At 39.1% G+C, this 57,470-nt stretch overlaps 3 protein-coding genes and 1 non-coding gene across 5 annotated transcripts; 2 read left to right on the forward strand and 2 right to left on the reverse strand.

Annotated features, from left to right (window-relative positions):
- The first annotated feature begins 5,307 nt into the window (after positions 1–5,307).
- Trnat-cgu (transfer RNA threonine (anticodon CGU)) lies at positions 5,308–5,379 on the forward strand. Its single transcript has one exon. It is a non-coding gene; the product is annotated as a tRNA-Thr (tRNA).
- Positions 5,380–12,112: 6,733 nt separating this feature from the next.
- On the reverse strand, positions 12,113–32,145 carry LOC134741944 (SH3 domain-binding protein 5 homolog). Of its 2 annotated transcripts, XM_063674832.1 has the most exons (5): positions 31,814–32,145; positions 26,691–26,753; positions 20,243–20,420; positions 13,748–13,866; positions 12,113–13,325 (listed from the first exon to the last, which is right to left on the reverse strand). In XM_063674832.1, the coding sequence occupies exons 1-5, from the start codon at positions 31,880–31,882 to the stop codon at positions 12,318–12,320; spliced, it is 1,437 nt and encodes a 478-aa protein (XP_063530902.1). In that variant the 5' UTR covers positions 31,883–32,145; the 3' UTR covers positions 12,113–12,317. The 2 variants fall into 2 exon arrangements, with proteins under 2 accessions (XP_063530902.1, XP_063530900.1); XM_063674830.1 differs by lacking the exon at positions 31,814–32,145 and having other exon boundaries at positions 26,691–26,876.
- Positions 27,458–31,815, reverse strand: LOC134741940 (F-BAR domain only protein 2). Its single transcript, XM_063674824.1, has one exon. The coding sequence runs from the start codon at positions 31,751–31,753 to the stop codon at positions 29,072–29,074; it is 2,682 nt and encodes an 893-aa protein (XP_063530894.1). The 5' UTR covers positions 31,754–31,815; the 3' UTR covers positions 27,458–29,071.
- Positions 32,146–32,605: 460 nt separating the features above from the next.
- LOC134741965 (sin3 histone deacetylase corepressor complex component SDS3) lies at positions 32,606–50,140 on the forward strand. The gene is made up of 7 exons (XM_063674864.1): positions 32,606–32,956; positions 33,290–33,353; positions 35,117–35,254; positions 36,930–37,107; positions 37,509–37,713; positions 45,461–45,624; positions 47,748–50,140. Exons 1-7 carry the CDS (start codon positions 32,794–32,796, stop codon positions 47,841–47,843), a joined length of 1,008 nt encoding a protein of 335 aa, XP_063530934.1. The 5' UTR covers positions 32,606–32,793; the 3' UTR covers positions 47,844–50,140.
- Positions 50,141–57,470: the final 7,330 nt, after the last annotated feature.

Below are 57,470 nucleotides of genomic sequence, written 5' to 3' on the forward strand. Positions count from 1 at the left end.
AAATAACTTTGCTCTCGTGTTGCACACATAATTTTTCACCTCAGTAGTGTAAAACATATTAAAGGTTAAAATGTATTTCGAATTACACAGAATAATACAGAGAAAAAAAAATTGTAATAAAAGTATGAAGTAGCAGTTCATGACCTTCACTAAATTAGAAAGCTACTTTGTTTCACTCCCTGGAGTGAGGAAAGTCGCACTTTCCTCACTCCAGGGAGTGACGAAAGTAGGCTTGTTCGAGCTGCTGAGGTGAAAAATTATTTTCGCGTACATAAGCGACAAATATGCATTAGTAAAATCAAATGTTTACTTGTGTATCATATGAATATTAAATTTGCATACATAAAACACAAAGTTGACCTGTTAAATACTTGATTATTAATATCAACTTTAAAGCTAAATAATTGTCAAATGCATTTTTTCACGCCAAAAAACAATGTTTACGAGAATTCGTATAAGTCAATTTTATTGTATTTTTATTGTGTTTATTATTGCATATTTTTTTATCGCATTGTTTTGAATACATAAATGTATTGATTGCATGCAATTTATTTGACATTTTATTATAATAGTTTAATCTTAATAAGGGATAATGTGACATATGTGTAGGGCTAGCATAAGTGATATGAAAGAGGATATATAGGATAGAGGAGTACTGTAATAGTAAATTTTATAGCCACAGTAAATTCACTGCCATCTATCGACACACGATTAAAACTAACACTAGATGGTTAAAAATACCATAAAATATATTTATATATGGATAAATGATTGCATTTATTATTTTTATACGATTTTGACCAATGTTCTTTTACTGATATGCGTTAAAATTGTTAAATAACAAACGAAACCGTCAACGCTATCTAGTCGAGAATAGGCCAAAGGTGGTAAAACGTGGTGGCGCTATTCGAGAATCAAATTTTCTTGATTTTCGAAGCACGTTTTTTCCTTAAACTGTATCCATCTTATACGGAGTTATATAAATCTTTGGTGATAATGATATTTTGTCGTCAAACTTTTTTATTATTTTATAAAGCAAAAGAAGTATATGCCTCGGGAACTTATGCTAGTCCCAAACTAAATGTTTTTTTTTTTTAATTAGGTAATAATACTGTTTCTGTTTTGTAATTCCATATGCAAATTAAAATAACGGTGTCCAGATAACATTAAAATGAAATAGCGGTGTTCAGATAACATTAAAATGAAATAACGGTGTCCATATAACATTAAAATTAAATAACGGTGTCCATATAACATTAAAATGAAATAACGGTGTCCATATAACATTAAAATGAAATAACGGTGTCCAGATAACATTAAAATGAAATAACGGTGTCCAGAGAACATTAAAATGAAATAAAAATTAATTAAGTATTATTTACAAATGGTATATGGCTAATCAAGTATTTTCCAAATATGGTACAGTCGCCATCGGAGCGGCCGAGGTGCTCAAAAATATCTGAACACTCCTCTATTGTATTGTGAATGCGTTACTATGTGTTCAGATATTTGTAAACACCTCGGCCGCTCCGATATATCTGCTGGCAACTGTACCACGGGACATTTGAGTTCATATGTGTCCGCGGCCGGCGAAACGTCCCACTTTGTCGCTTGCCATAAGGACTCTTTGACAGGTTATTCGTATTAAGATACAAGCAAATCTCGTCCTTATTTGACGTTTGACGACCGGTTTCGCCTAGTGGGTAGTGAAGCCTATGAAGCCGAAGGTCCTGGGTTCAAATCCCGGTAGGGGCATTTATTTGTGTGATGCACACAGATATTTGTTTCATAGTCATGTCTGTTTTCTATGTATATAAGTATATATAAGTATGTATATATGTGTGTATATGTACGTTTTTTTTTTATATCGTCGCCTAGTACCTATAGTATAAGCTTTGCTTAATTTGGGGCTAATTAGATCTGTGTAAAATGTCCCCTAATATTTATTTATTCATCGGCATAGAATAAGTATTTTGGGTAGCTTCTTTTTACGGATCCGTACCCAAAGGGTAAAAAGGGGACCCTATTACTAAAACTCCGCTGTCCGTCTGTCTGTCACCAGGCTGTATCTCACGAACCGTGATAGTTAGACAGTTGAAATTTTCACAGATGATGTATTTCTGTTGCCGCTATAACAACAAATACTAAAAGTACGGACGGAACCCTCGGTGCGCGAGTCCGACTCGCGCTTAGCCGGTTTTTTTTGTCCAATCTGCTTTTTATTGATTCCCTATACCAACTTCCTTATATCCTTATTTAATAGACAATTTCTAACTTCTTAAATGTAAAGGCAATGATTCAATTTGACCTTCATATTACATCATTGTCAGGCGATGCATCAATTATCTGACTTTCGGAGTGGAAGTGTGATAATTCTCACCCTCTTGATGACCCTCATGATTTCTGGGATAAAAACTATCCTATGTCCAGACAGACAGACTTTCGCATTTATAATATTAGTATGGATGGCAAGCGACAAAGTGGACCTTTGACTAGACTTTGTCACATATTTTAGAATGTTCGAATGTTCTATCGGTTATTTTGCCAATGTGGTACAAGGAAAATAGAGTATTTTGCATAACGGGTATAGTGTATAATCGGGTATTCTGCGATATAAGGGCAAGTACACACGGACTGCAACCTGACTGCAAATTGTATACAAATTGCAGTCGGGTTGCAGTCCGTCTGTACCGGCCCTAAGTGTTGGCTATGCGGTGATCGCACTCGGCGTGGCAAAAAAGAAAACTAACTTGGGCTCAAATTTACATAACAGTGGAATTCGTTTACTATGACTCCGCTTATACTGACCAACCGCTTACTATGACGCTATGACGTAATTACTGTGCGAAGTTTGGTTTTTAATACAAAACTCTTTGTGACAAAGTCGGATAAGATGACTTCGCTTATAGTGACAAATCGCTTACTATGACCTATAAATCCTATTTTCATGAAATTATGTCCGGTTATACTGACACATTGGCTGGTTTTCGTGGCCGTTCCCAAGTCTTTACCTGTGGGGACGTTTAGTGCGCGCGAGGTGTGTAAATTGTTTTATTTTTGATTCTCAGTGGCAAGTTGATAATTGGTACAAGGTTAATAAAACTCAAAGGAATTTGATATTAATTTGGAAAAAATAACAAAAATAAGAAGTTAATCCACTATGCTTTTGACATCCGCTTAGTATGACGCTTCGATGTCATTATATGCGGATTCGACTGTATATACTATAGGGGGCGTGCATGAACTGTGAGGCACACCACGAACCCCGTGTTAATTGGCGCGAAATGTAAATGTCAAGCTTAAGTTTCTAATTTACGCCACAAGATGGCGACGCTCATAGTGTTGTGTTCCCCGCCGGTGAGTAAGGTTACCAGAGCTCATCGAGGGTGCGGAGTGTTAGGCTCGGCAACGCGCGCGTAACACCTCTGGAGTTTCAGGCGTCCATAGGCTACGGAGACTGCTTAGCTTCAGGCTGGCCTTATGCTTGTTTGCCACCGACGTGGTATTAAAAAAAGATGACAGAACTTACAACACGCACGGTCTCTATTTTACAAGTGTCAAATTAACCAACGTCACTTAGCCGCCAAGCGAGCGCCACTGTCGCGCATATAGCCAATATTCTTAATCTGTTTTTAGTTTACATATTGTTTTTATCTAATTTGTCATTGGCAATTAATTCGGTCACAAAATATGATTAATGTTACAAATCAATCGGTATGAAATTAATTTGAAATTATATGTTAATTATATTGTTTTGATATAGGTATGTTTGTACAAATGTGTACTTTTACATAGGATAGCATTAAAATGTTACTTACCTGAATGAGTATTAATTAAGTGTTTCTGTTTTTTTTATCGGTTAAGGTGTGGCAAAAGATTAACCTAAAACAAAATTTAGGGGTAGGGTAGGGTGGGAAACAGTGGCTCGGAAAAAAATAGCCGGGTCAATAGTCAGTCAATCTAATTCCAACATACGATATTGGGGCTATTGGGATATTGGGGAGGCGATATTGGGGCGACTGAGCCACTGTTTCCTACCCTACCCTACGTATAGAAGTCGTCTGTTGTATCAACTGCCTAAAAATCATTTGCATTCATATGCCTACACCTTAAACTGCCGTATTACTTTAAGATCCACTAGAAAATCAATTTATTTATTTTGTACACTTATTTATTATTTTAATGTTACAGTTTAACTTTTTCAATGTTATTTAATATAACCAGCAGGATAATTAGGGATCGTTTTATCCACGTGATAAAATAACTGTCACTTTTTTACGCCTAAGACCCTAATTTGTTAAACAAAAGCCATTGTTTCTTTTGTGCGACCGGTCAGCTCCCGTTTTGAGCGCGTGGCAAAGCAACAATGTCGTTTAAAATGCGGCTGTATCGTGGTGGTTTTAAGGTTCACTTAGCTCTGTAAAATAATAGGGATAATATTGTCTAGAATTATATTAGAAACTTGTGCTATATTGTTGTCTATAAACAGTAATAATTGTGATAGATTTTCCAACATAAAATCATTCTAGATAATCAAATACATTTTCGGAAATAGGGTGGTTTGATGACGGGTTAACTTACCATATATTATCATTAAATCTAATATTAATTTACTGGAGTTATTTTAATATAGTTACAGTAATCAAAGAGCCACTACAAATAAAATTAAAGTGTTGGTATAAAATATTACAAATGCATTGCGATTAGATTGTATTTTTTATATATTTTTTCAATGGGGAATACTACCTAAGGTAAAAAGTATTTCATTATGTATCTGACGTATATCTTGAAATTATTAGAAAGTAATATATATATCCAAATAGGGAAGAAATCAAATTATTTTATGAAATATTTTAATTTGAGTTTTTTAAGAAGTCGCACTACTATATATAAATTATAAACTGAAATAGATATCATACACTAAAGAAAAAGTGCACCGGTGGCCGAGACGGGAACCCACGTCTTCAGGTTACGCGGCTAACGTCCTGACCACTAGACTACCCGGTCACGGCGGTACCCGTCCCAAATTCTCTGGTGTATGCTAATTTTGGAAGGCTAGGTCACTTTGGTCACTTTTTCTTTAGCGTGTAATTTATATATACTAGTGTGACTACTTAAAACACAAATCAAAATAATTTGATTTGTTCCCTAGTTGGATAGATGGCAGCACCATCTCACTCGCTATACCGTAATCCAGTAAAGGATTCTTATAGGAGGTGTAAGCACGTACTGTTCGCCCTTAGAATTGTTCAAAGGCGCCTTTTAAAATATAGCATACACCAGAGAATTTGGGACGGGTACCGCCGTGGCCGGGTGGTCTAGTGGTCATGACGTTAGCCGCGTAAGCTGAAGACGCGGGTTCGATTCCCGCCTCGGCCACCGGTGGGCATGGTCACTTTTTCTTTAGTGTATGATATCTATGTCAATTTATAATGTATATATTATGCTTCTGAGGTATTCTAGAATAAATATTTAATGAAACGATGTTTCGAGCTTATAAATGAAAACGTAAATTAGTCCATAATATGTAGTATTTTTAGTGTCAAACGACCTACCTGGGATTATTATAGTAGGACGGGGGCCTTGTCATTGATAGAAAACGCCGATCGAAACTTAAATAATGTATGGAAATAATCACGTGACCTTTCGTAGCATCTGTCATCCAGACACATTTTTTTTTCTTTTGGCAATTGGTCGATGTCAACTTGTCTAGGCCCCTCGGATATGCTTATAATGAAATTTTATTCCAGTTTGGTCGAATCTGACTTTAGAAATATACCTTTTATGCCTTCTTATTCTTACTTTAAGGTATGAAAACTCGTGGTAAATATAAGGGCGGCGCCAAATGTTTCGATAAGTGTCCCTATTCTAAATTAATTTAAGTAAACGTTAACAGGGTAGTCAGAAACACCCTGTATGTATTGATATTATTAATAGTTAAATTGTTCAATGGAATGTTATTACGATTATGGATGTTGTCGACTTTTAAACGTTTTTACCTACTTTAGTATAAAAAATCATTGATCTTATAAGGGCCACTTGCACCAATTGCACCATTCACTAACCCGGCGTTAACCGGTTAAACCTGGAGTTACCATGGTTACCAGTACAATTTGACACTGGGTTAACGGTTTAACCGCCCATCTGGTATTTCAATTATAATGTGGTGATTTGGAAACAGGCAAAATAACATACCGAAACAAGAATAAGAATGGACTGGCCATAAAAAAAAAACTTGTGACATGTCAATGGTTCATGGTATAAATGTTTCGTTCCTCTAGTTTAATTTTGCTTAAGGTTTTCCCTGAGATCCTAACTTTTTTTGTAAAGGGCTTGAGACTTCTATACTCCGTTTTTTTCCAGTTTAGAAATTGTATAACCGACTTGCTTAGCGTCTAAGGGTATCCGCCGTAGGGTGCCATCATAATTATCACGTGATCTTGTGGCAGGGGGGAGGGGGTTGCGTTAAAATCACCAAATATCACCAAAGGGGAGGGGGGGGGGGAGGTCAAAAATAGGCCAAATATGATCATATGATTTCTGGACGACCCCAAAGTAGTGGTAACTTTTTTCCTCTAAAATTAAAGTTAGTAACTGTACCGTAAAATTAGAAAGGTATCATAGGTTGTTAGAAATTCTAATCTTTAAAAAAAACGGGGTATAAGAGTTTTTATGATTTTTTTACTGGTATTTCTTTTTAGATGTAAAAAATGAGAACCCTAGCGCCACGGGAGGCTGCGTTTTGTGGCCGAGGTGTTATACTATAATATCGCCGCTATACTTACTCAATCTCCTATCTGTAACACTCATTTGATGACAAAAACACCCGTATTCCGAATGAAAGAAGAGCGACATTTCCATCAAATGATTGTTGCAGTATGAGGTTGAGTAAGTATAGCGATGATATATATTTGTATTTCTTTATTTTTTTTGTGATTTCGTCACGTAAGTCATTCCTTCTCTGTCGATAATTTAACTATGTCTCCTCAGAAGTGCCTTCCTCGAATGTATTGTATTATCATTTATAAATAAATGTCTTCTATGAACACGATGTTTATTTTAAGGCGTTTGCTAACGCAGGCTAGGTAGCGTATGCGGGTGCCATTGTAGGTAAAATCCGCCGCACCGGGCGCACGCGTCCGCGTTGCTCATACTATTTTTGGTTAACCCACTCACCCGCTCCGTGCAACCTCGCCAGCTAGCGGACGCCCTCAGTTATACCCCTAAGAACTCCTTAACCCATTCATGGCCAAGAACCGCCGAGCGTACTCAATACGCCGGGCCACCATACAAACAGTTTTTAGCTATAACGTATGACACAGCTTATGGGTCTCGAGCCTATCAAAAATATACATTTTTACTTTCTACAAGCTTTTAATGTCAGAGTAAGCTAAGTTGGCAGCGATTCTGATAGCCCAGCCTGTGCAAGTGTTAAGTTAAACGTCATAATTTCATAGAAATTTGACGTTTAAAACTTGCCGTGTTTGTGGTTGTTGTTTTTTGGGTCAAATCATGAAAGTTAAATTAGACCAATTTCCCTATTCCGATTGTGATGAAATTTTGCATACATATGTAAATCGGATAACTCTGTGATAAAACAACGAAAACTTATTGTGTTTGGGGTTGTTACAATTGTCTCAATAAGTATTAGTTGTATGTGGAAAACAAAGTACAGACAGCGATAAAAGCTTGTACCAAAAATGAAATTCCGGTAATCAATAGCCATTAGCCAAGGTCACAAAATACGAAATCACTAAACAGCACAGGAGGAGTAAGTATAAAGTCGCAAACGAATAAATCATGACTAAATTATATTTCCCATGTTGCATGTCCCCCCTATTGGGGGATGGGGTGAATCACTTCTTAAACTCTTGTAGAAAAATACCATATGAAAGATAATACCGCCGCTCGGATGCATTCATTGTTTAGTTGTTTACTGTCCAAGTGTGTCCGATAAGCTTACACCAGCGGGTTTAGCACGGTAGCATTTTTATCGCCTGTCACGTTCTAACAAGTAAGTAAGTGCGAAAGTGACAGGCATAGTGACAGGTGATAAAAATACAACCATGCTGACACCGCTGGTCGGTCATTTTCTTTGTTTTGTTGTCATAGCGCCGATAACGAGTATATTTTGACATAATTTTGACGTTGTTTAACGAAAAGGATACGTCCTCAAAAATTGTTCATTCAAATAACTTTTTTCGAGAAGTTCCAATTTTATTGTGAGACTAGGTCGGATTCTTTTCCATATTATTCATTTGTCATAATCATCATGAGGGTAGTTTTCGTGCTTTCAAGTAAGGCTTATAAGCTTTATTGTAATTGTAGCTAAGTTGTTGGCGTGTGAGTGAAATTTCATTGTGACTGTCTGTTCTTTACCGAAATAAGAAGGAAATGAAAAACGAAGTGATTTAAAAAGTTTATTTTTAAAGTACAATGGCATTTAGTAGATTGCAATTTGTTAGTGATTAATGATGTAGGCCCAACCAGTAGGCCCGCTCTAAAAATATATCAAAAATCATTGGGGTGCACACACAGGTAGTTAAGAGTCCGTCTTAGGGTGGTATTCCGACTGTCCAATGTGCATTGCGTCTCACTCTCATTAAGCAAAATGTGAAATGCAATGAGGGCTATCGTTTTTTTGCTCACCAGTTGGCGCCTCTGTTGATGGTGGTCCAAAAACCTAAAGAACAGCTGTCAGTCATTGAAGTGACAAGTGACATTTCGAACTATGGAAAAGACCACCATCTACACTAGCGCCCCTCGCGGCGAATTCATACGCGTTAGCCCTCATTATGGCTGGGCCGCGCTGTGGAGAGCGAGGAGCGCCGCCGCCAGAAAGGCGATAAAGGCGTCCTCCAATACGCTGCTGTCCTCAGAGAGGGAGTGGGACGACAGCCCGCTCCGTGAGCGCTTGAGGAGCTACCACAAACCTGACACCGTGAGGTCGGGGTGAACGGCCCCTAGGTCTAGTCTAGTTTATGTTAAGTTCTAATTTGTTTGTTCAACGGGGTAACGCGGCTAGTGTGATGGGCACCTTTGCGCCAGGGACAACTCGGGGAGGACTTTTTGACTAGGCTTAAGTTTAGTCTTAAGTTATTACCGTGGAATACCACCGTAAGGCTAAGCTAACTTTGTACCTACTTGAATAGAAAAAAAGAGTGTTATTATAAAAATCATATTTTTATAGAAATTTGTCATTAATGATGACATTGCCACACTTTGTCATTGCAAATGGCATGCATAATTCGCTTGGTCCGACTACAATTATTGTTTTTTTTATGAACAAAAAGGACACTAAACTTTTAGGGGACTAAGTGGTTATTTCGTACAATCTATAACTTTTATTATCTTGCAAGTGAAACTAGACATTTCAGTGCTCTTAAATATAACCTAGAAGATTGTTACTGTGAAAATTCATATGAGCATATTCATTACGACCACATTTAGTTACTTAATACGTTGTTTGCATTTTACTGCGTGAGTGAATTTAATACTATTGACAATTATTTAACATTGAGTTATATTTACTTACATTTAAAAGTGCAATATTCCATATTTTAATACGACTTCATAATTTATTTAAACTGATTAACTTTATGGCAAAATCGCGTAGAAAAATTATTAATAGAATTAGATAACTTCGTCCAATTACCTTCGATAAAAAATTATTTATCTAAAACTTCGTTTTCTTACCTTGATTGAATATTCTCATGCTTGTTACATATTTTTATTTTTTAACATTCATTAAATGCACAAAATCAATCTTATAAAATATCGTATTAGTATAGTTAGTAAACCTTCAATTACTGTTTATTTATTACATAAAACATACAGGTTGGGATAGATAAATTACATTAATACAAAATTGCATTTGACCTTCACTTTTTTAAATTAAACTACAAAAACTTGTTTGTAGACAAATATCCGCTTTTGAAACGGAACATTCGATTTAGATGTACATGAAAATGTATAATCAAGTAATTCTCAAGTTTATATATTTGTTATCAATAGAAAAATGATTATGTAATAAATATACATCCCTTATAGTACTATTAATTCTACAACCTCGGGTAAGTACCAACCATTATCGTGCAGTCTTTTCAACATCACTCGTACATACAACAGTTCCGATCGATTTTATCATTACCTATCAATATTTAAAAAAAACACAACCTGACGTAGGAATAAAACAAAATTATAGAAGTTGAACTACAGTCTGTATCTTTAGGTATTTAAAAGAATGTAAACAAACCAAAATTAGGTATTTTATTGGGCACGAAAATTCTTCAAGTCAATTAATTTAACTCGAAATTGCAAAACTTGGGTACTGAAGTTTTACTACGATAAACAGAGAGCGAAACTTTGGTGCCGATGACAGACGTATGACGTCAAGCTAAATACAGTGTGTTGTTGTTGTTATCTAGATACTTAATCAAATAACAACTTATTACTTAGCCTCTTTAGTTTACTGATATTAAACCTTGAGTTGAGAGTTATTATAAGTACTGGCCACGTATAAAAACATAACTAACTGTCTTCGTCATGTTAAAAACAAGATTGTTGGAAAAGACAACCAATTTCTGTTTACTTATTTTTGTGTAAATTATCAATCATTTTTATAAATAAACATCCTATATGCGACTTAACGTCATACATCTGTCATCGGCACCAAAGTTTCGCTCTCTGACGATAAATTACTTACTCAACGTAACAACGAAGCTGCTATAATCGTGCCATTTTGCTATTAGGAATATATCGGAATGATTTGATTAATCATTTATTAATTAATTAATAGTTTTGTAATATACGCTATTACTTCGCCCTAGTAAAAAACCTAAAACTAGATCGAATATTTGCCATCTGAGGGTAGATGAAAACATTACACTATTAAATGAAATAGGTTAAAGCCAGAACGATGAGGAATAGATCCAGGCAGTTTTCTATTTGGTTGGTTAACTGATAAATGTTTCAAGTACCCGAAAATGTAAAAACACATTGTTTACATTTATTAAACTACCTAAAGATAAAGACATAAGAGAAATAATAATTGTCCTTAAGTATCACTTCTATAACCTAGGTCCTTATGTAATTAGCTATTTAGTTTTAACTATAAAACTCCTATGAGACATATTAGATTATTTTAAACCGGGTCACTCACGTATTATTGGACCGAAACATGTCGAGCTATTCGACTTAATAATACGTGAGTGACCCGGTTTAAAATAATTTAGCTATTTAGTTATTACGTGTAAATACGTGAAAAACCACAACTAAAAATATTTGTGAGCTAATCGGTGGAATGATATGGCTCTATCAATAAATATCTCATTAGCTAACAATACTTTTAAACTAAAAAAAAAACTAGTTAAATTAAAAAAAAAATACAAAAAAAAACTACCTCAGAACAGAGAAGTAATTACAACACACAACTTAATTAGATCGGCTGAAAAAACTACGCTCGTACGCTACTCTTTTAAATCGTCAGATGACAGCCAAAACTCGGTAATTACTACCAAAATTCAAAACCATAGTGATCTGTACTGGTAACAAAACAAGGTTGATTTTTGTTTAATTTTATGCAATTAGTGAGGTTTAGTTGTCACTTGAAGTAATACACGATAAATACACATTTTTAGCTAAAATTAACTTAGTGAGCGAAATATTATTTACGAGTAAATTAAATAAATGTAATATCAATGTAATCAATCTTACGTAAAATATTATTAGATATGTTAATAAAACATAAGACAAGCTTGGCATTAAATATATATCTAAACACATATTTATATGTATCCGGGACGCAGAACAATTTTTGTCCAATTTACAGACACATTTTATTTTTATTTACTGGCCACCAATTTTTTTGCCTATCCAATATTGACACTCAAGTTTGTCTCTCTGGTACCAATAGAGCCTATATACCTATTATCATCATCATCATTATACCTTATACCTCTTTTTTTCTGTATTAGAAAGGACTACACGAGACGACAGAGACACGGTATGCTCGTGTAGTTTCTAATGCTAAAAAAAGTATAGTAAGTTACCTTTCAAAAATTCAAAATAATTTTGTAAAAAGATAAATTACATATAAATTGAAACTTACTAGCATTGTTCCGATTTTTATTTCATTTTATAATATCGCAGGTATCAAAATTAAACACAAAACTCTAAAAATGTACACATGAACATGACCTGCAAATATAATACAAAATCTATGAAAAAACTTATTACATTTCACGCATAGAAAAGAGATATGCAACATTTATATTTTTTTATTTCAGACATTCAATTGACTTAAAATTTCCATTGTTTTAACTATTATCGCTGTCAGTGACAGTAGAGCTGGTCATCCTTATGACTGGGTTCTGCGTAGAGTCGCTAGAATCACATTCGACCATTAGAATCTCATCTGGACTATCGTTCCTATCCGAATTACTTTCAGTATAAGTTCCAGTTGGACTCTTGTCTTCAATAACCGCTTTTAAGTAAGACTCCCTATCCATAATATTTGTGTCGCGAGCTAAAGCTAAAACATCTAAAGACATCATGCTTTTAGATTTTTCAGTCTTGCTTATAGGTATAGGGTTGTGATCATACATGACTTCGCGACTTCTAGATTTGACGCGCGTCAAATTAGTCTCGTTTTTCCATGAATCGCTAGGTGGTTGACTATATTTGAAAGCTGAATTTGAGCTTGTGGAAGGAGCGCTAGCATTCCTCGGGGATCTGGCTGTGAACTTAGATCTTTTCTGTTGGTTATTCTCTTTCATCATTAGCAGCTGATCGAGTTTATTGATAGTTTCATTAAGCTCTAACGCCCAAGCTTCATCTGTTTCCACATCAGTTCTATCGATAGGTTTAAGTGCCAGCTCTCTCACACGCATTCTCAGCTCCTGGAGACTAGATTCATCGTCCTTTTCTACTCCATCAGTTTCCTCTTCAAGTTTAACTTCATCATGTATCGGATCTCTTTCCGCGCCTACTCCTGGCTCCCGTGGACCTACAGGGATTTCTTTTCCAGTATACTCGCCTCTTCTTCTATGAATTTCTTCGGATATTTCCTCTAATGCTTTAAGAGATTTTGAGTACCTGAATTTAGCATCCGCTATGAGCCGTTGGAGTTTCTCAATCTTCTTGTTCTGTGTTTGGAGCTGCTCGTCGCATAGTTTCTTCTCTTCGAAGTAGAGGCGAGATTTGATGATGTTGCGTTTCAAGTTTTCTTCCAGCTGAGCCACCTTTTTCTCGGCTGTGATGAAGGCAGCGGCTTTCTTTTGGTGCTCGCGGCCGCTTTCCGCTTTTCTTTTCTCTGCGTCCATGACCTGAAAGACATAAATATAATCTATCAGGCACCAACATTAACAAACATATTTGCAGTTTAGTTGATTATAAAATTAATTTGTCGGTATCGAAGTTTTCGAAGGGCAACTATTAAAAACGTTGTGACTTATAGTGAAATATTATTAGTGATGTATTATAATGATTATGTGTAACTTAAAAAGTTGTTAGCGCTATTTCGTAGATAGTCTAACTAAAAGATGAAAAGTGTAGATGAACACAGAAACCAGTGCATCCAGGCAGGGCTCATAGCGGGTGCAAGAAACCAGTGGACGGACTATCTCAGAGACATTATAGGAAGGATATGGGCAACGAGATGACGGTAAAGCAAAGGTTTGAATTTTTTGAATGCGTCTCCAAGTAAATAAAAATAATAAGAGGGTTGTTAAATACTGGGAAAACTTACCTTGATGATGGCGTGGTTGAGCACCTCCTGCCAGTTGCTGTCGAACTGCCACTCATCCTGCTTGCTCACAAAACGCTGCTCGGCTAGTGTTACTGTTTCTTTAGCTGCTGCGTGGAGCTCTGAAAAAATAAGAATAAGCTGTGTATAGTATTAATTCTGTAGATTATAACATAGCTGAGCGTTATTACATATTCTCTTTCACTTGGCTGAGATAAGTGATTCTAGGCTTTCCACTGCCTCTCGTCTTTTCAATTTTGCCTTCCAGAATGTTATCTCAGCCAAGTGAAAAAGAATGCATCGTACGAGCAAATCAAAAGACTGGCTCTGGAAAGAACGGATTGGCAATTACTCCACCGATAAGAGCAAAGCTCTTAAGTTATGATGATGATGATAATTACATATTTAAGTTAGTCTACCTATTTGTTAACATATTACATATTAGCATCAATGACTAGTTATAGTTTAATATCTTTTGGTAGCACATTTTGTGTAATTTTTGTTTCTTTTATTATACGTCAGTGGTTTACATATTACATAGAATCACTGGTTCCCAATGTTGTCTGGGCTCTGACCCACCTAACAAAAACTGCTAAATTCGGGACCCTGCACCTAATCATTCTGAATCGTACATCAATCATACTGAAGGAAAGTACTTTTATAGCTTCATCGAACAGGCAAAGATAGTTGCCAGCAACTGAGAGCCAGAATTTCGTTAACTGCATTTTTTTGTTGGCACGTCTTCAGGGCACACTCAATTTTCGCTCGCCACCCACCAATGGGCCGCGGCCCATAGTTTGGAAAACGCTGACATAGATAGGCACGGCCGTTTCCCAGCGGGGCACGTTATTATACCCTAGTTTGTTAATTCGTGTATATTCGTGGGTTTGATGATGTCACGTGTAAAATTATTATTTTATAAATAAATAAATTGACATATATACCATGCCAAAGAAAGTTCCATTAGCAAAATTAATATAAAATAAACATTGTCATGTCCAAGCGAAACAAACATTAATGTTTATATGCATTTAAGTTATGTACAATAACGACTCGAAACAAATAATGAAGTCACTGAGTAAATGTTTTACTACAATCACTATTATTATACGTACCTACTTATAACTCGCACAGTAAATATGAATAAAAGTGAGACCTTTAGTTGCATATAAATGTTACGAAAATCGCTGTCAAGTTACACTGGTCTAATAGATTCGTAGTCAAGGCAATATGTTTTGCAAATAAGGTTCCTGATAAGAACATGTGGTCATAGAGGCGTATATAAAATTATCTTTGACACTGACCTTGTCTGCATGATAAGGTAACATTGAATTTATTATGAGGGTAATGTTTCATAAAAAAGGAGGTTAAGTTTAACCCGCATCAAAGATACATTGATTAAGGTCACAGAATATAATAGTACTAAGTACAGAAGATTCACTCCCTAACAAAACGCGACTACTACGCGCAAGGCGGCGCAAGCGCGTGCAGGCGTCCGTTTCATAGCGGCAATTACTATGGCAAAACCTCAAAACTGAGGCGGCCGCAGGTACTTGTAGCGACGCGACGAAATCGCGGAGTGAAACACGCCTGTCAAGGTGCGTAAATATTTAAGACAATTTGTTGCTTCGAATGGCCGGCCATTGTGTGTGAGCACCGCACGCGCCGTGGCACGCGCCAACGCCGCCAACACACAATAGCACACAAAGGCCGAGAGCTCGCACAAAAGAGACAATGGCTTTTGTTTAACAGATTACTGTCTTAAACGAAAGTCATTTGAGATGATGCAGAATCCGACTACTTTGCTGATCTAGGCCGGCAATGTGGTAGCAACGTAATCTCATTGCTAGCGCAAATACCATGTTTACTATTATTACGGACTTAATATCAATATTTACACGCATGTTTGAAAATAGATACATAAATAAAATATGAATAGATCGACACAATACCGATAGAAAGATAGAATCTCTTTATAATATAGACGTGACACGGGCGCTATGGAATGCGCCCCCGCGGCGGAAGGCGGTTATCAGGCGGCTTGCAAGCAATTGACGACTTGCGTGTACGCATACTTGTTTGACGTGCTGCCGATGTAATATACACTTAGTTATTTCTATAGGTCCTTAAACTTGGTGTCGTTCGTCACCTTAACTGTTGGCTATTTCCGAGGCTCATGTGTGGAGCAAAGAGTATTATGATTACTAGCTTTTGCCCGCGACTTCGTCTGCGTGGAGTTAGTAATTTGGGTAGCTTAATTTTTATCCAATCTGCTTTTTATCGATGGAATATTGATACCAATGGAACGGAATAGTTATGGAAGGTTTAGGAGGCTAGGAATAGCTGCCGAAACGCCTGACAAAGAAAAGGCGTTTTTTCTTACTGCAAGCATGTTTTAAGTTTCCAAAGGCAACACCTGATATTGTTTTTATTCCTTACTTGTTGTTTTTCTTATTTTTTCGCAACTCTATTAAAAACCGTCGTTCGATACACGTGCGGAAATATCATTACTTCACGAGTACCGAGATATCTTGCCACGAGCCGTAGGCTACTTTCCGCACTAGCATCGAAATTTACTATTTCTTTTCGTTTGGAGTTTGTTGATGTACTATGTTTTTTATCATCATGGCTAGATAAAACCATTTCGCACAATGCGCCTTACGTATCTATCAGTTATCACAATACGTGAATGATAGTATATAGTATAGTAAAAGCTGTCGCTTATTTAATCGCCTCATAATTATAACGTACATGACTGTGCCTAATAAAAGTGATATCATCGCGATCGCGTGCTGTGAGAGTATCGATTTGGTTACAAGGGCGTATTTTAGAAAAGAACATTTTCTGCGGACACACATACTAATGTATGAAAAGTACATTTAGTATGTGTGTAGTTTGTACCGCCTATCCTGTGCCATATTTGTATTTGTGTTTTGTACAATAAAGAGTTTATACATACATACAAAAGTCAAATACTCCCGGGACGGACGGATTAAGTACGCTAGGAAATCGATTTTTGGTAGGATGATTTCAATGCTTGACTTATTTTTTCAAGAGAAACCAAAAGAAGCGTATGCAAACATACAATACATAACAAACATACAATAATACAATACAATGTAATGCGTTTCTGAACACAAACCATGTTGAAATCCATAGACATAATATACAAGTAGTTATAGACATGAAACCGAGCGACCAGGGGTAAAATAAAGACATATTGTATGATTGACAGTTTCATGTATGGCACCGTAATTCTATTGCGGGATTTTTTCTCTTTCACACTTATAAATTTCGGTATTTCGCCATCGCCTCCTTGCTATGATGCCATAATCCGACCATGAAAAAATGCCCGGTCGGTGATAAAGACAAAGCATGGCAATATTTTCTCTTTCGTCTTATAGGAATCGCAATAAGACTATCTTTCTCTATCAAAGAGTAACAGGCCCTTGTTGAAATCAGTACGGAAGCTAACGGTCTCCTGATTCTTGACCGTGACCTCGCACATTGCTGACTTCCGAGCAATGTGGAGCGTGAAGTTTAAATAAGATCAAAATTATCCATTGGAAATTTAGCTCTAAATGTTTAAACATAAGGTGTGCAGATGTACGTTAAAGACTTTTTACAGCTCATTCCAGATCCTAGATATGCTACGGAGGAACGAGAGAGAATTCCCCTTTTTTTTGGTTACACATACTTATATCTAAGAACTGGGGATAAGCAGTGGTAGTAAAAATAAGAAGACCAATTCAAAACTTCTTTAGAGCATTGCCCGTATCTTTTACATCGTCTCGTATGTATAAATATGTAGACAGTGTCTTAGTAAGCGTTAATAAGACTTGTGTTGTGAAAGATTTATAAAATAGATCTGTACATAAATAGGTACCTAATACCTGCTTCAAAAGCATTTAAGTAAAATTCCAAATTTTTGTGGAATAGAGAAAACATTTAAGTAATAGTAAAGTAAAATTTTATTTTCAAAATCAGTTACATTTACATCGATTTAGTGGATCACACTAGGCTAGGCCTGTCCCGTGACTCCACGGTAGCGCATTATATTAATAGCGATTTTTATACATATTTTACCTAAAGGACAAATTTATATTTTAGTATTACATTATAAACTTAATATAGAGTACAATTAGTTAACTTATAAATATGAAAATAAGATGTCAGACTTTCGTAAGTCTGATAAAGTCATTTTCAGAACATCCGTACTCATACTCACAACATAAAAAGTACGTATGTACTGGGATTTTAATCCAGGAACACTAGGTTTGCAATTCGCAGACAGGGTCACTAGGTACGCTAAACTAAGCTAAAGTGACCGTGGCCGTTATAGGGCGTATATAATGATCGATAAGGACAAAAACAGCTGCTGGCTGTTCAAAATTTCATGATTCTAATCAGTAATTACTTATCGATCTGAAATTTCGTTCAAATGTGACACAAGTCGATTAATTCAAGGTGGCATCATAAATTACTTTATTGTGGTATTTATTGTACATATATCGATTAAGTCTGACCTTAACTTAAGTATAACATACATCTGAATCTGCCTAAACCGCCTAAGCCTAAATCGGATGGGCAATTTTTTTTGCAAGTCAGCATTTTGCAAAACACGCTCGTCTGTAAGGGCCCTTAAGATTCTTTTTTTTTCATTCCGCCACCACTTTGACTTTGTATGACGGTAACGGAATTGACGATACGAGAAATCTATGGATGGGACATTTTTTTCTCCTGTCAGAATCGAAAGACCTCGTGATCCAGAAGTAACATAATTTCTAATAAAAAGGTGACGGGACAAGTTTCAATAAAATGGCCACACTGGCTCTCTTTGAAGGCTCGCGCAGCCTTGGCGGTCCGTTTAATAGCACCGATAAGGGTGATAAGGGAGGAACATCCGCTGTCCGATAAGGTTCTGCAGTCAATGTGACATTGATTCCGCAGCTTTAAAACCAGACCACTAATAAGATTACACTGGTTAATATGGTTCTGGTTGTAGATGTTATACATCACAACAATAAATTACTCTTACTCTAAACTAATATACTACCCTAGAAACTAATACTAATAATAATATATCACAATTAAAATAAATCCACACATTTCACCAACACACATTAAGTCACATCTTAAATAATCAGCCGTATAAATCGTCCCGCGACCCCCCCCGATGCAAAGCTGCTCATCACGCTCGCCGCGTTGCCACGTTGAACCGCGATGGACAATCTTTGCATCAGGAAGGACCCAGAGCGAGGATCCAAACCTCTCTCCCGCATGCGTCTCCCCACTTCCCCGAAAAAGGCCCATGCGAATTGCACAGAACGGTATTATAACTCTTTACTATTTTAATCTCAAGATTAATAGAAACGGGTCGCTTTCAACGGAAATTTCGAATTTAAAATTTGTTCAGACGTGGGACAGTCTAGTGAGAGAAGGAAATCGCGTAAACAGCGCGTAAGGGACTAGAGACTGACAATGTGATTCGTGGAGTTTCGCTGTCAAATATCTTTCGAGACAGTGGGGATTCTGTACCATTGTCAAATTTGTCCCCCAGAAACATCTGACAAACAGATCTGTCTCTAGCATATTTCAGGAGCGTTACAAGTCTTATAGTTGTTGCAAGTATTTTCATCGTCATTTTGTACAGATTCCACTACACAGACACGTACAACATACCATTCCTGCCGTGTCAATGATGATGATGTAAGGCCATGCGGAAACAGGCGGGCAGTTTGATCCATTTGTGTTATATAGCCCATACAAGTGTTACAAGAAAAATGTAGACACAGACGTAAGTCAGATTAGCAATCTAGACCAACGGCAGTCGGCACTGTGTCCGGCCAAGATCGAAGAAATAGCCCGTGCGATACTGCAGTGGTATTACGAAAGCCTTTTGTTTTCATTTTAGTAACTTCTTTCGTAGCTAAATCTTACAGGCACCCAATACTACATTCCTGTTTCTCTTCTTCTTTGTCGTTGTCCTCTTTGCAGAGTGTCGTAACTGCTCTCCTAGTAGTACGAATATTTGGTTGCCGTTTTTTTGTAAATCTGACAGATGGAACGACTATTCCGCTGTGCCTTTTAAGATGATTCAATAGAAATGTACGTCGTAAAGTAGGGCCTAGGCTCAAGACCACACAGTAACAGATAAAGTAATGTAATGTTGTAAGATTTTTTTTGTTAATTTTTTTAGACTACTGCTGATCCTTATAGACTTGGACCGTGATTACCTTTTGTATTGTCCATATCCCGGTAGATATAAGTCAAGTGAAACTAACCGTGAATCATTCAAAACTGTGATTGATATCTCTATATTTAACATGAGTTATGGCCCTTTAAACTCTCGCATTTTGAACACATCACATGGGACGTCAGTCTTTCCGTGACCACAGCTGATGCAATTCAGCTGAAACGTCGGAATTTAAGGTAAAAACAATGAAATTAAATCGCGGTAGACCCGTTCGTATAATAGCGGTTATGGGTACAACTTACCACTAGCTCTTTGAAACTGCACAGCAGCCTTCTGGCACTCTGTTCTCGCTGTAGCGGCGGCAGCCACAGCCTCGTGATAGGGCCTGGACTTGTCCACGCAAGTCCCAAGCCGTTTGGTCAACCCTTGGAGTCGTCGGGACGTCTCGTTTAAGAGCAGGTGGAAGGTTTTCGTAGACTCCTGCAAAGAAAATATAAGCTATAATATCAACTTTACCTACTTACACCGCGTCGGTGGCAAACAAGCATACAGCCCGCTGATGTTAAGCAGTCACCGTAGCGTATGGACGCCTGCAACTCCAGAGGTATTACATGCGCGTTACCGACCCTTTAAAAACCTGTATACTCCTTTTTTGAAGAACCCCATAATGTAGACCCTCGGGAAAACCTTGACAGAGAGGTCATTTCACAGCCGGAGCGTCCGCGGGAGGAAATTCCTCTTAAACCGCACAGTGCGCGACCATTTAGGTTGTAGGGTGTGAGGATTGCATTGTGTGTGCCCTTGCTTTTGACTGCACGCGAAATAGAAGAGCGAAAGCCGATGGTTTGGCCGTGACTGCCGGGTCAAATAAGCTACTTACAAAAAAACATATTTTTGTAAGTAGCTTATTTTTGTAATAGCTTAATCCTTGAATGTGGTTGATCAAAATAAAGATTGTGACTTCGAAGTGACCAAATATATGAAATTAAATCGTTTTCCCTAAGATAACATCTTGTGTTCCACTTTGGTCACTATATAATCGATTCTGATTAAACAACCACCTAAATCTGAGAAAAAACTAAATCTATAATTATATTGATTATTAATAACAGGTTGCCGAGGTGAGTCTGCCCTTTTCTCTGTAATAACATCTAAAAATTCAGTTAAATTGTCTATTTCCTTTTTAGAAGTTTGACTTTCATAACCTCCGCGTCTATAATATCAGAAACGTGTCATTCGATTCTGCGGACGCTTGGTTTAAACGAAATGTCATGGCTGGCCGCCAAGTTATCTTCCATTTATTGCGATAATGCTGAAATGTTATGTAAGATTAAGTTTTATCGAGGCATGTGTACAGGGGTCGTAGCCAAGATAACAATCTTTTATCGATAAACGACAGAAAAAATGTGAATGACAGCTGCGAACGAAAATTCACGCGATTATGTCGTCAGAAGACTCAGAAGACAATTAAAACTCACTCCAGACTCAAGGGGGAAAGGAGAAGTGGGCAATGTGGAAAACTCTTAACAGACTTAAGACAGACGTGAGTTGGTCGGTCAAAAGATAACCTCCTGAGATAGGGAATTGGGCCACAAGGTGATACACTCCCACAGAGAAGCTCCACTCCTCCTTGTGCTTAACGATGTGTATTGAGGAAGATCTCCTGAGGGCTAGAAGTGGCAAAACATTGGCAAAAAAAATAGGGTAAGAAGTTTGATCCGTTTACACGAAGAAGAGAGAACCAAAACTCAATAATAATAATAAAAATATCAACCTTGTTATGGTAAGTACAACCGTAATTGATAATTGATTTGTCAATATGGGTTACAAAGAGGTCTTAAAACTATTTACAATATGTAAGTACATAGGATCTCCACATTGTGCCTACAAACTGGCATACAAATTTAATTAAACTTTTTTTTTATACTACGTCGGTGGCAATCAAGCATACGGCCCGCCTGATGGTAAGCAGTTAACTAGCCTAAGTCCATGCATATTACCTATATATTAACTTAACTATTAAGGAACTCGCCCACACTGTAAAAACATTTCCCACACAGCCAAGATATCATCATTTTCTTAAATGTTGTATTCTGTTGTACCGTACGGTTCCATATGATTCTGAACTTGTGGTAACTAGTGAGTTTTCGGTTGCCACCTGACAATTTCTTTACGTAGTTACATTATTTTAGTTTCGATAGGCGTTTTCCGTAGGGCTGGCTTCGGATCGTCTAAGGTGGAACTTCATCACGCTGCACCGACAAGACCCCAGCTCTTAAATTGAATGATGATGAGGCGTTTTCTATAAACGATCGCAGGCCTAGCCTGCAGGTGGATTTAGATGTATAAAAACGTCCATGTTTCAATACACGTCATATTTTCATAGGAATATGACGCGTGCCAGATTGAGCTTAGAGCGAAAAATCTCAGCCACTCATTCCATCTAGACGCATTTCCCCACGTATAGGTTACACAACGGTTATATAAAAGGGAGCTAACAGGCGCAATTGACCTGCCGCCGGCCTCGCCTTAATTTGCCTAATTGACTAGTCACATGCCGCGTAATGCGATGTGCAGTTTCTGAATATCTTAACACATTCACTAGAACTCGCTAGGTGGGTCCATTTTGTATTGAAAATAGGGCGCTTGATGGCACTGAAAGTGTTATTAGATCGTACACAAATTTAGCCGCGAGTAGCAATATTTTTTTATTTGTTGCACAAATACAAAAAAAAATAATGAATAAACGGACTTAATGGCATTCTTTATCAGTCAACCACCGAGAAAAGTAAGATATATGTTAGATTAGAACTATCGCAAACAACTAAAAGACCAGATAAAATACACAAATAAAATACTGGAATTAATATACTACCACATATTTCATAGATACTGAATTACTCAATAATATTTGATAATATTTATATAATGATGGACGCTATCCGAGCTCTTGTTTTAGCAATTGGGTACATCATCTGTAAAATAAATGTTGGGAAGATGAGATGATGACTACAGAAGAGTGGCCGGCAAAGGATGGATTAGTCTTGTATTGCAAGAGATAGAGATATGGAAGTCTAGAGTATGCCTTTGTCGAAAGACAAGCTCCTATTACAAAATCCAATCGTCAAAAAAGAAATAATATTGTTAATATTGGAAGGGTTTTCGGTCCACATGCGTTTTTGTCATGTTGCGTTTTGAGCAGCGGTGTGGTAGTCCTATAAATTTGTTAAAATCGATTAGTGTTATGAATGTTATGATAATCAGAACTACCAAAAGGGACTTAAATGAGTTCGCAGTAGGTATAGTTACTTAATACTAGTTACTTTAGTTAGTAGGTATAGATAAAGTTATAAGTGAGCAGCTTAAGCTTGGAATCAAGGTGATCAACAAACGATTTGAGATTCTATTTTTATGCCAGATTCCAACTGACGTCTACAGATTTTGCGAGAAAATCAAGAATTGCATATACTTCATATTTATTGTAAAAGATTTGATTATATTGTCCTGTCTAGCGCTATAAAATGTTTATAGCCCTACATAATACTATTACTTATTCTGTGGCCCTACTAAAGCATTTATTTCAAGTACCTCTAGGTATTACGTATGGACACAATCTACACAAAGCATTTCTATATAATATCCCATTACCCCAGCATTGTTCTGCGCTTTTGTCTTAGACTTGTATGGCGAGTGCATGTGCATGTGGTATGCACTATGCAGTTTCTTTATCTTGTCATTGCGCAGATAATATGCTCATGACATGATGCATACATATTTACCTACTCTTTTTTGGTAGAATGGAAGTGGAATGACAGTTAGGTATTGTTGCGAGTTATAAGGCTAGTGACCTCTAAAATTTGTTTTTTATTTTATTGCTGTAAGTATATGATATTTTAGATTATTCTCAGAATCACGAGCACTATCGATTCTACTACGAGAAACAGTGTTTTCGATTTCCTATTACGTTGCTTTCATACAAGTTCCCATGCATAGTAAAGTAGTGTTAGTGGATACTGAAAAGTTGGGGCACTTAAAATATCAGGGAATCCTACGAGTATGAACACATAAACTTAAAACACAAAAAAAAATGCCAAAATAGTTTTACTTTGGAATAGTTACTAAATAAATATCGCTTTTTTTCTGACAACAAAGATGCTAAGCGAAAAAATGCAAGTGTAGTAAACATTTTTGACGCTTTCAACCAAAAGGTACCACATTGTCGCTTGTCGTAAAGGTTGATTTCCAATTGAAGCTATATGGATATAGCGCCTTATTGACAGCCGACAATAAGTACCCTTTTAATAACAAAACTTCCGTGAGACACAGACATATTAAACCGCCGCCGCGCCGGTCCGTCACCGTCGACGCAAGCTCCTGACGCACGCTCCTCGGTACGGAGTGGAACATGTCGAGCGTTTTCGACTTAAAACACGTGAGTGACCCGTTATTAATATATTTAATAAGTACCCTTTTAGGTTGAAACTGGCACATTTATGCACATTGGATAGATGAGTGTTAATCGATCCGCTAAATGTAGGTACCACACCACTACCCAGCATTAACTGCCTATGAACACGCGATATGTTTACTTTCTTGAGAAATTAATGAAATTGTTTACAAATAACAAGCATCGCATAAAGTATAAGGTTCTTCGTACAAGGGTGTATGACTTAATAGTATGCTAGTATTTACTAACATATATCGCCGCTATATACTTACTCAACCTCGTATCTGCAACACTCATTTGATGACAAAAACACCCGTATTCCGAATGAAAGAAAAGCGACATTTCCATCAAATGATTGTTGCTATGAGGTTGAATAAGTATAGCGACGATATTAAGTCATGTTTCCAAGTGTAGCTATGAAATAGCTCGCTTTATGGGCAACGCGCTCGTAAGACGGCGTTTATAAGGATTCATGCAAAATCAATATAGAGGCACAGTTATTACACAATACATGTGATATAATAGCATCGGTAACATTATTGCGGTGGGTAGACCAAACGCAAGGATTTCGGATTACATATAAAATTATTTTACTAGTAAGTTAACATAACATTTATTATTTAAAAAAGAGTAGATGTAACACGGCGGTCTTATCGGTAAACAGCGATCTCTTCCAGACCTTTCCTGGAAAACCTTGGCATCGAGCAATTTTCACTTTTGCCAAGGTTAGGTTATCTCGAATGGGCATAAAAGAAAGTTGGCAAAGCGAAAGGCGCGTGATTGATGAGCCTGGAGAAGTGCCGAATAACATAGCGAAATAATTGAGATAGCTGCCGTAATCAATTCTCATTTGTTCAGGAATATCCGCCAAGTCAGTTTTCGTTATTACCTAAGTAGGTAGGTACTCGAAATTATTTGTGTTAACAAAAATTCGATGATGTGTAAGACAAATTCGTAATTTGACAACTAACTGAACTAACGTATTCGGCGCTACAGCTCTGTACAGTCGCCATCAGATATATCGGAGTGGCCGAGGTGCTCAAAAATATCTGAACACGCACTTAATGCCTTGACAATAGAGGCGTGTTCAGATATTTGTGAGCGCCTTGGCCGCTTCGATATATCTGATGGCGACTGTACATTATGCGGTATTATTAACTCTGGGCTATAAACCGCGAATATCGAGGTTTGTAATTTTCGAGCAACTAGATAGTCACTCTAATTATGCCCTAAAAGAGAGATGCCCAAAATTTGCGAAATTCGGTGTTCGCGGTAGGCCCTCAGGTTGTCAAAACAGTACATTATTTCGACTGCAGCGATGACGCGGTTGATGTCACTATCAATTTTCTTGATAAATTGCGATGCTCTCCTTGCCGCACTGTCAGTATTAGTACGTTCAATCGGTGAAAGTGAAGTCGCCTAACGCAGCGTACTACGTAGGCGAACAGCGGGGTGAATCAATCCTTTGATACCTATAGAAGTATCAGGTACTTATCAAGTATTACGCAAAATAGGCACATTTGGATGTCCATTTGCGGAAAATGCCCAGCAAAACTAACTAACTACCTATAGAAGTGTCTTTCGTGGGCGATCGCGTTGCGAACGCGAACGCCTTGGGCCCGCCGCCCCGCTTCGCTTCGCATTCGCGAGTGTTCGCCTACTTAAGACGCAGCGTAAAACAACGCAGCAACGCTGCTGCAGTCGCCATTCGAACGTAACCTCTTATGTATTATACATACGAAACGTATAGCTTTAAACCTACGATTTATCAATATTATCATCTTATCATGAACTGACTTTCAAAATTATTACATTAAATGCTTTTCGTTAAAATTTCAGAAATTGGTTTCTAAATGCAATGTCAAGGTAACTGAATCGAGGCTGACATTAATACAGCCTCAAGAAAGGATATTAGCAGCTAAGCTCTACATCTGAGACCAGGTATGAGCTCATTTCCTTTTTGAAATGATTCCGTTGTTATTTTTCCGCGGCTTGCAGACTGTAGTCAGCATCGGAAATAACGAATATATATGTAGAACAATTACATTGTGGCAGATACTTCTGAACGCGAACTGGCACACCCACTTTGTCAGTAGAAAAACGCGGCAACTATGCGCGGCAAATTAAAAAAAACGTAGGCGCGAAGTTAACTTCCTATAGAAAATTTGAATTTCGCGCCTTTTCGACTGATAAAGTGGGTGTACCAGAGTATATATCACTATTTCGAAAAGTATTCTAGGGTGACAGATGATGTTTCATCTGCTACTTTTGATGTATTTAACTTTCTATTAAGAGTTACTCACATCCAGCTCCAATTCCAGCTTATTGATCTCGTCTGTGGCAGCATTCAGCTTTTCCAGCTCCACCTGCGAAGTTTTAAAGAATTTGAGACAGTCACAAGGCACCCACACATGGTACTCCCAATTATGAGGCAACAGCAAGCAACAACTAGCGACGGGAAACATCTGAGACATCACTGAGACAATACCTTTATCACACATCTACTTATAAGATAAGATAATATTTTACATGTTGGGAGTATGGGACAGCTCTAACAAACAGTCTTAAATATTTCTATTTTTCTTAAATTACGTCTGTCATGTTGGCAGTATGTACAGTGTCAAAATTTTCTTTACATTTTGGCGCCCAATTTTTTTTTCTTAAGGCTCTACAGATAGACGTTGCAACAAATGGCATGCGATTTTAGATAATTGCCTGCTAAGTAGGAGCAACGAATTGAATCGATCGATCAAATGCCGTAATGTATCGCAAATCGTATGCGATATTCAGTGAGTGAGTCTGTTATGTTAACAGTATGTACAATGCGTCAAAAAAATTCTTTACAATTTGGCACCAGATTTTTTTCTTACATTACTTTTATTGGCTAAATAAAGTATCTATTTATATAAATGATAAATAAATGAATGTACAATTTGGTTTGTATGAGAACTGCCCAGTAACACCTCAAGGAATGTTTCCTGTCACTAATAGCTAAGCAAAACAATACTTATAAATATACTTACTTAGTCTTTTTCTTTCTTTTCACTTATCCGTAAATAAAAGTTCAATGAAAAGGCTAAAATTACATTTAATTTCAAAATTATAATCATTGTAAATAGTTACAGTATATAGAAATTACACATGCGATAAATTTTACAATATAAAAATACGCATTCAATTACAGTTCTTAACTTTTTTTGAGTAGCTACCCAGAGAATAAAAAAAAAAACAAATGTAACGCCTATTTCTGAACGCACCAAAGGGGCGAATAAGTTTGTTATACAAAATTAACCCTTAAGAATTAAATATTAAAGTTTAGAATAATTGGAATGGTTTTCTTGTACTGAGGTACAGTTATCTAAAGTTATATATGGTAGTCTGTTATTTATTATGAACACTTCCCGTTTTGGTAAAGTAACACTTAGCTAAACATTATTTAAATGTATTGGAATAATACAAAGCATTAGGCCATGAATAGGTATTTCAATAAATATGATCTTCATATACATTTTGCGATCTTTATATAAAACATAAATAGATGAGATTACTCTTGAGTAAATATAAAAACGAAATTAACATTTATGTGAGTAATGGTTAGATATGTTAATGCGGTGGTTGGCAACTAAATGCGGACTTATTATAATTCTTAAAATGTAATGCTTCAAATATAAAATATTAATTGCGAGATTCAATCAAATTCATAATTGATTAATTGAAAGCCAAGTTATTGAAGATTTAGAAATTCTATTAGTTGCAATATTTTAGTTATTTAATATTATTTAATTTTTTCAGAATATTTGAATAATGAAAAAAATATTATAAGTTCAAATTTATTAACTGTGACCTAACACATTGTTAGTCGAATCTAATAACTACAATATTTATTGCATCTCATTTAGGCCCCTACAAAATTATAACTACCATTCAAAATTACGATCTAACAATAAAATCAATAATGTTGTCCACTGAAACCCCATAAAATTCGGCACTATTGTTTTCGAAATATATTTTAACCTCGTAAGGCCCAATGTGCATTACAATGTACACTCTGTTTCAATCTAATTTGAACCTTACACTAACTGAATTAAGTAGCATTTCTTTTGTTTCATTTTTTCTAAAACAAACGAAAGTCACCCTAATCTTCTATACAACAAGGTTCAAATTAAAAATAGGGAAACTTTGTATGGTGGGCCTTTGGAGGTTAAGTTAAACTTCAGAAATCAATGTTAATAATTACTTTCAATATTTTTCCATGTATGTTTTTATAAAGTATCTTAATTTGTTGGGGTTTAAATAGGTAATACAAAAAAAACTTATTATTAACATAAAACTTTGTGATGCATACTAAATATAAACAAAAAGAGGTACACTCACATCTTAAAGCCTGCAGTAGAACTATTGTCTCACAATTCAGCAAGTAATGTAAAAATGGCACATCTCTAATCATACTGAATATAATTTAGTTATCTCAGAATTTAATCAATCATAAATATACAGTACAAATGTTAATACAACATGTAGTTGGATACAACTAATTAAAATGAAATTACATGAAATCATTCCAAGTGGACAGGAAACAATCCTATAAGGTACCGAACATGTAGTACATGTACGAGCTTAGTTAAATTTACGCACTACACATACAATACAAGTATGTACAAACATTCATAAGGGATTGGACCGATCAGTGAATATCACTATCACAAATGTATTTTCCAGAGACAAAGCGGCGTTTGACCAGGGAAAGGCGGTAGCCGCTGCCTATCAGCTCAAACTCTATGCCTGAAAGTGTTGCGCCTTCACAATTAAACTGAGCAGAAATCGTAGCCTTTGTAGAAGGCCCATGCTCCAGCTCAAATCGCGCCCTTAAAGAACCTACTCCCCTATCCTCAGAATGTTGGGACAATTCAGTAAAACGCCATAGAGCTTGCTCGTTCTTCGCATTCCAAGTATTATTCGGCATAGCTATAACATTCGTCACACCTCCATCCATTGGCACGCACACAGATACGTTTAGCAATGGAGAAGGCGGGCTCATGGCATGGAGATTATACTTGTAATCCACCTTCAAGTCAGTGTGCTCTCTCTCACATTTCCAGTATGATACCAGTTGGTATGGACATGATGCCGCGCCGGCCTTTGGACGTATTTGATATTTCAATATGTCTACATTGAAGTATTGAGCTGTGGGGTTCTTTTCAGACTGCCGTTTAAGCAGAGAAGTTAATGCTGGCATGTTAAATTCCACAACTGTTGTGTCACGAGTTGACATCATAGCATTGATGCTAATAAGTTGTTTGTTAGGCAGGACATTGTCTAGTCTGTGTATGTTTTTCAGTCTGAAGCAGAGCTTCGCCGGATTGGGGTTGTTAGCTAACACACCAACTATGCCAGTCGGGAAGGACAACATCATGTCTCCCGACATTTTCACTTGGCATTTAGTCTCTTCTGAACCTCTGAAGTATGAGTGGATGATCTCATGGAAGGCTACAGCTAAGGGTATTGTATCAGCCATGCCTATTGTCAGAGGAGATGGCCCTCGGGACCCTGATGAGCCGGCAGTTCGGAAATCTCCCTCTGATCGCCTTGAAGGAGGGCGCGGGAGCGAGATAGACGACATTGTAGGCGTGGACGTTCTAATGTTAGTTTGGCTCATTTCTCCAACCTCTGAAAACAAGTCTCCTACATCTGCTGTGGATACTGGAGTAGGGCTCTCTAAGAGCTGCGATTGGTTAGCTTGTAAAGGCGCATAAGGGTTTGAGACACCATGGGGAGAGGTGGGATTACTGGCTGTGGGACTCTGGAAAAAGTTCAAGTCTAATAAGTCACTGCTGGCTTTGCTTGCGTTCGCGTTTGAGCCGCGCCTCGTATTCGTTCCAATCTTGTACAGGGAGATGTTTTCAACTGTTGCTCTTAGCTCATCTACACTTGCCGACATAGGAGCACTACCATTACTAATAGGTTTAATCTCTACATGTATCTTTTGCTCTCTCTCTTCCTCCGAGTCAGTGTCAGATGAAGAATAAACACTACCTTTCTCATCTTTAGGTCTGATGCAGTACCCTTCATCGTCTACCTCTGGAGAGTTCATCAGATCATCTTTTGTTGGAACCTCTTCTTCTTTTTCCTCTAAGTCAGACTTGTCACCCATGTTAGAATTTTCAGAAATCTCATCCTTTTTCTTTTTGGATTTTTTCAGCTTTGTTTTGGTTCTTCTGCTGCGTAGGAACCATTTGGACTCTCTGAGTGTTGTGCGACCCATGTCTGCATCTTTATCAGGGACTACAGGTGTGGCTGGGGTACCACTGGGGCTAGACGGAGCAGAGCATGGGGCGGCCCCTTCAATGCTCCCAGTTGGCTCATCTTTACTTTGGAAATTGGGTGTGAACAGGTTTAACAGAGATGTGGTCCTTCTAGAGGTCTTGCTGGCAAAAGATTGGCTCTCTTTCTTAGCTGCCTTAGGGGGTTGTGCAGGTTTGTGAGACCCATTTGAAACTGTAGATATCTGATCAGCTTCTGATATTGAATTGTTAGCTGAACCTGGTTTAGGTAAAGAAACTGGCAGCTCTACTAAGTTTGGCTTCTCTATTGCCATATATTTATCAGTAATGAACTGTTCTAGTAGTTTTTCAACTGTTAACTCAAGACATTGATGTTTAAAATCTCTATGCACCTGACCCATGAGGTCATGGTTGTTCTGTATAATGTCAGCATACACATTCACAAACTGTTTCATTTGTTTTAAATGTGCTTCTTCCACATCTTGAAAATGTTTGCATGTTTGTGTCATTTTCTTTTCAAAATCTTGTTTAACCATGTTATATTTTTCAACTAGTTGCCTATATTCATCATGTAGCTTTTTAAATTTGACCTCAGCCTTTTCAATGTCTTTTGCTGAAGCATTATCTTTGCGAAGTTTCTCTAGATCCGCCCCCTTGCTTGTGTACAAGTCTTTCGCTTTCTGTAGAGCCTGTTTAGTGTTTTGTATAAGTAGAACCACCTCTAGAGTGCTAGACTCAGAATCTTTCACGGCTTTATGCTTCTTGTTCAGCTCTTCGGCATACCTTGCCACATCCTTGACCAGCTCACTCACTTTCTGAAACATGTGCTGGTGCAAATTGGACAGTTTCTCCGCAGAGCATTTTAACACGCCCCAGAAGGGGGCGAAAGTGCCTTGAGCGCAGTTGCTGTTCGCCTGTTTCGCTAGCTTCGACAGCAATTTCGAATTCGATTCCTCAATATTCGATCTTTCTCTGAGGTAGTCTGAGAACTCTTTGCTAGCTATCAGCCCGTATTTCATGTTTTGATATAAAATATCGTATCCATTGTGCTCGCTGGCGAAATAATCTACGAAGTTGACACTCATGATTGCTGGCTGTTATAGAAGTACACGATTACAGTTGACACATTATAGTCACTCACTGACCTGTATTCTAGGATCGAGCTCAGTATCACCATTGTCGTCCGCGGGGATAGTAAATGAAGATTCTTCCATTGTAGCGCCTGCCACTAGAAGCCACCTAAATTACATCACCGACACAAAAGCGTAGAGCGTCACCGTTACACTGCCATCCAATTAACGGAACTTGTCCTAATTAAACACGCATCACTGTACACCTGGTTTAATTTAGTCGACAAATGAACGAAAACAACACACACAAGTCGTCTAACGTGTTTAATTTAGCTATATAAATAATAAAGTGAGAATTTTTCATTCAAGATGACGTCCAACTTCATGAAATCATGACGTCAAATAATAACAATAGACAACTATAAAGTTTTTAAAAAACATGCCATAGTGACCAGTGTCCGCCCACTTTTCTATAAAGTCGGTATCGAGTCGAAAGAGGCAGCGATTAGTTAAATTAGTGATTTAATATAAAGTAACGGTTTCATCATATAAAAAAAAATGAAAGTAAAAAACAAAGGTATTTCTGAGTTTAAAACTTTATACTTCGTTTAAATCCTTTCTATTCTGAAGATGTCGAATCGCTGGCAGGAATCGATTAGACTTTCGATTAATCGTTCCTTAAAAAAAAAAAACTGTGTAATTGTCTTTGACATAACCCTACAAAATTAAGTAGATCATTCGTTGTCAAGGTTATATAGCGATCCCTTTCGTGTATATGTATATAGGTTATTACTATACACTAGCGCATTTTACTGAGCAGATCTATACGTCAATGTAAATTAGTCGACTTATTTCGAAAGATGCTTTTGTCGATGTCGAGTTTGACGTAAAACCAGTTAAATTTGCTCCGATTTCGTTGTTTCGTCGTAGTGGTTTTTAGTGTAATTTCTTTATATGAGTGACATAAGTGGCACCTGTAACTTGTTGCAAGGGTTGTTATCTTACGTTCGCGTGTCCAGAGTTTGCTTCTGAGAGGGTGCTCGCAGTCAATCTGTATGCAACTTCTACGCGTCGCCTCGACTATGTCTTACCAAGGATCACCTTATTCGGGCCCGGGCGATGAGTACGACTTCGAAGACGACGGGTACGACGACCTGGATGAATACAGGGAGCAGGAGGATGCAATACCACCGCCACCAGTGGACGATAGTGACGAAGGTACAGTTTGTTTACGATCAATGTCATCAGGTGATTTTGGCGTCATTTTACGTCTATTTTATCTGGATTAGCGACTCGCGGCCGTGACAAGAGTGTGCACGTTGTTTATAAACAGAAGTTACGTAAATGTAATTAGGTTAGGTTCATTACGATAGTATATTAGGTTAGTGTTCCCGCGTATTTGAGGTAGGAGCGTTTCGTGACGTAACGTAGTTGTAAAGATGTCACTTTCACCTTGGTGTGGTGGCGCTAATGTGGTCAACAAGCTGGTGCCTCAATATGACTGGCATTATGTTGTTTTTGTTGTTAATTTTGATTATTATTGTATTGCAGATACTGAGGAAGCTAGTGAGACAGACATACCCAACAATGACGAGCCTCTGGAGCATAAAGAACAGTAAGTTATTTTTCACAATATTACAAAAAAAAAAACTAATTGGAAATCTCATTGCATCACATAGGAATATAGCCAATATAGGTGACTATGCTAGTAGTTTATTTTTATCAACAACTTGCAATGTTTTATCTACACGTCTGCCTTATCACTATATCATTGTAAATTTGTAAATACATGCTTGAACAGCAAGGTTATGTATATGTTTGCAAATTAATATATATTATTCAATTTATTCATTAATATTTGTGACATTTTCAACCAAAAGTTACCACATTGTCGCTTGTCAATAAGGTTGATTTTCAATTGAAGCTATATGGAAATAGCGCCTTATTGACAACCGACAATAAGTACCCTTTTGATTGAGAACGGCACATTTTTGCATGATCCCTATGAAATGAATATCAAAAAATGTAGCCTGTATTAATTTTTAGGGCTTAAACTATTTACATACAAAATTTCATCAAAATTATTTCAGTAGGCAAGTGACTTACAAATAACATTTATATATAATTAATTTGAAAACGATGGAAGGTCTTCACAGACCGTTTCGCGCGCACGGGATCTGGTAGCTGCCCTCACATACCCAATAAGAAGGTTATAGGTTTTCGCGGGCTTGGTTTCCGCAACTCGACGTCATATATTGCACCTATTTTGCGTGATGGGTTGACGGCACTACTCTTGCCAACCCAACTCTTCCAGGAAGCCTAGCAGACCCTTGATGTTGCCGACGACTTCTGGGAGAGACCCCGGCGAACCGAGGTATTGTGCCCGGTATTCTGCCACCCCTGGACATACGAGGATGACGTGGGTGGCTGTCTCTTCTGCCTCCATGCATGCCCTGCAGAGGGGGCTATCTGTAACACGCATGGTTAGTAAGTGCTTGTTTAGTGGGGCGTGGCCAGTTATGGCTCCAATTAGTAGCCGGAGCTGTGGCCTCTTCAGCAGTCGCAGCCTCCTTTGTTCATCATTTAGAATCATTTATTCATCAATTGTGCATTACAGGTAATGAATACAGGTGTTATAAACAATTTGTTCTCTGTAATATGTCTTGCGACGTACAATGATTTTGGTTACCTAGCGCATGCAATATTATTAGAAATGTCACTATCTCCGTGACAGACCTGGGTTGATCGTCGGGAGGGCTTCCTTCGCCTGTCTGCAAGTACCTAGGTTAGTCCAGTACTGTTGGTATTTTACCTTGGTGTTGTGTTGCAGCATGTTCCGGAGCCAGGCATATGGCAGAGGTAGGATTGGCTCCGGTCCTGCCACCTTCAGTTCCGAGCCTCCTCTTGCTAATATGTCGGCTGCATCGTTACCTCGCGAGTTGCTGTGTCCTTTAATCCACTGCAGAGTTACGCTATTGGTGGTACATACCTCTGACAGAGCTTTGTGGCATTCGTAGATTAGCCCTGAGGTCAAAGTATAACTTTGCAGGTCTTGTAGTACTGACCGACTATCGGAGAGTATGCGGATGGGGTAGTCCAGTACTTTCCTTGAGACGATTGCGTGTGCTGCCACTATGATGCCCATACATTCTGCCTGGAAGACTGTGTTATGTGTACCAAGTGGTGTCGAGATGTGTATGTTTAGGTTCTCTGAGAATGCCCCAGCGCCAGTGCCTGACCTTGTCTTTGATCCATCCGTGAAGATTCTCAGCTCCCTTGGGTTGAGTCCTTCATGGGGTTCTTCGTATAATTGTATTTTGTTACCCAATAAGAAAATCCACCTGTATAATAATATTCAACACATCTCTATTGTTCTAGAATGTATCAGGACAAGTTAGCGAGCCTAAAGAAGCAGTTACAACAGCTTGAAGATGGTGTTCATCCGGAGTACACGCGCCGCGTCAAGAGATTAGAACACCAGCTGCATGAGAGACTCAGGCTCAACAAGATATACAAGTAAGGCTATATTGTATTACTATAGCAGCCATACTCAACTTGGTGATCCTTATGGATCAAAAGCTTGTAACTTGTAATAGATAGATAGATAGCGTTTATTCGTGGCAAAAAAGAGGAAAACACGTACATAGGAAACACAACATAAATAATATAAGCCACAAAATGGTCCCGACTCAGCATGGTGCTAGCCTGGCTGGGCTAGTGGAAGAGATACAAGTGGAAGTCCCTTTTTGACAGCTTTTGTTAGAAAGTTTGAGAAGTGTGTGTGGTGTGAGATTACAAGATAGAATTAGGAACAGTGTGATAAGGGAAAAGTGTGGACTGAGCGAAGATGTAGTGACAAAAATTGAGAAAGGTATGTTGAGATGGTTTGGACACGTGGAAAGAATGAGTGAAAGAAGGCTAACCAAGAGAGTGTATAAGGGAGAGGTAGAAACGGGAGTTGGAAGGGGCAGACCTCGGCGGACTTTCTCTGATCAGATCGGGGAAATCCTGAAGAAAGGCCAGGTCAAGAGCACCCTAAACCGGCGAGCGTGTATGAGGAATGTTATGAAAGTGAAGGAAGCGAAAGAGGTATGTCAGGATCATAGCAAGTGTAAATCCGTGGTATCTGCCTACCCCTCCGGGAAATAGGCGTGATTATATGTATGTATGTTTGTTAGAAAGGGACTTACACTTGTATTACAAGCTACAAGCTTTTGATAAACAGGGCACTATTTATTTAATCGTATGGCGATATAGTCACATAGGCAAAAATTATGTACAGTATATTATTTTATAAGGCAACATCCAAGTTTTGCAACCACTGCACAGCATCGGCCGTCAAGTCTAATAGGTCATCCGGGCCACCCGAGTATGCGCGGAGTGGGCACCGCTGGATGATGTGCTCCATGGTCTGGTCCTCGATGCCGCAATCGCACAGCGCAGAGTCACTCCAGCCCCACTTATGCCGGAAGAAGTTGCATCGCCCGTGCCCGGTTCTTAGGCGGTTTAAGCGACACCATAGTTTCCTAGGAAGGTCGGTCCCCTTGCTCATGATAGTCGGATCTATATTCGCGGCCGGGGTACCGTCAGCTTGCTTCATCCATTCTTGTTTCCAGTGCTGCTGTACGTCGAAGGAACTTTGTGTGAGTGTTGCAGCGGCTGTGTATGCCGGGCGACGGGACTTTAGTCTCGCCATAGGCGGGTTGGTAAACTCCTCATGCATTGGGAGAGAAGGGCACTGGTACATAACCTTGCCATCCAAAGATCACCAAATAATCAATAATAATAAAAGTAGTTATGGAATAAAAAGGCTTTTTATTTTTATTTTTATTTTATTTTATTTTTATTTTATTTTATTTTATTTATTATTATATCGGCAACCGAACCTTCAGCCGAAACATGATTTTTATGGCGAAACCTGCTTAAACCAGGCGTGGCTCACTCCACGATTTCGTCGCGTCGCTATAAGTACATGCGGCCCACAGCAGTTTTGGTGTCTAGCCATAGTAGTCACCGCGCACCGCTACGGAAAGGACGCCTGCTTGCGCTTGCGCCATCATATCTGTCGTAATAGACGCGTTTAATTAGAGAGTGAATCTTCTGTACCTAAGTACTATTATTTATTCTGTGCCTAAACCGTAAATTCGATCGGACACAAATAAATTTCTAATATGGCTATGTTAACTTCCAGAGACCACGTATACGATGTAGTAGAAAGAGAATACATAGCGGAGAAGAAGGCAGCCGCAAAAGAGTTTGAAGAGAAGAAGATAGAGTTACGAGAGAACTTGCTCAACGACTTCGAGGACAAGCGGAAAATGATAGAGACCGAGAGACACAGTATGGAGCTGAATGGGGACTCTACAGAGGTATGTAGCATTTTTTATTTTATTTTTCGTAAAATCATTGCAAATTAAATAACCCTAAGGGTAATCACAGATTTTTTTAAATTTTTTTTTCTTATAGGGTTTTCTGTTTTTTTTTTTAAATTTTCGCCATTTTTCTTAAATAACTTAGTAATCCTACATTTCATTTAGGTGCAATATATCATAGAACATGTCGTGGTCGCTTTTCGCTGAAGGAAAAACATCGCGAGGAAACTTCTAGATTGGAAGGTCAGATGGCTTTCGTAAAAACTAGTGCCTACACGAAGTCTTGGGATAACTTGCCAAGTGGACCCCAGGCTTCCATGAATCGTGGCAAAAAGCTGTGGCAACGCGAGGAAGATGATGATCAGGAGGGTTTTATTTATTTATTTTATAATTTACAGGTGAAACCAGTAATGAAACGGATCCTCCGACGGCGGGCCAACGAGCCGGCGCCGGCGCCAGAGAAACGGCGCAAGCCCACAACCACGCTCACCTTCCAGCTCGAGGCGCGCGACATCGACGCCGACCTGCGCGCCATCGCGCGACACTCCCCGCCCCCCGCGCCGCCCAGGCACAGCCAGCCGAGGAAGCACGTCAACTCCAGCTGTGAGTAACGAGAGCTGTTGAGCGCATACAGTTAGAGTTAGACAGAGATAGCGACATCGACGCCGACCTGCGCGCCATCGCGCGACACTCCCCGCCCCCCGCGCCGCCCAGGCACAGCCAGCCGAGGAAGCACGTCAACTCCAGCTGTGAGTAACGAGAGCTGTTGAGCGCATACAGTTAGAGTTAGACAGAGATAGCGACATCGACGCCGACCTGCGCGCCATCGCGCGACACTCCCCGCCCCCCGCGCCGCCCAGGCACAGCCAGCCGAGGAAGCACGTCAACTCCAGCTGTGAGTAACGAGAGCTGTTGAGCGCATACAGTTAGAGTTAGACAGAGATAGCGACATCGACGCCGACCTGCGCGCCATCGCGCGACACTCCCCGCCCCCCGCGCCGCCCAGGCACAGCCAGCCGAGGAAGCACGTCAACTCCAGCTGTGAGTAACGAGAGCTGTTGAGCGCATACAGTTAGAGTTAGACAGAGATAGCGACATCGACGCCGACCTGCGCGCCATCGCGCGACACTCCCCGCCCCCCGCGCCGCCCAGGCACAGCCAGCCGAGGAAGCACGTCAACTCCAGCTGTGAGTAACGAGAGCTGTTGAGCGCATACAGTTAGAGTTAGACAGAGATAGCGACATCGACGCCGACCTGCGCGCCATCGCGCGACACTCCCCGCCCCCCGCGCCGCCCAGGCACAGCCAGCCGAGGAAGCACGTCAACTCCAGCTGTGAGTAACGAGAGCTGTTGAGCGCATACAGTTAGAGTTAGACAGAGATAGCGACATCGACGCCGACCTGCGCGCCATCGCGCGACACTCCCCGCCCCCCGCGCCGCCCAGGCACAGCCAGCCGAGGAAGCACGTCAACTCCAGCTGTGAGTAACGAGAGCTGTTGAGCGCATACAGTTAGAGTTAGACAGAGATAGCGACATCGACGCCGACCTGCGCGCCATCGCGCGACACTCCCCGCCCCCCGCGCCGCCCAGGCACAGCCAGCCGAGGAAGCACGTCAACTCCAGCTGTGAGTAACGAGAGCTGTTGAGCGCATACAGTTAGAGTTAGACAGAGATAGCGACATCGATGCCGACCTGCGCGCCATCGCGCGACACTCCCCGCCCCCTGCGCCGCCCAGGCACAGCCAGCCGAGGAAGCACGTCAACTCCAGCTGTGAGTAACGAGAGCTGTTGAGCGCATACAGTTAGAGTTAGACAGAGATAGCGACATCGACGCCGACCTGCGCGCCATCACGCGACACTCGCCGCCCCCCGCGCCGCCCAGGCACAGCCAGCCGAGGAAGCACGTCAACTCCAGCTGTGAGTAACGAGAGCAGCTGAGCGCATACAGTTAGAGTTAGACAGAGATAGCGACATCGACGCCGACCTGCGCGCCGTCACGCGACACTCCCCGCCCCCCGCGCCGCCCAGGCACAGCCAGCCGAGGAAGCACGTCAACTCCAGCTGTGAGTAACGAGAGCAGCTGAGCGCATACAGTTAGAGTGAGACAGAGATAGTAAGAGTGCATCGCGCTCTCATCCTTATATGCTCGCGTATATAGTTGAGGGCAAGAGCCTGACACTCTTTGATAGAGAAAGATAGATTTATTGCAATTCCTATAAGAGGAAAGAGAAAATAGTGCCATGCTTTGTCCTTATCACCGACCGGGTGGCATCATAGGTAGGAGGCGATGGCGAAATACCGAAATTTATAAGAGTGAAAGAGAAAAAATCCTATGCTGTCCAAATTTTATATGAATAAGTCTTTCTCTTACCCCCGGTCGCTCGGTGGCGCATCTATAACTACTTGTATATACTATGTCTATGGTTGTGGATCACCTTGATACCACTATTGCCTCTTGCATATACACAATAGCTATCGCTTCGACAACGAAACGCTTTGTGTCTCTCTATCACTCTTCCAAATTAGTGCGACAGTGACAGTTGCGTTTCGATCGCTACGGAGCGTAAGCGATTGGCAAGTTGGTTACGCGGCCTGTAGACTACAAGCATAGAGTAACTTATACTAGAGCGGTACTGTCATAGTAAATTTTGTAACCCCAATAAATTCACTGCCATCTATCGACACACTTTAAAACTAAAAATGAAGATTTATAAAAATACGATAAAATGTATTTAAATATGGATAAATGATTTTTTTTTTTTTGCATTAATTATTTTTATGATTTTGACCCATGTCCTTTCACTGATATGCGTTAAAATTGTTAAATAACAAACGAAACCGTCAACGCCATCTATACGACAGTAGGTCAAAGCTAGTAGCGTCCTCTGAACGAGAATCAAATATTCTTGATTTTCGAGGCAAGTTTTTTCCTTAGACTGTATCCATCTATAACGGAGTTATATCTATCTTTGATGTCTATAACTACTATACTATGTCCATGGTAGACGGTGAAAGAGGGAGTGCAGGGAAGAAATGTAGCAGGAGAAAAACAAGTATACGAAATAAAAGAGCGGCCGCGAGGGACAGCGTAATCAGCGTCTATATGTGACAGTAGACTTGGTCAGTTAGCAAATTAGCTCCATGCATGAATTTATTTTGATTTTTGGATTTATAATTTATATCGTTGGAACACCGGAAATGATAAAAATACTTTTGTAAACTTTAACATTATTTTATTAAAAAATGTTTAAAACGGTGAAAATTTTTGAGCGGTTGAAACGCTTATAATTTTTGGCGCGAATTCGACAGAGCGTAATGACGTCACACGTTGGGCGGTCCAACTGACGTTTGCTACTAATGACACTAATCTGTCGAACGCGTGACGTCACGTGGCGTTTCGAGCGTTTCGCTCACTAGCTTTTCGCGGGCAAATTTTTGTACTTTTTATTTATAATTTTAAGTAATTAAATGGTAATTTAAAAACGGAAATGCATTTGTAACATGATATAACGGTAACAAACATCCGAATAAAACATATTTCGTTCAAATATAAACTTCATGCATGAGGCTAATTGATTTGGGTTCGACACAGGTACGTATGCATCTATGCATCTAGGTATGTATATACCTGTGTAGTATTACAGGTCGCTCGCGCTCACCATTCAATACGTAAGTATAGATTTATTTATATAAGAAGTACATCATACAGAATAGGTAAGTAAAAAAGGTATATATTGGTATAGGTAAGTATTAGTTTTAAGTTTCTTTTTCAGGTTCTGCCGTCTACAGCATAGTTACACCCTTTCCGACCGGCAAATATGTATCTGTATAGAGGAACCCAATAAGTACCAGTGTAAGTAGTTTAAATGCATTGTTATCATAATATTGCCTTCGGTTACTGTGATAGTCACTCGTGAAATAAAACTATGAAAATGGATTATATCGCGTATATTGAATTTATACATCCCGACGTTTCGAATCCTTTACAGCGTTCATGGTGAACGGGAAATTTCAATATAATCTGTTTTCATAGTTTTATTTCATTGTTATCGCAGTGCGGTTGAATGATAAGGACCTAATCATTAGGTAGGAGAGTTCATGCCGGGACATAATAAGAAATTATGAGTTAAATTAAAATGCAATTCTTATTTAATCGTACATGTAATTATTTAATAACAACAAATACTTTCATAATGATAAAAAAAACACAAACTCATATTACGACCGGTCTGGCCTAGTGGGTAGTGACCCTGCCTGTGAAGCCAATGGTCCTGGGTTCGAATCCCGGTAAGGGCATTTATTTGTGTGATGAGCACAGATATTTGTTCCTGAGTCATGGGTGTTTTCTATGTATTTAAGTATTTATATATTATATATATCGTTGCCTGAGTACCCATAACACAAGCCTCCTTGGGCTTACCGTGGGACTTAGTCAATCTGTGTAAGAATGTCCTATAATATTTATTTATTTATTTAAATCTTGTAAGTATACTCAATCAATCACAACTACGAGCATATTGAAATACTATACTTAATCTTAAATCTAAACTAAATCGCTGTTGTGAACAGGTTCGTTTTGCAAACAATTTATTTCATACAAGTGAATATTTGTGACGTTTTCAACCAAAAGGTACCACATTGTCGCTCGTCGATAAGGTTGATTTCGAAGTGAAGCTATATGGAAATAGCGCCTTACTGACTACCGACAATAACTACCCTTTTGGTTGAAAATGGTACATTTAGTTACCTAATTACACTAGCGAAACCTTATGGCGCGATCCTAGCGTAATTATTATCAAAATCATAAATAAAGCTTGTTCCAGAAAAGAATTACGTTCGTATTCGCACAGGTTGCATATCAGACTTCTGACCAAAAGGCTTAAGGAGACTGTTATAATGTAAAAAAAATACCTGTTTTATTATTCTTAATAAAAAGAAATCCCTTTCGAAGATATCGCCATCACAGAAAAGACTACATCAAAATTTTTTGTACAAACACAAAATCGAGGCATTTCCACGAAAACCTAGCAATGAAGTTAACCTATGTAGTTAGTAAGACCTGTTCAAAGGGTGTTAAAACAATTCTAAGAAACTGATGATAGACGATGGCGGACTGGAAATGGTCATAAGCCTGGGTTTTCTAATAAATAACACAGAGAAGAACATCATATCTGCGTTGCAAAAAACGCCTATTACCCTGTCTGTACTATATTTAGCCAAAAGTGCAAAATGTACAAATGAACAGTGCAGTCCTTAAAAAAATTACTTTATAAAGACCTACCGATAAACTAAAGTACCTAACTAAAATGCAAAATAGTAAACTGAAGTGGAAACCACATCTACCATTATCCAAGAAAGCGATAAAGCGACTAACTCAACAATATCGAAATTTATTAACTTTCAAAATTTAAACGAAACGTGGAATTAAACTTCTGCTGTATGCGACAAAACATTATAATATTTATTTAATTTGCACATTAAATAAAATAACCGTCACGAATAGCACCTGGGTCAAATGTCCCCATTACGACATAATTCTACGAAAAAAGATATATATATATTAGATATGATTTTCGGAATTGACTGTATGAATGCTATGGGTTTAAATAGGTAATTAGTATCGAGTGATTTTTCTACGGCTAGCGACAATCTTTGAAGAAAATTAATTGAAATGTTACGAATTTAGAAGGGGTACAAAAAAAAATGATAACATTGTGACCTGACGTCCTCTCCATCCACGGCCTCTTGATGGTCGTGGCTGGTCCGCGGCCGGGTCCGGGGGCGTTACGGGCGGGTACCTCCTCGGATGGCGTAGCGGCGGGTACGGCGGTTCGATGGCGCTGCCGGGGACGCTGGCGTTGCTGGCGGTTGTGCTGCTGGTTGCGGCGTGGGTCGGACGTGCATTACTGGTCTGGCTGGTCGGTGTGCCGTCCTTAGCGGCGAGGTGCCGCAGCTGCAACTGGATCCCGCGTGCTGGTCCTGTGCTTGGTCGTCTGTTGGCGGGGGCTGGGGTCGCTCCTCGTCCTTTGACTGCGCTCGTGGTTGCTCTGCCGGGTTGTTTCTCGGCGGTAATATTGCCGTGGCTACTGCTGGAGTCGTGTCTGTTACGACTCGAACCGTTTGCTGCCCTGATGAAGTGATGGTCACTTGCAGGCCCTGGACCACGTGGAATGGTCCCGCTAGCGTGACTTCCATACCGTCGGTTATGATCGTGAGCTCCATGTCGTGGTGATGATTGTCGTGTCTTCTCGGGGTCGCTTGGCAGGGTGGCTTGGTAGATCCTTCTTCAGTTCTTAGTGCAGTAATAACACGTATGAAGTCTTGTATAGTAATCTCGGTTTGTTCATAATACCTAACCTTTTATACACGTAGATTGTCGCTGACACAAGCAATATGCGTTTATGTCGCAGTAAACCAAATCGTTACTGCTAAACACTGAAAGCGGCTAATTGCCATTACAATCACATATATGCAATGTAATGTTAAATATGCGTTGTAATGTTATGTGTAAGTTTGCTTTTGGTTCTTCTTGTGTTATAATGTGCCACGAATAAACTATTTCTATACATATAATTTTAATTAGAGTTAACATCAAAGGTCAATTATAGTGAAATAATCTACAAGTACGTTTACACGTTAGGAACTACCGGGCAAGTCGCAAGGCGGGGGACAACTAGCGAGGCCCGCGCCTCGCGGCTCGCATCTAGCATGCGTTGTCAGCATTCTTGTTACAATGTGTCCCTACAGAGGCCCCCCCCTCCAATTTTTGGATTACCAAAAATTTCATGAAACAAAATCATATATTCAACCAGCATGAATAGCTTGGTATCGCTCCGCTACCGATGGACGTGTTAATTTAAACCTAGCTGTAACTCTATATCTGCACACTCTGCACTTCGCGGCGACCGGCCGGCGATACTAGGAATTCATGCTGACGAAATGTTACACTGTTGTTTTGACTAAAATGTTGTTAACAATATTTATGGCTGTAAGGAATTTTTTTGTTAAGTACACAGGTATTCAAAAATACAATAAAAACATTTGAAAAACAAAGTTGCAGTTATTAACTTACATCCATTCACAAGTTATCCTAAGGTCACTTGCACAAGAAAAGAAAGCACTTTAACAAACTGTTGTCGGCTGGACCGCTTGGGGTGGTAGGGTCTGAACCCGGACCACTGGTGTTGACAGACTGGCGGCACCGACTTCCTTGCGTAACCAGCTTCTGGTTTTTCTAATGCAAAATCTTCTTATTACAAACAAAAGGTGGCTATCAAGCCTGCTACCACTATCAAAATAATGGATAAAGTATTTAATCTGGTCTCTACTTGCGTAACATTTGTTACAACTTGGGCCTGTAGGCCAAGCAATAAGAAGGTATAGAGGGAAATGCTAGAAACACGATTTTTGACTTCGTAGCTTTGTCTCTCAACAAAGTTAGGAGATGAACATATCAAAAGTCCCCGACCGTAACCCTGGTGCTGGGGGGGGGGGGAGGGGGATTAAAGGTTCAATTTTTCGGTTTTTCGATTATATCTCGGAAACTATGCGTCTGAGCGACATGAAATGATGAGCGATATACATGTTACAAGTTTTATTAGGTCAAGTTTTTTGATATCTTGTATAGTTTATGAGATATCCGCTCTTGAAGGTTTATTTAGGGCTCTCATTTTTATCTTGATTATCTACATCAGTGAAGCTGCTAGGCCGGGTTTGGTAACGTTTTTGTATAAATCGTGGGTGCTGAATTCATTTATGGTATCCGACGTCTACCCGCAAGTGTCTGCCCGTTTGGGTTGTATCGTACAGCACGAGCCTCCTCTCCACGCTCGAGCGTTACGGCGCACGCGCGTGGTGTAGCGGGGGCGCTAACAGTATACCTATCTAACCTACCTACTCCCCTTACCCAAAAATCTACCTAAAACCTTACCTACTTATTTAGCTTAGTCAGTAAATGCAAAGATAGATATAACTCCGTAAGAGATACAGGATACAGTTTAAGGAAAAAAACGTGCCTCGAAAATCGAGAAAATTTTATTCTCGATCAGATGGCGCCACTACCTTTGGCCTACTCTCGAATAGATGACGGTTTCGTTTGTTATTAAACAATTTTAACGCATATCAGTAAAAGATCATGGGTCAAAATAATATAAAAATATTTAATGCAATGCAAATGAAAAAAAAACATTTATCCATGTATAAATAATTTTTTTGATATTTTGCGCGGTGCGTCATAGTGAACTTTCCCAGAATGCACAGAATAATATTGGGTTGTAGTCTCGCGCGTCAGTTGACGTCTTTGTCGCGAATATTTACAACACACAAGAAAATAATAATATTTTCTTTTCAGGCGAATCTCCAGTTCGAGAGAATAACGACTCGCACGACACTCGAGTGGAGGACGGCAAGCTGTTGTTCGAGCGGCGGTGGTTCCACCGCGGGCAGAGCGTGTACGTGGAAGGGCGGGATATGCCGCGCTTCCCCGGACACATACACGCTATCACCGACGAGGCGGTGAGTAACTATAGTATAACGAGACACGAGGCAAGCTGTTGTTCGAGCGGTGGTTCAGAGCGTGTGCGTGGAGGCCGGGATACGCCGTCCCCGGACACATACACGTCAGTGGCGCAGCTAGGCGTGGGCGAATGGGGCCCACGGCCTCGCACTTAAGGGGGTCTCGCAAAGTCAACCTTTTTATGCCTTTACCTTGGGAAAACACATTGAAAAGGGCCTCGCCGATGTGGTTTTCGCCCACTGCAAGATTGGTTCACGCCACTAACACGCCATCACCGACCAGGCGAGGCGGTAAGTAAGTTGTTATTCGAGCGGCGGTGGAACATGTTTTCGTGAGTTGATGAAAATTAGACATAATATTGTCTTCGGTTACCGCGATAGTTACTCATGAAATAAAACTATGAAAACGGATTATATCGCGTATATTGAATTTATAATACATCCCGACGTTTCGAACTCTTTACAGCGTTCGTGGTCAACGGGTGACTGAGGAAAAATTACAAAATGCAAAAATACCCACATACTAAAATAATGAACAATCATAGACTACAAACTTTAAGGCTGGTTGTACATGCAAAATCGGTTCATAAGGCTAGTTATACACTATAATTATTTTTCAAGTAAAGATATATATATATACGCGATAAAAATAAACTATGCCGGCTCCAACCCTACACCACGGACCCGAGAAGATTTAATTCCCTCCTAAATTGTAGGAGGGTATCCCAATATGGGACCGGCAACAAAACTCGGCGGGACACATCTTTTCAAAATCTTTTTTGTTGCCGGTCCCATATTGGGATACCCTCCTACAATTTAGGAGGGAATTAAATTTTCTCGGTTCCGTGGTGTAGGGTTGGAGCCGGCATAGTTTATTTTTATCGCGTATATATATATATCTTTACTTGAAAAATAATTATAGTGTATAACTAGCCTTATGAACCGATTTTGCATGTACAACCAGCCTTAAAGTTTGTAGTCTATGATTGTTCATTATTTTAGTATGTGGGTATTTTTGCATTTTGTAATTTTTCCTCAGTCACCCGTTGACCACGAACGCTGTAAAGAGTTCGAAACGTCGGGATGTATTATAAATTCAATATACGCGATATAATCCGTTTTCATAGTTTTATTTCAAAATTAGACATGTTTTCTTAACTTGGGTTCCATACCCAAACGGTAAAAACGGGACCCTATTACTAAGACTCCACTGTCCGTCTATCCGTCTGTCTGTCTGTCACCAGGCTGTATCTCATGAACCGTGATAGCTAGACAGTTGAATTTTTCACAGATGATGTATTTCTGTTGCCGCTATAACAACAAATACTAAAAAGTACGGAACCCTCGGTGCGCGAGTCCTACTCGCACTTGGCCGGTTTTCTTTTTTTCTATCGAGCTAACTTTGAAACTTTTAAGGTTTTGGTTGAAGTTTGTCCTTGCAATTATAGTCTAGTTTCCGTGTATATTTTTCATGGCATTTGCCCTTGATATAACGTGTATAAAGTACAGTTTTGAGTTATACTCCCTCTTAAGGTATACATTTTGCTCGTTTTGCTGGCTGTATAGTAATATTAATATGCGTGGGACTAGGATATGAGTGGGTTATTTTCCACTAGAGTATACCTACTTAGCATGAATCATATAATCGATGATTTCATTCTCGCTAAATCCCTATTTATAACATTTATTTTATTTATTTATGTATGAAATTTTGCATACATATGTAAATCGGATGACAATGCAATATTATGATGATATGGAGCTGATCTGATGATGGAGACAGGAGGTGGTGGCCATGGGAACTCTATGGCCAGGATTACACTTGTAAGTTTTACTTACGTAAGTAGGGACACAGCTATACTACAAAATGAGATATGAATATCGTTATCTCATTCTAGCAAATAGCTTTGTTCCTACTTACTTAAGTAAAACTTACAAGTGTAATCCTGGCCTATGATAAAACAACGCAAACTAATTGTGTTTGGGGTTGTTAAAATTGTCTCGATAAGTATTAGTTACCTGTGGAAAGAAAAGTAGGTAAGCGATAAAAGCTTGTACCAAAATGTTTTTTTTTTTTGCCAAAAACTTATTTACTTGTTATTAAAATCTGCTATCCTTTCCAGATATGGGTGAAGAAGACGACGAATCTAGAGCGTATTAGGATATACGTGTCGCAGCTCGCGCGGGGGAAAGTGACGATAAAACGGCGCGCGTCATAAGTGCGACAGTGACGGACGCTAGTGTGGTTCGGTCCTAACTCGCCGGTCCATTGACAAGTACTTTAAAATTATTCCTCCCGTAAGATTGGTCCCAAGGTGACACACCGGAGACGTGTACGCGTTGTAATACAAGAGACCTCTTAAGCGATGTCACACTTGTACGCAGACGTCACGCAGATGTTTGTCGTCCGTTATACTTATTCATACATTACAACGCGCACGTGCATGTAAGAAAAGTCTTTGGACGTTTTTAGACGTTTAGTCTATGCACGAAGGTTATTTCAGCAGAAAATCATATTATACAAACATGTATATAAGAAATCATAGGCTTAGGTGACCGCTTATCATCAGGCGAGCCGTATGCTTGTTTGCCACCGACGTGGAATTAAAAAAAGTTGCATTTTATTGAAAAATGGCAACTTAGATCCTATTCTGCGGTTTATATGGACAAAATCGGGAGGAATTATACTGAGGTTGTAACACTTGTTAATTGAGATTAGAGGTCGGGTAGAGGCTAGTTTCCTCTCGCTCGCACGCCCCAAGTATGAGCAGGAGGTGATTATAACAGTCGATTTTAAGACCACTTGCCACGTTAAGTTTATTGATGATCTGGTAGCTTAAGGGCAAAGAGTTGTTAATGGTAGAAGAGGTGTAAAAGTGAAAGAAAAAATCGTCATTGGAATTTGAAGTTAATATAGTGTTACTCATGGCGCATGTTTTTTTATACTTTGTACCTCTTCTACCATCAAAAACTATTTGTTAAGAGTTTGTATTTGTTATGTTGGAAAATGTATGAAGTGAATAGATGTTTCAAAATACCTTGTTCTTGTCGGGAATAGTATTTTTCAAGTAGCTTGGGTACAGTGATAGCTGTCATCTTCGTATAATACCTTAAAGCCTTAAAACACAGTTGATATGACAGCTGTCAGCGTACCCAAGCTATGTGCAAAATACTATAGTACAGTCATAGACAAAGGACTAAGGCTGTAATCACACTGCAGTTTTCGTATGCGGCGCCAGTGTGATAACCGCCTTAGACGAAAGTGGTTCCAAATATCGTAGGAGCGTAAACATCAAAACTAGGTGACGTAGTACAGTCGCTATCAAATATATCGTAGCGGCCGAGGTCCTCAAAAATATCTGAACGTACGTTCACTTTCACATCGTCGTCAGAGGTTTTGTTCAGATATTTGTGAATACGTTGGCCGCTCCGATCACGGATGTTGCGGATGCCGATTTTTTGACATCCGCGGATGCGGATTTTTAAAGGCTCACATCCGCGGATGCGGATGCGGATGTCGAGATTAGACACATAAAAAACGTCAAATATTACACTTTAGTATATTTAATAAATAAAAAAAACGAAACAGTATTTGAACAAGAATATAGGTGCCCCACAATCGCATTACTATACTAAAGTCCAAATAAATCAAACTTTTCACTTCTTGTCGCTGTCCGTCATAGGCTAAAGTGAAGAAAGATTCCTATTGGCTAATGACGAAATTACCTATCACTTACGCCGCCGCTAGGACGTTCCTGTACCTACCTGTTCCACATCCGCATCCGCATTAAGCTCCGCATCGATTTTATGCGGATGCGGATGTTGAAAATAATGCGGAAGTTCCGCGGTTGCGGATGCGGATGCGAATATTCGCAACATCCCTGGCTCCGATATTTCTAACCACTCTTTCTAATCAATTTTTGTTTTGATCTCAAATATTTATAATAAAATTTGATTGTTTACAACTTTTACAATTACCTATTATACTAATAAGACATGATGATGATATTTTTTATATAAATATGCATTTATACAAGAATCTAAATTAATCATGTAATTGAATCCACTATATAAGTAACTTCATACATTTCCTTAACCAAAAGGGGGAGAATATTTGAATTTGATTCGAAGTCATGATATACAAAAGTTTTTGAGAACAGATAAATGTGGTATTTTCTATAAAAAGGGACCTTATTGTCGATGGCGCTTACGCCATTATAAACGATGCTCCGATATAAATACAATGCCGCGCGACGCTGTGCGGCGTAAGCGCCATCGACAATAAGGTCCCTTTTCATAGAAAATGCCCCAAATATTGAAAATGAGAATAATGTCAGTACTTTTTTTAAATTCTGCTTAATGACGTCGATTCAAATGGCAAATGAAATGCAATATGACAGAGAATTATCGTGCGAATGATCTGTTTAGGCTTGTTACAAATTATGGACCTTATTCTTTAAATTAAACATTTTGTGACGTGTTCCGGCAAAAGGTACCACATTGTCGCTTACCGAAACGACGACGAAAATTGAACGAAATTGGACGAAATTGGATTCTATCTTTATACGAATAACCTGTCAGAGCGTCCAATAGCAAGCTACAATGTTTGATTGAAAACGACACGCCAAAAACGTCTTATCACGTCAAAGGAAGTCGAGTCAACGCTGCGACGTGTATAGACGTCAAGATATCGGGCAATTGTAAACTAAAAGTGAAACGAGTGAACGTCACAAGGTAAAAACCCGCTTTAAACGTCTGATTGATAAAAAATTGTTTTAATCATCACAAGGTTCCTATAATTTTTCAAACCATCGAACAGTCATTCTCACTATTTGGGGCATTTTCTATGAAAAGGGACCTTATTGTCGATGGCGCTTACGCCGCACAGCGTCGCGCGGCATTGTATTTATATTGGAGCCGTTCAGAATGGCGTAAGCGCCATCGACAATAAGGTCCCTTTTTATAGAAAATACCACATTTGATAATAGTTCCATAAATCATGAATGCAGTATTGTTGTAAATAGTTGTACATGTCCAATGTAATATAAGGATCAATTGTTGTACATGAACTGTTCAGTAGTTTCGTGCCCAAAACAAGCAACGACAGAGTGAGGCAGCGCCACCATGAATGTCAAAGTGCTTATTTTATTTAAAAGGCACACTAAACAGACAACATTCAACATAGTTACAAAGAGTACATGAGTGGTAGGTATTGCATAAGAATGCCATCCAAAGCAAGCATGCACAGCAAGAAAGAAATTTAAGGAGCAAAAACTATCCTAAAACTATAAAAAAAGTATCCTAAAACTACTCAAAATTATACTAAATTACAAATTACAACATTTCGCAAATACTTAATAATTACATGTCAAATTGCGTACTATTATTGAGAAGTGTGATGATGGCCGAGAACCCTAAGAACCTGCCTCCTAAATACTGCCTGCCGTGAGTCGAGAATGTCAATATCTTTGTGTTTAAATACCAATTCATTATGCTGGCGACACATTCTGACGATTGGATTGTAAAAAGAGGTATTATTTCTGTAGACCTGAAGGGCGAAAGTCTTAGGAGCACGGGATCTAAATCGAGGAGTATTGAACGTAACTAGGGATAGTAGGCTTGGCGAGTCAATTTTGTGATGTAGATTCAAGAGAGATGTCAAGTGTTTGTAGTCTCTGTTCATAACTATGACGCAGATCACGTCTGTAACGATAATTATTAAAATTTGGTCGAATTTGAATTGTCTCGAGTCATACTTTAACGATGTTTTTACGGCTTTCACTCTAGTTTTACGTTACGGTTTAACTCGCATATGTGAATCAATCAAAATGTACCACATTATCGCTTACCATAAGGACGAAAGTTGCTGGTATCTTTATACGAAAAATCTTTCATTTGATTTTATTGGATTTTTTTTTAATTACTACAAGAGTTAGGAGACTTAGCGGCACTTGCACGATCCCACTAACCCGGGGTTAATCGGTTAAACCGTTAACCCGGTGTCAAATTGTATTGGTAACCATGGTAACTCCAAATGTAACTGATTAACCCCGGGTTAGTGGGATGGTGCAAGCGGCGCTTAGCTTTTAATTTTTTTTATAAAACTTATTATTCGCTTTTTTTTTTCAAAAAAGTATGGTACATTTCAAACGTACTGGGTTCGCCAAACTTGCGTTTAACGGCGAAATGATGCACTCATTTTCAACGTTAGTAAATTTACTGATTAACTTATATAACTAAGGTTAATACATACTTTTATATCACATTAACACAGTGTTAGTTGTATATATACAATATTTACCTATCTTATCTATTTAGTCATGCGTTGTACCTAATAGCAACTTCTTAATTTTTGATTCTTGTAATAGGTACTTAATCAAAAAATCAGGGCATATCTATGGTTAATACACAATAAATTCTGTAAAAATATTTTACATAATGTACCCAGAGAGGAAAATGGGGACTACGTTCATATGGAGGTGTCCTCCACTATCTCCTTAATATTCTTTTCCTTATCACGTCAAGAATCTAGTCTGGTGGTGTTTTGTTTTGTTTGGGCATGAATTGTTAGTTTGTATGGAGTGAGATGTAAATATGTGCAGATGTTTCTATGGTGTAGATAAATTTAAGAACAAGAAACTTAATTAAATATATGTATTATAAATGGTTTGTTGTTTCATTTGTATTTCGCTTACGGAAGAGAAACTTATACAGGGTCAAATTGTTATACAATACAACTATTTTCGAGTAAAGATATACGCGATAAAACTACGCCGGCTCTAACCCTACACCTCTGACCCGATAAGATTTAATTCCCTCCTAAATAGGGGGTACTACTGTAATGTTCTGCCGCCAGTGCAGCTTAGCACTAGCGCCTATCGTAAACCACTGTGCCTTCTGTTTTTTGACAAGTTTTCACAGATAATTAAATATGACAATGATGCATCAAGGTGGTGGTGTTTACCTTAGAGGCCTACCGGGAAATGCGAAAATCGAAATTTAGTTATCTGTCTCTTTATCGCTCGAATGTGCAAGAGTTATCACTCTTCCACATTCGTCAACCCACCAAAGGAGCGGCAGCTGACGTTCACGAGGGTTCATCATACATAGCCGTTAACCGCTATACGAGTTTTCGCCCGGGATGCGGGCAGGCGGGCCCGGTAGGATGACTGACGAAATTTGCGCCTGGCTCGCGGTCTATAATTGCTTTAAATTTTCCCATAACTGGGTATAAAAATTTCACCCACTAGCCTACTATTCTACAAAATTTGATGTGCACATTCTAGTGTCGTCCCACTTTAAAATAAAAGATCGTCACGGCGAATAACTAGTGCCGGAATGTACTTTCCATTAGATATATCGGAGCGGCCGAGGTGCTCAAAAATATATATACACGCACTCTAACGCTTTGACAATAGAGGCGTGTTCAGATATTTGTGAGCACCATGGCCGCTCCGATATATCTGATGGCGACTGTACAAACAGCAACACTCTTAACTGTCCATCGATGGACCTTATGTCTTTTGTAGTAAGGTTTAAAAACTGTCAGTTAACAGTGTGGGCGATGTTAGCATATCGCTGTCCCAATTTTACAGGTTTCTATGTTTCACTTTTATCGAACAGAAATTTGAACTTTATCATAGTGACATTAAGTCGAATTTAAACTATCTTGAAAATTTAACATAGAACCCTGTAATATTGGAGCAGCGTTATAGTTTGAATGTATGAAAATTTTCTACGGACTCTATGGTACCTCCGTGACTGAATTCTAGTCATGGCAGTCAAGGTGGCAAGTTGTTTAACTCCTTGTGCTAATATTGATATCGAGCAAGCGAAAGATTCTAGAATAGAACCTAGCGAGTGTGAAAGTGGAATCTTTTGCGCTGCGAGGATTTCAAGGCGGAAGGGTTAAACAAACTTACGAGTGAAGTACAACATTTTTCACTACACAAATCCGAGGAAAATACTAACTGTATAACTATGAAATTAAACATTTAAAAAACCCCCCACACTTTTCCTTTCCATTTTCCTCAGGTTATCCTATAGATAGGTTAGGTTAGGCTAGGTTTGTTTCATGGCAACCCTGAAAAGTTGCGCGTTTCTGAGAAAAACCAAATTATGACTAACGAAAATGTGGACAAACAATACATGAAACAATAGAGACCCAAATGAAACATTTTATGCCAAAAATGCCAAATATCATGTGGGACAAACGCTGATACTGTTGAAACTGCTGGATCAAACATAGCTAAGAACCACAAGGGAAGAGTGATAGAGGCAATAGCGTTTCGTTATGTTTTCTGCAAGCGATTTTCATCGTAGCTAGGCCCCCAGTCCGTTCAAATATCTCTTTAATATGTACCATTTTGGCGGCGTCTGTTGGACGCTTTTTAGGGTTCCGTAGCCAAAGGGTAAAAACAAATCCCTATTACTAAGACTCCGCCGTCCGTCCGTCTGTCACCAGGCTGTATCTCATAAACCGTGATAGCTAGACATTTGAAATTTTCACAGATAATGTATTTCTGTTGCCGCTATAACAACAAATACCAAAAACAGAATAAAATAAATATTGAAGCGGGGCTCCCATACAACAAACGTGATTTTTTGCGTAACGGTACGGAACCCTTCGCGCGCGAGTCCGACTCGCACTTTGCCGTTTTTTGCGTTATAAACTATATTATGTGGTGTTATTTGGTTCATTGTTGTCGTGTGGCTTTGGAGATTTGCTCCTCGTTCCGACGCAAACGATAAGGCGACAACTTGCTTTTATTTGCATATTTTGACGGTTGGCTTAAGTTAGAAGATTAGTTCTTTCAATTAATTCAGGTCATCTTCCTCGCGTTGTCCCGGCATTTTGCCACGGCTCGTGAGAGCCTGGGGTCCGCTTGGCAACTAATCCAAAGAATTGGCGTAGGCACTAGTTTTTACGAAAGCGACTGCCATCTGACCTTCCAACCTAGAGGGAAACTAGGCCTTGTTCGGATTAGTCCGGTTTCCTTACGATGTTTTCCTGCACCGAAAAGCGATTGGTAAATATCAAATGATATTTCGTACATAAGTTCCGAAAACTCATTGGTACGAGCCGCGGTTTGAACCTGCGACCTCCGGATTGCAAGTCGCACGCTCTTACCGCTTGGCCACCAGCGCTCTTGTTGTTTAACCCTCGTGCTTTGAAACCCTCGCAACAGTCGCAACGCTCAAGATTCCATTATTGGAATCTTTCGCTTGCTCGGGTATCAATATTAATACGAGCGGTTAATCTCAATTTTCTCTCTCATTTTAATGTTCAAGAGTCATGATTGTTCATGAGCGAGTTCGTACTTTGACTCGTACTTGCTCATTTTCGTGGGGCTGTGACCACATCCTTTTTTGATGGCTGGATCCGCGCCTGCTTGGACCATCCCACTAACCCGGGGATAAGCGGTTAAACCGTTAACCCAGTGTCAAATTGTACTGGTAACCATAGTAACTTCAGGTAACCCGGGTTGGTTAGTGGTTTGGTGCAAGTGGGCCTTAAAGGTTAATCCGGCACTGTTTTGAACGGTAAAAGAACTCAGGGTTCGCTTTTGGTAAGCTAATGTCACAGGGCGGACACGCTATACATCAAAAATCACTTGCGTTTCTATGTGTAAACGGTACGTACGGTACACGCGTCATGCGTCATAGTGTGAGTAAGTTGCTTAAAAACAGTACTGAGCGGCCGGGAAACGGGGCGAGGTAATTTGAGTCGGGGCGGGGCGGTGCGTGGCCGTTCTGTATGATAATACTAAATTACTTATTCTGTGCTAATGTATAAGAGACAGACAAATTCTTAGTAGAAAAGTAGAAATATAGCAAAAATGTCCGCGGCGAAAGGAAATATGTAGGTTAGGTAGTCGAGTAACGTATGAATTGACTTTTGACTTAGTTAAGATATACCTACCCATGATATATACCTATGAGGATTAAATTATAACTGTCAAAAATATATTCTTATTTTACTTTTGCCCGAGTATAACAAATACTAAAAACAGAATAAAATAAATATTTAAGTGGTGCTCCCATACAACAAACGTGATCTTTTTACTGTTTTTTGCGTAATGGTACGAAACCCTGTAGTAAAATAATTTTAGTTTAAAAATTTTTTTTTTAAAGTACCTAAGGATGTTTACTAGCAACCCTAGGATGTTTGCCTGTAACGGTTCTAAAAAACCCCTCTTCCGCTCCTCGATCGTCACTTGCGCCGGCGCCGGTTTCAAGTATTACCGGTAGATGCCATCGCCGAATGTGTTGCTCCGCTAACTTTATATTACATATTAAATAAATTTTATTTGAAATGACACCTGACACACCTTAAACTCCCATACCGTATCGAATGTGCTGCAGTTTGTTTTTGTCAGGTGCGTCAGAACAAGATGGTATGTTTTTGGAAGAAAAACCATTTCAAAAACAGTTTATATTTATTTCACGAATAACAATGTAAAAGTATTTTGTAATGAAGATATAGGAATCTGGAACCCTGTAGTCACCTGAACTTGACAACTTTTAAAATACTGAACGTAATCTTTAATGTTATGAGTGTTATGACATAATAATTATAGGTATTTACTTAACGATTGAGCGCTGCTGAGGTTTTATTTGAACTCGCACTTTTCGCCTTTTGTGTCGATTTAAAAGTGAATTTTTAGAGCTCCGTACAAAACTTTGTCGACGGAGCTCTTTAAGGATGACTCACGTTAGACCGGGCCGGAGCTTCCGGCGCTTCGTTTTCTATGGAAAGCATCACGTGATCACCTGTCATGTCATAGAAAAGTAAGCGCCGGAAGCTCCGGCCCGGTCACGGCCCGGTCTAACGTGAGTCATCCTTAATGGGATCACTTTGGTCTTGGAAATCAGCTAAATCTCGGAGACCGTACGTATGACGTAGATACCTAAAATTTGGAACAGTTATAGCAACTAATAATGTGAATAAATGAAAACCGCTTATTTTTTTTTTAAGGGAAAATTTAGGGGGTTGAGGGGGTATGCTGATTTTTTTTAGGGTTCCGTACCCAAAGGGTAAAAAAGGGACCCTATTACTAAGACTCCACTGTCCGTCTGTCCGTCTGTCTGTCACCAGGCTGTATCTCATGAACCGTGATAGCTAGACAGTTGAAATTTTCACAGATGATGTATTTCTGTTGCCGCTATAACAACAAATACTAAAAAGTACGGAACACTCTGTGGGCGAGTCCGATTCGCACTTGTCCGGTTTTTTGTTTAGTCGTAAGAATCGTGTGGTACCCATGTGGTACCATTTCTTGCAAAAAAATTGATAGATATACTGATTTTGTGTTAATTTTACGTGCACTTAGTTTCGATAAAAAATGCATTTAAAGTTGCAAGTTTTCATACAAAAAATTTCACCTCTGGTCAAAAGGTACCACATTGTCGCTTACCATAAGGACGAAAATTGCTTGCATCTTTATACGAAAAACCTGTCAGAGCGTCCTTATGGCAAACGACAATGTGGTACCTTTTGCTTGAAAACGACACATTTTATAATAGTCGTTTTATGATATGAGAAATTTGTTATTTTTTCTTATTACTACTTATATATTACTAGTAGTAAAAATTGGATTAATACTTTATGTTAAAGGGGCCCATTGACTATTCGTCCGCCGGACGATATCGGCCTGTCAGTTATAACAAAAATTTGACAGTTCCGAACAACTGACAGGCCGTTATCGTCCGGCGGACTGATAGTCAGTGGGCCCCTTTAAACAGTTTATGTCAGAAACCAGCCTAACCGACAAAAAAACCGAGAAATGCCTGTTGGGTATAGGGTCTCGCCTAGAATCACAAACATGCAGGCAAGGTAGGAGCAA

The sequence above is a fragment of the Cydia strobilella genome, chromosome 6 (genome assembly GCF_947568885.1).
Source record: "Cydia strobilella chromosome 6, ilCydStro3.1, whole genome shotgun sequence".
NCBI classification, from domain to species: Eukaryota; Metazoa; Arthropoda; class Insecta; order Lepidoptera; family Tortricidae; genus Cydia; species Cydia strobilella.

Coding starts and splice junctions, on each gene's coding strand:
- LOC134741944 (XM_063674830.1), bottom strand. CDS start 26,861: ATGTCTCAGATGTTTCCCGTCGCTAGTTGTTGCTTGCTGTTGCCTCAT. Junction 20,421..26,690: donor AGCTGGAATTGGAGCTGGAT/GTGAGTAACTCT, acceptor TTTTCTTTGCAG/GAGTCTACGAAAACCTTCCA. Junction 13,867..20,242: donor GCAGTTTCAAAGAGCTAGTG/GTAAGTTGTACC, acceptor TTATTTTTTCAG/AGCTCCACGCAGCAGCTAAA.
- LOC134741940 (XM_063674824.1), bottom strand. CDS start 31,753: ATGAGTGTCAACTTCGTAGATTATTTCGCCAGCGAGCACAATGGATAC.
- LOC134741965 (XM_063674864.1), top strand. CDS start 32,794: ATGCAACTTCTACGCGTCGCCTCGACTATGTCTTACCAAGGATCACCT. Junction 35,255..36,929: donor AGGCTCAACAAGATATACAA/GTAAGGCTATAT, acceptor GTTAACTTCCAG/AGACCACGTATACGATGTAG. Junction 37,714..45,460: donor GAAGCACGTCAACTCCAGCT/GTGAGTAACGAG, acceptor TTTTCTTTTCAG/GCGAATCTCCAGTTCGAGAG.